The following is a 72089-nucleotide window of genomic DNA, read 5'->3' as shown; positions in this document are numbered from 1 at the left end:
TCTATCTTTGTAGAGATGGAAAATAAGGCTCAGAGAGGTCAAGAACATGACCCAAATTCACACAATGAGCAGGGATGGGACTGGATAGAAACCCAGGCAGCCTGTTGTCAAAGCCTCCCAAGAAGTAGACATTTGGTGTTCATGGTTCTGGAGGGGCGTTCCTCAGTCTAAGTAGTCCCAAGTGAGGGTAATTCATACTTCCATACAACAGTAAAGGAGTAAGAGGGCCCTGGTGGCAGACCCAGGCCAGGCCAATTCAGGCCAGAAGGTAAAGATGGCTCTTTTGGAAAGCCCCCTTCTTGGGGGCCTTATGTTCACAATCAGTATATGCACCTCGGTCTGAAGGGTGGGGGTGAGGGGCCCTGTCCTGACCAGTGACCAAGCCAGATGTTCGTTGTGTGACTCCACACAGCACAGAGCTCACGACCCCTCACCAGGTTGGAATCTGTGTACCATAGTTACAACCAGCTTCATCCCATAACTCAGAAGGTTTCAAAGATCCTCTGGGCTGAGGCTGGCCAGAGGCACAGCCAGGTAGGAGGAAGGTTGGCCTCCCAGCCCCTCACACAGTTCTGTTGGGGTTCCTTTCCTCACACAGGACTTTCCCTCACATCTTTCTAAGCCCAGATGCTCCCTGTTCTCCTGCAGCTTTCTACACCCCAGGATGTCCACTAAGGCCTGCCTGGCTATTGGCTCCATTTCACCCTGCCTGTTGTGAGGATGACTCTCTTTGCCCCTCTTTTCCTTTTAACAAAGCCCCATTCACCCTTACAGTCCCCTCCTATGTTGGTTCTGCTGTGAAGCTTCTTCAGCTTCCCCAGAAAGGGAGGGTCAAGGGGACAAGCGATCAGGGGGCACCTACTCTGTGCCAGCTGTAGCCCTGGGGGATTTGCACACCTCACTTCATTCAATCTTCACAGGAACTCTGTGAGATTCTACAGGTAAAGGAACCCGGATTCGGAGACAGAAAGCAACCTGCCCAAATTTCCACAGCTAAGGAGGGACGAAATCTAGCTCAATTTAACTCCCAAGGCGCTATGGACTTGAACTCTCTCTGGATTAGATGGCACCGCCCATCCTTGATCACCTTCAATTTCTTTCTTTTTAGCCCACCATGATGTCCCAGCAAATCCCATTGGCTAAGTTATATCCAGAATTTACCACTTCACCATCTCCCCAGACACCACCCTGGACTAAGCTTCCATCACCTTTCACCTGGATTACTTCAATAGTACTCTGACTGCTCTTTTGCTCCCCACAGTGCTCCTAACTGCTTCACCCCTACTTCTTATCACCTTTTGCCTCAACACACACACAGTCTATTTATCACACAGAAGACAGAGGGAACTTTTAAAACACAAGTCAAATCATGTCATGTCCCCAACTCAAAATCCTGCCCTGGCTCTTCTTTCCCTTACAGTGTCTGTCCTTATGTTGCCCCTCATGGCCTGCGTGCTCTGTCTCTGCCTCTCTCCTAGCCCTCTCTCCCTCGCTCACTCTGCTCCAGCTATTCTGGACTCACTGCTGCTCCTCTGGATACACTAGACATGCTCTTGTCTCAGAGTCTTTTATTCTTTTTTGATGTGGACTGTTTTTAAAGTCTTTGTTGAATTTGTTATAATATTGTTTCTGTTTTATGTTTTGGTTTCTTGGCCACAAGGCACATGTGATCTTGGCTCCCCAACCAGGGATCAAACCCACACCCTCTGCTTTATAAGGTAAAGTTTTAACCACTCAACCACCAGGGAAGTCCCTCAGGGCCTTTGTATTTAGTTTCTTCTGTTTGGAACATTCTTAAAAATCTGCACAGCTTACTACCTCATTTCTTTCAAATCGTCATTCAAATGATAATTATCTCAGTGAGACTTTTACCATTACCCTGTTCAAATTTTCCACCCCTGCCCCACCAACACTTCCTATTTCTATTCACCTGTTTAATTTTTCTCCCTTGTTAGCACTTATAACTGTTATGGCTCATTTTATGTATCAACTTGACTGGGTCACAGGGTGCCCAGATATTTGGCTAAGCAGTATCTCTCTGGGTGTATCTGTGAGAGTGTTTCTGGATGAGATTTGACTGAGAAAAGCAGATTGCCCTCTCCAATGTGAGTGGGTCTCACTCAATCCATTGAAAGCATGAATATGATAAAAGATTGAAGAAAAAAATCCTTTTTCTGTGCCTGAGGGATATCAGTTCTTTCTTGCATTTGGTCTAGTAGTGGAACTTATACTATTGGTTTTCTTGGCCCAGGCCTTTAACCTTGGACAAGAACTATATATACCATTGGCTCTCCTGGGGCTCCAACTCACCCACTGCATATCTTGGACTTCTCAGCCTTCAAAACTGCACGATCCAATTCCTTTTAATAAATCTTTTAATGTATATATACATATCCTATTTTATTGGTTCTGTTTTTCTGGGGAACCCAGACAAATACACCAACCAACAGTATACCTTTGTTATTTAAGGAAAAAGTTGTTGGTCTCCCATTACATCAACGTAAACTTCCCGAAGGCACAGATTTTTGTGTGTTTTGTTCACTGCTGTATCTTCAGCACAACGCTTGGTGCTTAATAAACCTGTTGAATGAATGATGGCCCTTATAATTGTACTTTGTGTGTCTTTTGTGTGTCTCCCAGGAGTCTGTGACATACTCCACCACAGACTGGCTTTTGCATCCCCAATGCCAGGCAAAGCACCTTCCACCAAAGGTTCCCTGTACATATTGAACGAAATGCCTTGATATGATCCATCCAGAATGCTGAACCAAAGAGGTATGCTTCCAGAACCAAAGAGGTATGGACAAAGAATGTTGGCCTGCCATTCCAGTAAACATAAAATGTTGCCGCCATCAAGCCCTGCAGCCTCCCCATCCCACCCCCAAGGCCACCTGACAAGGTGCACCCTGAAGGGAATTCAGATGGAGAAAAACAGAAAACATTCCCTTGCTTTGGATATTGACTGGCCTTAGATAGTTAAGATGCATATCTAAGGAAGAATTTCAGTGACCCAGAACTTCTGCATCTTCTCAGAAGTAGAAAGAGCACTAAAACAATTAACTGAAATATCTGATCCTCATGACTAGCAGTAACTTTTCCCAAGATGTATGCTTGACATTACCTGTTTCTCAGGCAAAGAAAAATTCCTGTGTATCCTGACTTCTCCTTAGGAGCAGTTCCTGAGAGCTATGTGAGATGTTGACTCTCAGGCTACAGGTTTTCTTCCCCACCCAATCCCGTGTCCGCCTCCCCACAAAAAACAACTTGAACCTGTTAGGCTGTGTGTTTTTCTTCAAAGGGTACAGGACTGAGTCCTCCACAGTACCGAATGCAGGAAGACGCCCTGTTTCCCCCACTCCTCCTTGAAACCCCAGCCTCGATCGCCTCTGCTCGACCTCCCTCCCTCCGTTGACCCTTTCCTTCCCCCAGCCAAGCCCTCCTCGCCCGCCCGGGTACAGGCGATTATCTGAGGATGGTAATTATTGCGAGTAAATTGGAAGTTGTTTTGCACAGGGCTGTGTCTCACGCAGGTCGATTTGTATGCTTCCTGGGCACTTGTGGCACTCCAGAAATGCCATAGCAACGGCCCCGGCGCTGCCGGGTTCCGGGCGGCGGGTAGGGCTCCCTGGCACAGAAGCCCTCCCAGCCCCGCCTCCCAGAGCCTCGGTTTCCCGGTACCTCCCGCCGGATGCTATACTGACCCGCATGCGGGCTGTTGTGGGGCAGAAACCAGATAATGGTTGAAGCAATCTGTAAAAGTGTAAATCGCGGGCTAGCTATGAGAACAATGACTATTCTTCTCCGTGGAATGGTCTCCTTTCCCATTTATTTCTCCCCGCCTTTCTGCGACTCCCCCTGGTCCCCTCGCCCCCGCCCGGAACCAGCGCCTGCCATATTCCCCCGCCGCCTCAGAAGCCGGGGCCCTGCTGGCCAGCCTTTATTCAGTGCAAAAATCACGGCCCTGGAACACCTTTTAGTGATGCGGCCCACAGAGACACCCCCAGCTCATCCCGCGGGGGCCGAGCCGCTGATTAAATTGTATTTACTCTGCCTTTCAGTCATTCAGTTGGGCTGGGACGAGGCCAGCTGGAATTAGTGACAACTTTGAAGCATAGAATATTGACAAAGGCCGTTTTATTGCCTGCAATGACACGCGATAATTCAAAGGAAGCTCCCGAGTGTTTCAAAGGAAAGCCTTAATTAGTGAATAGATACCAGATACCACTTTTGCTAATTGTTTGGATAGATGCAGACCTTAAAAGTCCTTTAAAAATCAGTTTTGAGATGAAAAGCAAGAAAGCCTTCCTTCTGCAATAGCCTCTTCTCTCTCTCTAAATCTGAGATCCTGACCAGGACAAAGCTTTGAAAACAAGAAAGTACTATTGAACTATTCATTCATTCCAAACATTTTTTAAGCACCTACTATGCACCAGAACTATTGCACGTGTTAGAGGAGGAACAGATAATATGGAAGTAAATAAAAAGGAAATAATTTTAAATAATAGTAAGGGCTGTAAAGAATATAAACAGGAAGGTCTTGAGGGAGAGGTGGCTGAGATCTGAATGATAAGGTGGAGCCAGCCATACTAAGATTTTAGGGGACAGTGTTCCTGGCAGAGGGAATAGCAAATGCAAAGATTGTGGAAATGGGCTTGGTGGTTCAAAGAAGAGAAATAAAGCCAATGTGGTTAAGGCAAACTGAACAAACAGGCTGAGATTTGGACCAGCCAGGTCACTAGGGACTTGCAGCCACAGTGAGGAGTTTGGTTCATTTTTTCAGTGCATTGTGAACTCACGGAAAGGTCTTAAGCAAAGGCGTGATGTGATCTGGTTTATATTTTTTAAAAAGATTATTGGCTGCTATTTGAAGAGCAGATTAGATTTTCCTAATAAGAAAATGAACTGAGAGACAGGAATAGGAGTACAGGGGTGGTTAGGAAGCCATTGGTAAATGCCAGGTGGCTTAGGCTTGGGTACTTGCAGTTGGGTGGGGAGAGGTGGAGAGATTCAGCATGTATTTTGAAGACAGAGCCCACTGGGCTTGGTGATGGATTAGATGAGAGACAGAGAAGAGAATGTTTCTGGTTTCTGGGTTTGGGACTTGAGCAACTGAGTGGTGAGTGGTGTCATTTACAGAGATGGAGAAGACTGGAGCAGATCAGATTTGAGGGTTGGGAACTGATACTTCTCTTTTTGGTGTTTTCAATGTGAGATGTCAGGGAGACTTTGATATAGGAGCCCGAAGTTCACATGAGAGGTTTGGACCTAAGAAAGACATTTGGGAGTCCTTAATATTTAGCTAAGAGTTCTTGGAATTTTTGCTGACTTGTTCAAAGCTGACCCTAGGCTAGAACAGAAGTGAGAGGGGAATAACTGCCTCCCTCCCTGCCTCCAAAACAATACCCTTGCCCTCCAAAAGAATACCCTTGATCTGTCTCAGTGCAGACTTACTCTCAGAAAGACAAAATAAAACCAGGAGGTTGATGGGAATGTAAGTTTACCTATCCCTTTGCTGTTGTTATTCAGTCACTCAGTCATGTCCACCTCTGCCACCCCATGGACGACAGCACACCAGGCTTCCCTATCCATCACCTGCTCCCAAAGCTTGCTCAAACTCATATCCATCGAGTTGGTGATGCCATCCAACCATCTCATCCTCTGTCATACCCTTCTCCGCCCATCTTCAGTCTTTCCCAGCATCAGGGTCTTTTCTAATGAGTTGGCTCTTCAGAAGTGGAGCTTCAGCATCAGCCCTTCCAATGATTATTCAGGACTGATTTCCTTTAGGATCTCCTTGCAGTGCAAGGGACTCTCAAGAGTCTTCTCCAACACCACAGTTCAAAAGCACCTTCGGTGCTCAACCTTCTTTATGGTCCAACTCTCACATCCATACATGACTACTGGAAAAACCATAGTTTTGACTATATGGACCTTTGTTGGCTAAGTAATGTCTCTGCTTTTTAATACACTATCTAGGTTTGTCATAACTTTTCTTCCAAGGAGCAAGCATCTTTTAATGTCATGGCTGCAGTCACCATCTGCAGTGATTTTGGAACCCAAGAAAATAAAGTCTGTCACTGTTTCCATGGTTTCCCCATCTATTCGCCATGAAGGGATGGGACTGGATGCCATGATCTTAGTTTTTTGAATGTTGAGTTTTAAGCCAGCTTTTACACTCTCCTCTTTCACCTTCATGGAGGGCAATTTAGCAAGTTCTATCAAAATGAGAAAGATATATACATTTTGATCCAACAACTTCTCTTTTAGGAAATTATCCTACAGATATACTCACATATATTCACAAAAATGTATGTACCAGGATATTTATTGCCACAATATTTGTGATAGCAAAAGATTGGAAAAAATATCCATCAATGGGACTGGCCAAATAAATTAAAATGCACTCTTACAATGGCATATATACAGCCATTAAAACAAAGGAAGCTCTTGATGTTTTTATTTATTATTATTTTATTTTTTAATTGAGATAAAATTCACATAACATTAACTTCACTATTTTAACCATTTTAAAGTGTAATGTTTAGTGTCTTTCGGAGAAGGCGATGGCACCCCACTCCAGTACTCTTGCCTGGAAAATCACATGGTCGGAGGAGCCTGGTGGGCTGCAGTCCATGGGGTCGCTAAGAGTCGGACACGACTGAGCGACTTCACTTTCACTTTTCACTTTCACGCATTGGAGAAGGAAATGGCAACCCACTCCAGTGTTCTTGCCTGGAGAATCCCAGGGATGGGAAGCCTGGTGGGCTGCTGTCTATGGGGTCCTACAGAGTCGGACGCGACTGAAGTTGATTAGTACAACAGCAGCAGCAGTGTCTTTACGTTTTGATATTAAACACCATCTGAAATATATTGGTAAGTGCCTACCCTCATTCACCTTCTGTTCCCACCTCTGCTTGTAATAGTGGGAGGGATTTTTTTTCCAATGGGCACCTTTGAAAAGCCTCCATGACCGAGGAGGCTGAGAGGGTTTGTTGCTAGGGAAAGGTGGTGCTAATCTTAATCAGTGGTTCTCAGACTGCCGCACATTAGTGCAGGGAAGATTTAAAAAATGCCCTTGCCCAGGCCCCACCTCTAGAGACTTTTTATTTAATTAGTCAAGGGTGGGGCCTGGGCATGATTTTTTAAATTGAGGTGTGATTAACACACAGTAAAATGCATAGGTCTTAGGCATATAGTTCAATGAATTGTGATAATTGTAGGCACTTGTGTAACCACTGCCCCAATAAAAATATAGACCATTTCCACTGTCCCAGTCAATGCCCCCACCCCTGCCAGAGGCAATCACCAGTCTGATTTCTATTATAGATTCATTTTGATTGTTCTTAAAAATGTATATAAATGGAATCAAGCAGTATGTAATATTTTGAGATTGGCTTCTTTCACTTAGCATAATGGCTTTGCAATGCTAATACCATCCAAACTGTTGTACTAATCAACTTCCTTTTTACTGTTGTGTGGTATTCTCTTGATGTATCTTTGAAATACATCAAAGTTTGTTTAGCCATTCACACATCCAGGGACATTTGGACCAGGGACATATTTTAGAGTCAATCATTTTATTATTGATTTGGAGGAACTCTTTATATATTCTGGATACTAGTCCTTTGTCAGATACATGTATTGCAAATAAAATCACCATTTAAAAGATCCCCAGTGATTCTATCATGAATCTAGGGTTGAGAACTCCTGGTATACTAAAGATCAGCCCCAGAGGTGCCCTAACTTTATGGATCCCCAAATCTGCCTCCTGGCAACAATGCCTGAGGACTGATTCTTCAATCCTATGAATATTCAGGGCTATGAGGATTTTAGGAGTGAGGGGTGCCTTGCCAGCCTTCTGTGGATCTGTCTGGCTTCTTGAACAGGTCTATTCATCTGAACTGTTCTCTTATCCTCTGATGTGAGATTGTAGGTGAGTGTTTTCTTGTGTCTACCCTAAAATTGTCTTCATGTGAAACTTGATCTTATTGCTTGACCCATTCCTACCACCTTGAGATGGTGTGTGTCAAAGTGAAAGTGAAAGTCACTCAGTTGTGTCCAGCTCTTTGTGACCCCATGGATTATACAGTCCATGGAATTCTCCAGGCCAGAATACTGGAGTGGGTAGCCTTTCCTTTCTCCAGGGGATCTTCCCAAACCATAGCTCGAACCCAGGTCTCCCACATTGCAGGCGGATTCTTTACCAGCTGAGCCAGAAGGGAAGCCCAAGAATACTGGAGTGGGTAGCCTATCCCTTCGCCAGCAGATCTTCCCGACCCAGGAATCAAACAGGGGTCTCCTGCAGATTCTTTACCAAGTGAGCTATCAGGGATGCCCGTGTGTCAAAGAGACAAAGACAAATTTTTCTCCTGAATGGAGCAAGATATATCCCAGGCACAGAAGGAATGTGAATTTCTATATCTCCTCCCACCCATTGTCCTCAGTCTGCCTGCCTACTCACTGAAAGGGAGACTCACTTTCTAATAGCTTGGCAACCGTTCAGCAAGGGGCTGAGAGTTGATAGCCTTGTTCTGGTCTCTTTGAATGTGCTGTGCACTTGCTGCATGACCTTGCATGATGCAATTAACCTCCCTGAGTTTTGATTCCTGTGGCTGATGAAGGAGAACAGTCATTTCTTGCTTGTTGTGGGGGAAATGCCTGGCATAAAGTAGGTGCACACAAAGCCATCAGTTCCCTTGAAAGGGAAGCTGGGAAAGCTTGGCTTTAGGAGCAGTGCAGCTGTACTGTGAAAGGAGCTCTCTGCTTGGGGATTTGCCATGCCCTTAACATGCCCCGGTGTCATGTATCTGCTCCTCCTCTCCACACCTTCAGAAGCCTAGACTGGCCAAGGTCCCCCCTACTCTGTTGTCCTTGCCCTGCCTTTCTTGGCTAATTTGAACAGAGCATCCCACCAGGGCCCCTAGGCTCTTTAAGCTCAGAGCAGATGGCTGGAAAGCCAGTTCTCTGGGACATACAGTTCCTGACTCAGATCTGGGCAGGGGGCCAAGGCCTTCGAAGGACTGGGGAAAAACATAACCTTCATCCCCAACTCGAGAGCTTGTAGTTTTTACTGTCTGTCTCTTTTAGTGCCAAAGAGGTAGGAAAAAGGACCACAGTGGTTAAGATGTTAAGATTAGGTACCCCCCACCCCCCAATCCCTTGTTGGACTGGCACCAGAGAGGAGCCTTGATTCTAGCTTTTGGGAGAGGCACTCATCCATGTAGGGAGGGTTTCTCTGCTGCTTCAAGAGGGTGAAGATGCTGAAAAGGAATTCACAGGGAGCTCCCAGAAATGCCCCTAACCTGGGAAACAAGTGCAGGGCTCAGAGAATCTACCAACACTTGGCCCATCCATCTCACAGCCAAGCATGTGTGGCTTTATCCCTGCACACGATTTGGGAAAGGAATAGAAAAGGAATATCCGGTCCCTGGGTGTAACTCAGATTCCTCTACACTATTTCCAGGTCCCTCTTGAGGCAGGTTCAGGAGGGAGACGGAGCAATGCTGGCAAGAGGAGTGGTTGGGATGGGCATGCTTGGACATCCCCTCTTCTCTGGTTCCTGGTCCTCATTATTGCTTTGAATGTATCAATCCCACTCACAGCCTCATTCGGGCTCTCCAACATGGTACCCATTGCTCTCTTTCAGGATTAGTGAACTGACAATTCATCCATCCACCCCTCCAACAAATATTTTGTTGTTGTTGTTCAGTCACTCAGTTGTGTCCAATTCTTTGTGACCCCATGGACTGCAGCACGCCAGGCTTCCCTGTCCTTCACCGTCAACAAATATTTACTTATCAGCTACTATGTGTAGGTACTTGCTAAACTCTGTGAAACTATAACTGTGCAAAAGAAAGATCTGTCCTTCACAGAGCTCACGTGAACATGGGAAAGCCAGGGAGGTAATCAGGCAGTCGCATTCCATAGACTAAACCCAAAGATAAAGGCAGGGTGTGTCATATTGCCTCACAGAGAACCACTGCTGGGAAGGATCATGGAAGGTCCCTGGAAGGAGGGAGACCTGAGAGTCATGGAGTAGATAGGGGCATAGTTAGACAAAGTGGAAAGTCTAGACAGAGGAATCAGCATGTGAGGGGGCCTAGAGGCAAGAGTTGGGTAAGTGGAGGTGGTTCAGTTTGAGAGGACTGTGGTGTGTATGTGTGTGCGTGTGTGTGCGTGTGTGTAGGGGCCATGAAAGTGGAAGGTGGGACATAAGGTGGGAGAAGCAGTCAGGCACCAGACTGAGGGAGGCATTGTAAGCCATGGTGAGGAGGAAAGATTTGATTTTGAGTACAAGGAGGAAGCTTTAAAGGGTTTAGACTGGCCCAGGACATGATCAGATTGGTGTTTTTGCAAGATCACTCTGATTTCTGGGTGCAGAGAGGGTGGGGAACAGGCACAAATATAAAAGCTGGAATAAAGTCATGAGGCAACTGCAGTGAGCCACACTAGAGACCAGAATGGTGGCAGTGGAAATGGAAAGAAATGTTTAGATTTGAGATATATTTTGGAAGTGGAGTCAACAGGACTTATAGGTAGATTGTAAAGATGCCTGTCAGTTTCTGACTTGAACAATTGAGGGGTTGGTAGAGCTGTTCTTGGGGATGGGAGTACTGAGGGAACAGGTGTAGTTAGGGGAGGGTGAGAAATGAAGTCAGTGTCATGTTGAGTTCAATTTTCCAGGAAGACATGTCTTGTAGCCATCTGGACATCTAGGTCTGAAACTCAGGAAGGGAGGATGAGGCTAGAGACAGAATTCTGACTTTTGGGGAGTGAATGAGGTAGCCCGAGAATGGATGATGCCATGTTTTTTTGCAGCCGTTCTTCCTGTCAAAGGATTCCCTCCACTTTGGTGCCTGCTTCAGCTCAAACCGTAGGAGGTAGTTTAGAAAGCACTTATCACACTTTGCAATTTAATGCAAAGACCCTGTGGATAATCCTAACTCTTGGCTCCCTCTTTCCTCTCAGTTCCTGTCATTTCCACAGCATCTTAGGCTGACTTGACCAGTTTCCAATAAGAATTTATCCAACCCTGGGGCCAGGCCAGCTACCATTCTTAGGAAATTTGGTTTCTGGCTCCCCCTGCTGGCAGAGCTGGAGATGACGCACCTCCTGGCGCAGAGCTGGAGGGCACCCTTCCTCCCGGTTTCAAACTGGGACAAGATCCCTCTCATCCTCAAACAGGGAATTAAGACCTTAACCTCAGTCCTCTTTTCCACCCGCCAAAAAAAAAAAAAAAAAAAAAAAAAGCAAACAAACCCTCCACTCATTTTAGAACCCTAGATAGAAATAGGGGCAAAAAGCCTAATTAGGCATCTGGGAATCACAAATTAAATTCTTCCTGTTTCCAAATCACTTTCTTCTTTTTTTCCGCCCCAAGCCCACTCTTGACCTCCTTGCCCAAGAAAACTTCACTTGTTCATTTATATCTATCTCTAAAAATACCCTCTCCTATTCTCAGTCCCCAAGTGCAGCGTTTTGCTGGCACCCAGTTGGCTTTCCTCCTCCTCATACACAGGGAAGCCAAGGCTTGTGCTGGAAAGACCACTTGGCTGGGAGTGAAGGAACTTAGGTTTGAATCCCGTTTCTGCCAATGATTCAGGCTGTAACCTTGGACAATCACTTCCTTCTTTCTCAGGGGCAGTTCCCTCACCTGTGACATTGCACTGGACTCCAGAAACTGCTCCAACTCTGGCGTTCCTGGCTTTGCTCCAATCACCTTAGCTTTCTCACTTCTTCCCATGCATCAAGCTTTCTCCTGTCACAGGGTTTTTAGTCATGCTCTTCCCTCTGCCTGAAATGCTCTTCCCTTCCCTCCTTTTGTTTAATTAACTCCTCTTTATCCTTAGCTCTCAGCTCAAATACTACTTTCTCAGAGAACCCTTTCCCAGGCCTTCCAGACTGGGTCAGGTACCTCATCAGATGCTCTCAGAAGTCCCTGGAATTTTCCTGCCTACAAACCTCATCATAGTTTGCAATTTTCCACAGGCTTGTGAAAGCCCGTTTCAAGTCTACCTACCCCCACCCCCAGGCCCACATCAAACTTTAAATTCCTGATAAGAACCTGTCTGTTTTGCTCACCACTGTACCCCAGCAAACATATCCTTGACTGGCAATCTTGTAAAGACTTAACACATATTTATTAAATAAATGAATAAAAAATGAATGATTCCTTCTCTTCACGTATCAGCTGCTTGCATCATGTTTAACACCTAACTAGCATTATGTTTAAGAGTAAAAAGTCAAAAGCCAGGCTGCTTGGGTTTAGAACTCAACTTTACCACTCACAAGCTATACAAACTTGTGTAACTTATTAAATCTTCCTTGTGCCTCAGGTTCCTTATCTATCAATATAAAGTGACTTTAACAATAGTATACACTACCTAACAAGGTTGTTGTGAGGATTAACATAGGATTAAATACACCTATATTAAACTTAATATAGGTGTATTAAGCACATAGAACAGGGCCTGACACTCAAGTGCTCCATTAGTAATAGCTACTGTTCTTATTCTGCCTCATCCATTTCTGCATTTACCTATTCTGAACTCTACCACATGGTCTCATTATCTTATTTCCGGTCTGTGAGTATGGGTGACTCAGTGTAATTTGCAGACTAGAAAGCAAAGGGTCTTTTTTTATTATGGAAAATTTCAAACACACAGACAAGTAGAGAGAAGAGGATAATGAACCTCTGAAACAAGCTTCAACAATTATCAACATTTTGCCAATCTATGTTCATCTATCTCTCATTTTTTTCTCTACCGAATATTTTAATGTAAATCCCAGATGTCATATCATTTTATCTGAGAATACTCTATTACGTATTTCTAACAGATAAGGGCTTTAAAACATACAATACCATCATCACACTTTTAAAATGAACAATAATTAGGGAAGGTTTAAAAAACTCCATTCCCTTGAGAGAAGCTGAGAGAATTCAATCCCTTGCTTTAGGGGTAGATGTGAAATGAGGAACAGCCATGAGAGTTAATATGAGTGCTCTGAACAGGACCTGGCATATAAATGGAATATAGTAGTAACTCTTATTTTGATCCTCTTTCATTCTCTCCATTTATCCACTCTAAATCCTCCCCAACCTCTCTCTTATTTTTGGCCTGTGATAGGAGGACTAGGAGTCCTGGGTGGCAAGCTTCCTGGGTTATCGGCACTCTGGAATGGGAACTGGGACCCCAGAAGGCACTGAAAACAGCCCCAAGGAAGTGGCTACTGTCGGACTGGGTGGACTTAGTGGGTTTAAAGAGGAGTCTCGTGGTTGTGTGAAAATGGCACTGAGGAAAATCCAATAACCTAAAGGCAGGCAAGCAGGAGGGTTGGTCCTTTCATCTAAGGATCAGGGGAAGATATCACTGTCACTGGGAAACAGAGAGGGAGCAGCACAGCTCCTGAGGGCATTCCTTTGAGTGTTTCTCTAAAGCCAACATAGGGGCAGCTGCCTAAGGCAGCAATCAGGGTTCTGCTTTGCTTCATCTTGAGTTCCCACAACTAGAGATGGCTTTCCTCAGATTTGAGATAAAGATTTTTGTGCTCCCATCTCTCTTTTCTTTTCTATGGAATTCTCTCCACCAGCCCTTCTTCTCACCACACATCCTCTGGGTACCCAGGGCACCTATACACTTTACCTGCCCCACCCCAACTCCAAATCCCAATACTAACACGGCTCCAGGAAAAGAAGTGATTCAAACACTTCAGCAGCCTAAACAAACTCCTTCACAAACTGGCTTCTAACTACCCTTGCAACCTCATTTTCTACCACTCCCCTCTTTTTTCCAGCAATAGGCAGTGTGACACAGTGAATGAGCACAGATTTGTGTCCATATTTACCTGGTATGGAATTCTGGCTCTGCCATTTCCTAACTTTGGAACCTTGGGCCAAGTCATTTTTTTCTCTGAACCTCAATTTTCACATCTGAAAAATGGGGAAAAGTCCTCATAACAGAGGGCCTAAAGCATATAAATATATGATTTAAAGTCATATAAACCAGGAGAGCAGACCATCTTCTCTCAGTTCCCTTTTTAACTCTGAATGACCTATGAAATTTATAAAAAGTTTAAAATCCTCTGGACATGTGGTAGGCATGTGACAGGGGCAACAGGTGAATTTTCAAATGCTAACTGTTAATTAGTGCCTTGAGGAATCATAATGTCATGTTCTTACCACTATATGAACAAGAACAATTTTTGTTGGCTCACAAACCTATTTAGTATCACACAAGGAAGCCACTTAAAACTCAATAACCGCGTTACCTGAAGCCCTAAGGTCTGCTTTTGAAAATATGCTGCATTTAAGTTGGAGCTTCCAAAAAAACGGTAGTGAACATACACCACTGATACCTGGACTAACAAGCAAGTTTGGCCTTGGAGTACAAAATGAATCAGTGAAAGGCTAACAAAGTTTTGCCGAGAGAACACACTGGTCATAGCAAACACTCTTCCAACAACACAAGAGATGACTCTGCATGTTGACATCACCAAATGGTCAATACTGAAATCAGATTGATTATACTCTTTGCAGCCACATATGGAGAAGCTCTATACATTCAGCAACAACAAGACCTGGAGCTGACTGTGGCTCAGATCATGAGCTCCTTATTGCAAAATTCAAACTTAAATTGAAGAAAGTAGGGGAAACCACTAAGCCATTCAGGTATGACCTAAATCAAATCCCTTATGATTATACAGTGGAGGTGACGATTAGATTCAAGAGATGAGATCTGGTAGACAAGAGTGCCTGAAGAACTATGGATGGAGGTTCATAACCTTGTATGGGAGGTGGTGACCACAACCATCTGAAACAAAAAGAAATGCAAGAAGGCAAAGTGGTTGTCTGAGGAGGCCTTAAAAATAGGTGAGAATGGAAGAGAAGCAAAAGGCAAAGAAGAAAGGGAAAGACATATCCAACTGAATGCAGAGTTCCAGAGAATAGAGAGGAGAGATAAGAAAGCCTTCTTAACTGAACAATGCCAAGAAACAGAGGAGAACAATAGAATGGGAAAGACTAGATTCTTTCAAGAAACTTGGAAATACCAAAGGAACATTTCATGAAAAGATGGGCACCATAAGTAACAAATGGCAAGGATCTAACAGAAGCAGAAGAGATTAAGAGATGGCAAGAATACACAGAAGAACCATATAGAAAAGGTCATAATGACCTGGATAATCACAGTGGTGTGGTCACTCACCTAGAGGCAGACATACTGGAGTATAAAGTCAAGTGGGCCTTAGGAAGCATCACTATGAACAAAGCTAGTGGAGGTGATGGAATGCCAGCTGAGCTATTTCAAATCCTAAAAGATGATGCTGTTAAAGCACTGCACTCAATATGCCAGCAATTTTTAAAAACTCAGCTGTGGCCACAGGACTGGAAAAGTTCCGTTTTCATTCCAATCCCAAAGAAAGACAATGTCAAAGAATGTTCAAACTATTATACAATTGTGCTCATTTCACATGCTAGAAAGTTAATGCTCAAAATTCTTCAAGCTAGGCTTCAACAGTACACGAACCATGAATTTCCAGATGTTCAAGCTGGATTTAGAAAAGGCAGAGGAACCAGAGATCAAATTCCCAACATTCATTGGATCATAGAAAAAGCCAGAGAATTTCAGAAAAACATCTGCTTCATTGACTATGCTAAAGCCTTTGACTGTGTGGATCAAAACAAACTGGAAAATTCTTTAAGAGATGGTAATACTAAGACCACATTACTTGTCTCCTCAGAAACTTGTATGCAGGTGAAGAAGCAACAGTTAGAACCGGACATGAAACAATGGACTGGTTCAAAATTGGGAAAGGAGTATGTCAAGGCTGTATATTGTCACCCTGCTTATTTAACTTATATGCACAGTACATGTTACATGTACAGTAGATATTCCAGATGTTTAAGGTGGATTTAGAAAAGGCAGAGGAACCAGAGATCAAATTGCCAACATCCGCTGGATCATTGAAAAAGCAAGACAGTTCCAGAAAGACATCTACTTTTGCTTTATTGACTACACTAAAGCCTTTGAGTGTGGATCACAACCAACTGTGGAACATCCTTAAAGAGATGGGAATACCAGACCATCTGCCCTGCCTCCTGAGAAATCTGTATGCAGGTCAAGAAGCAACAGTTAGAACTGGACATGGAACAGAAGACTTGTTCCAAATCGGAAAAGGAGTACGTCAAGGCTGTATATTGTCACCCTGCTTATCTAACTTATATGCAGAGTACATCATGCAAAATGCTGGGCTGGATGAAGCACAAGCTGGAATCAAGATTGCCGGGAGAAATATCAATAACCTCAGATATGCAGATGACATGACCCTTATGGTAGAAAGCAAAGAAGAACCAAAGAGCCTCTTGATGAAAGTGAAAGAGGAGAGTGAAAAAGTTGGCTTAAAACTCAACATTCAAAAAACAAAGATCATGGCATCTGGTCCCATCACTTCATGGTTAATAGATGGGAAAAACATGGAAACAGTGACAGGTTTTATTTTCTTGGGCTCCAAAATCACTGCAGATGGTGACTGCAGCCATGAAATTTAAAGATGCTTGCTCCTTGGAAGCAAAGCTATGACCAATCTAGACAGCATATTTAAAAGCAGAGACATTACTTTGCCAACAAAGGTCCGTCTAGTCAAGGCTATGCTTTTTCCAGTAGTCATGTATGGATGTGAGATTTGGACCATAAAGAAAACCGAGTGGTAAAGAACTGATGCTTTCGAACTGTGGGGCAGAAGACTCTTGAAAGTCTTCTTGGACTCCTTGGACAGCAAGGAGCTCAAACTAATCAATCCTAAAGGAAACAATCCCTGAATATTCTTCATTGGAAGGACTGATGTTGAAGCTGAAGCTACAATACTTTGGCCACCTGATGTGGTAAGCCAACTCATTGGGAAAGACCCTGATGCTGGGAAAGATAGACAGCAGGAGGAAAAGGGTGTGACAGAGGATGAGATAGTTGGATGGCATCACTGGCTAAGTGAACATGAGTTTGAGTAAACTCCAGGGGATGGTAAAGGACAGGGAAGGCTGGGGTGCTGCAGGCCATGGGGTCACAAAGGGTTGGACACGACTTAGTGATTTAACAGCAACAATACACCACATCACTACTTCTTTTCTTTTTAAATTTATTTATTTATTTGGCTGCATGAGGTTTTAATTGCAGCTTGTGGGATCTTATTCCCTGACCAGGGTTTGAAACTGAATCTCCTGCATTGGAAGCACAGAGTCTTAGCCACTGGACCACCAGAGAAGTCTCACTGCTTATTTCTTAAAAGAGACTTTTGGCTAGAAAAAGTCTAGCCACCTCTTTGCTGTAAATTTAAATTAGGAGTGAAGGAAAGTTACATGGCTCAAAATAGCCTGGAGTTAAAACTCCCCTCCAGGTCCTCCCCACCATTCTATGCAAAACAAAGGACTCTCTCACCTGAAGAAAAAAATGGACATTAAGGTTGATTACTCCCAGCTCCTAGCCTGTCCAGCCTCTGGTCGATCTCCAAAATTCCTTGCCCCAGCCATTTAAGAGATAACTACTCTGAACAACCTTGGAGAAGAACAGGCCCCCTTAAGACAGTAACTTTCCACATATACATGCCCATATATACTTACTCTTTTCCTGGATAAGTGCAGCAGCTGGCTAATCTGACTGCTGCCCCCTTGTCTCCTCATTAAAGGTGATTGTTCCTGTAAGAAGTGCCGGTCTCCTTTTTCTGAACCTCGCCTTCTCTAACTCCCTTACACTACAACGAGGTCTATGCCTCCTGCTGCTGCTGCTAAGTCGCTTCTGTCGTGTCCGACTCTGTGCGACCCCAGAGACGGCAGCCCACCAGGCTCCCCCGTCCCTGGGATTCTCCAGGCAAGAACACTGGAGTGGGTTGCCATTTCCTTCTCCAGTGCATAGAAGTGAAAAGTGAAAGTGAAGTCGCTCAGTCGTGTCCAACTCTTAGCGACCCCATGGACTGCAGCCTACAAGGCTCCTCCGTCCATGGGCTTTTCCAGGCAAGAGTACTGGAGTCGGGTGCCATTGCCTTCTCCGCTATGCCTCCTAGGGTGCTTGAATTTAAAGCACCCTCAGCGTCGGACATCGCTCAACAGGGAAAGGAGGATATTTGGGGACGCTGTGGAGGAGCTTTCTAGAGGCCATTAAAAAGACTGAGATCCTTTGAAACAGTCTACCCCACTCACAAGGATATCACACCCACACACATACACACACATGAATCTGCCACAGCATGATTTGGATTGGATTGAAATGCAAAAAAAAAAGACGCAATCCAGCACGCGCCACTGCGCCAGCGACCGCCTCCAACCCACCCCCCAAGCCCGAGCCTGCGTATGCGCAGGCGCGCGACCTTCATGGGCGGGGCTCAGGCGGTGGCGCCAGAGCATGATACAGCGGATTGGCCGCCGGGACGTCGACGGTTGACCCGGCCCCGCCTCCATTCGCCTGGCGCATGTGCAGGGCGGAAACGAGGGAAATTCAATCCCCGGCCGAGAGGAAACTCTCTGAGGCGTCATGGAGGTGTCCCGAGGTTTTGCGGAAGCTGGGGCCTTAAGCCCGGAGCAGGCTGCCAGTTACCTGAGGTATGTCTGGGACGATGGGCGGGTCTGGTTCACCGGCCCTGGCCGGGAGTGGGGATGAAGGTCCCTTGGACTCCCCCAGGGGCCCAAAGTGCTGACAAGGGCGCGCGCGAGACGCGCGCCATTGTCCTCCGAAGAGGGAGTGGGAATATCTGCAGATTTCTAAATCCTGGGGAGCCCCCGATGCCGGGTCAAATAACTCTCCCGTATGTACTCGATTGAAGAGCCAGAACTTCAATCGATCCAGGCTTTCTCGGGTCTTCAGCTTTCAAAATTACTATTTTGAAATCCATTTTATTTCAATACATAAAAAGTGGTGATACATTATGGTATTGTTCTTACTAAATTTAAATATTTTACTTTTATAATTTAATGTATCGTTTTCAGTCAGGGTTGAGCACTCATCTTTCTGTTTGGAAATAGTTAAAATTTTTTTTTGATATGTAACATATTAAAGATATAAAATTCACATTATATGTAGTAAAATATTTTCCCTTTTTATTTTTCCAACGATTTTTTTGCATGTTGTGCGTTGATATACAAACATACACGTTAATTTTAACATCCCCCACCAACAAAAAAAAGCTTTTCTTGGGTCTTTCCAGTCTACCAAGCTCCAGGCCTAGGGGATACAGAGGAGTAAAACACTGGCCCTGCCCCCAAATTGCTTATACTCTAGTGGTGGAAAGAGATAGGTAAACCACAGTTGGTATATTGCTTGATAAATGTGTGGGGAATGGCCAACTACAAGGGTCAGTGGGCTGAGGGAAGGGCTCACAGGAGACTTTCGTGTTGAGAAAGGAATGTTCCTTCACCAGATGGCCAAGGATGGGGGAATGAACATTTAAATGTTTTAAAAAATTGTTATAAAATAAAACATAAAATTTAACATCTTAGCTGTTCTTTTTTTTAAATTTATTTTTTATTAAAGTATAGTTGATTTACAATGTGTTTAATTTCTGCTTTACAGGAAAGTGATTGATTTATACATGTATATTTTTAGGATTTAAAAACTTTTTAATTCAAGTATTGTTGATTTACAACATCATGTTATTATAGTTTCAGGTATACTTTTTCATATTTTTTTCATTATGGTTTATCACAGGATATTGAATATGGTTCCCTGTGCTATATACCTTGTTTATCCATTATATATATAATAGCTTGCATCTGCTAATTGCAAACTCCAAAACCCATGGTGTAGGAGCACAGAAGGGGTGGGGCTCAGGGCACAGGCAGCCACTGAGGTGGCTTGTTTCCATGGAGAGAGGGGTGCAAGAAGGTTACTGCGAGGCCAGGTAGAGACTTCAAGGTCAATGAAGGACTGTGTGTTCCGGGTGAGTGGCCGCGTGTCACTTTGCTCATCCATGTGCAGCAGCAGCTGGCAACTTCAGGAGAGCCCCGTCCTCCTTCAGTGTGCCTCAGGCATCCTTTACTGAGAAAGCTTAGCATCATGCTGGCTGTAGAGGACAGATGCTTAAAGGAGTTCTGTCATCATAGAGCAGGTATTGAGGGGTAAATTTGGAACTGAGACGCGATAAATGATGACTGACAGAGTTATCTGACCTCTATTTATCTATGACCCACCCTCTCTCCCATGTCACTCACTGTCTGTCACTCTCTCTTTGTGAGCCACTTGCTTGTCCTCTATGTTCTCTTGCTGTCACCCATCTCTTCTCTTTCTCTATGTCACCCACTTTCTTCTGCTATTTAATTTCTATTTCATTTCTACTATTTCTTCTGTTTCATTCTACTCCCATTGCTTTTGTCAAGGTCACCAATGACTTTCATATAGCTAAATCTAATGGTCAGTTCATAATTCTCCTCTTCCTTTGCCTACCAGTAGTACTTGACAGAGTAGAACAGTTCTCCACAAAATGCTAGATCCATTTGGCCACTGGGGCCCCTCACTCTCCTGACTTGAGGTCGCAGAGTGTCTGACTCTTTGCAAGCTCATGGATTGGGGTCCGCGAGGCTCCTCCGTCCATGGGATTTTCCAGGCAAGAATACTGGAGTGGGTTCCCATTCCCTTCTCCAGGGGATCTTCCCGACCCAGGGATTGAACCCAGGTCCCCCTCATTGAAGGTAGACTCTTTACCATCTGAGCCACTAGGGAAACTACACACACACACACACACACACACACACACACACACACAATATATAGTGCATGTTTGAAAGTTGGTAAGAGTAAATCTTTAAAATTCTTAAAAGTTCTCATCACAAAAAAGTCTATAATTATGTGTGGTGACAGATGGTAACTAGACCTATTGTGGTGATCATTTCACAGTACATATAAATATCAAGTCATTAGGTTGTACACCTGAAACTAATACAGTGCTGTTTGCTGATTATATCTCAATAAAAAAAAAAAAAAAAAAAAGACTATTCTAGAGCCAAAACAAAAAGATTTAAGGTTCAGTGTTTTTGTCAAGAATTCTTCATAGGTAAGGTCATGTACTTCATATTGCAACATATCAGGAAGTATACACTGCCTGATTTTTCTACTTTTAGTAATTTTATGGTTGATCAGTGAGTTCAGGTAGTCATAGGCAGATCACTCCTTTTCAAAGCTTCATTTCCCCCCTTGTGATGAATAAATAATATGTCAGGGATACTTTAGCATCCTATGAATATCCACTTCCCCATCAGCCTTTCATTCATTGATAATCATTACCATCAATAATATCATTATTATCAATACCTAAATCAATTATTTCATTAGGTATTACAAGTGGTGGTTTTCTAATTTCACCATTCTTTCTGTATTAATTAGCTGGAATTCTTTCTGTTAATGTTGGAATGCCATTTTTAAAAATTATACTCCTTTCTTTGGTGATCCTATTCAGGTTCTTGGTTTTAAATTTCATCTTTAAAAAAAACTTATTTTTGGGTGCAGTGGGTCTTCATTGCCACATACAGGCTTCCTCTAGTTGTGGCAGATGGGGGCTACTCTTCATTGCCTTGTATGGACTTCTCGTTGTGGTGGCTTCTCTTGTTCTCTTCTCTTGAGGGAGCACGGACTCTGCAGCATGGGCATTTCAGTAGTTGTGGCATGTGGGCTCAGTAGCTGTGGCTCACGGGCTTAGTTTCTCTGTGGCGTGTGGGATCTTCCCACACTGGGGATTGAACTTGTGTCCCCTGTATTGAAAGGCGGACTCCCAACCACTGGACCACCAGGGAAGTCCCTAAATCCTGTCTTTATGTTGTGAATTTTCACATTTTTGTCTTTAGTTCTGACCTATTCTGAACACTAGACTCCTGTATCCAGCTACTTACTCTGTATCTCTACTTGATAATAGACATATCAAACTTAACTTGTCCAAAAGCAGAGGACAGATCTTGAAAAATAACAAAATTGGAGGACTCACTGTACCTGATTTCAAAACTAACTACAAAGCTATGGTGGTCAGGATACATATATAAGTATAAACATAGAGATAAATGGAATAGAACTGAAGAGTCTAGACTCTTCTTTCCTGTAGCAACATAAAGCACCCATTTTTTGTTGTCGTTTAGTCACTAAGTTGTGTCTGACTCTTGTGACCCCATGGACTGTAGCCTGCCAGGCTCCTCTGTCCATAGTATTTCCCAGGCAAGAATAGCTAAAGTACCCATACTTCAGGTATTTACTAGGTGTAGGGGATTATGGTTGCTATAGTGTTTTGTTTCGGGTTTGTTTTTTTTTTTAATCTGTACAGGAAGCTTTCACATCCACCCTCTTCTGGTGATCTTATCCTTTGGCCACTAGGGTGGGCAAGATAATAGTTTTTAACATTCTTGTTCTGAAATATAAGACATATATAAGAAAATGTAAATATTCAATGTAATGAATTATCATTGTAACTACTACCTAGGTCATGGTTTGTTTTTAGATTTATATTCTTATCTTAATGGAAAGTCTTATCTGTTTGCACACTGAGGTGGACTGAAGGTTAACTGAAGGCACACTTGAGGGTTCAGGACTTTTTCCAAAACAACCCTAGGTTTGTTCAGATTTTGGGTTAATTGCTTGCTTGAAGCCCCAGAGTTTTGTGCTCCAGTGTCGTAGTTAACCAGATAACCTTGGGCTGAAAGATCGAGGGCTGGAGGTACCAAAGTTCTTTTCTACCATAAAGGAACTTAATATTGTTCCTGGAGAATTTTTCATTTTTATTAGATTTTATCCCAAAGGGCCAGTCAGGATGTTAACCACCAAATGCTCCCCCGAATAATGAAACTTTTTCCTGCTGAAGAGCATTAGTTGGTATAATCTATCTGAATGCCAAAGCACATCCTCTATGTCAAAACTTTTTTTGGTTTTGGCATAATTATTAATTAGCTGCTTTTTCTGGAGTAATTAGGAGCAGATTCAGCTGCATTCTGATGGTATGTTGTTAGCATGTAAGAGATGCTATCTTCCTGTTTTTTCTGGTAGAAGGTATTTGTCCAGTTCAACCAAAATTTTCAGGTCTTAAGTTACAAAGAAGGTGGCAGATCCCTGTCTGCCTTTGAAACAGGCCTTGCTCTTCTTGCCTCCTCATATTCTCTTTCTGACAGGGTTCAGAGGACCTGAAAGAGCACTAAGAACCTTGGGTCTCTTTTGGTCCATTTGGTTTGGTCTAGATAGTTCCCAAGCCAGTGACACAGATAATAAATACTACAGAAAGCCTTACACTGTTTCAGGTAATAGGGGGAAACAGAGTACATATATGGACAATGTGAAAAGCTTGTGTAGGGTCTTATCCTCAGAGCCCTAGGCTTACCATTTTGGGGTAGGAGTGGGGGAAAACATTTGGAGAAGGGATACAGTCAAAGTTGATGGTACTTTTTCTTTCTAAGATAAACCAGGAGTCATGAACTGGCAGTCCATGAGCCACATTCACAGATAAATTTTATTTGTCTGACCCAGTGTTTTAAACATGTATGCATTAGTTACTATTTAAAAATCAGGAGAATTCACATAAAAATCAGAATTTCCAACTGTCTTTCAACTATCAGAAGATCTTGGCAACTCTGGACTCTTTTTTTTTTTTTTTAACTTTTTTTCTATTTTTTTAAAATAAATTTTTAATTTTTAAATCTTAGTTTACTACATTCTTTTTAAACTAATTTCTCATTTTCTCTTTGGTTTTATTTTTACAAACCCTTGGAGGGCTGAGTTTCAATAGATTGCAGGGAGGTAGCTGCTCTGCTGTGTATGAAACCCAGACTTGGAGGCAGGTCCTCTATGAATGGTTTAACACCAGTTTCCACAGGAGTGAAATGATGGTGAAGTGATGGGCAAGGGGACGGCCACCTTTCCAGCTGCACCCTGTGTCCCAGGATGATGGGCTTTCCATATTGGACCCTGGTCCCAACATGCGGCAGGGCTGCCACGCCAAGCCCTGAGAACTCTGGGCTCTTATTCCTGTGTTGGAATTACCATCCAGAGATGAATTACAGCTTGCCTCCTTTACATGGGGCATATTCCTCAGTGTTGCTTTCAATATAGCAGCTTCACACCTCTGTTACTTGCTTTATCCCTATAGGTCTTTGCTTTATGACCTCTATACGTTGGGTGTATTGGGCAAGGACCAAACCTGACGAGTTAAAATAGAATTCTGTAAGGTTTGAGGCTCACTGCTCTTCATCCCAGAGAAGGCAATGGCAACCCACTCGAGTACTCTTGTCTGGAAAATCCCATAGACAGAGGAGCCTGGTGGGCTGCAGTCCATGGGGTCGCAAAGAGTTGGACACGACTGAGCAACTTCACTTTCACTCTTCACTTTCATGCATTGGAGAAGGAAATGGCACCCCACTCCAGTGTTCTTGCCTGGAGAATCCCAGGGATGGAGGAGCCTGGTGGGCTGCCGTCTATGGGGTCGCACAGAGTCGGACACGACTGAAGCGACTTAGCAGCAGCAGCAGCAGCTCTTCATCCCTGAACCCCTCTCTTATATGCTTTAATAGCCCTCTATACTTTTCCTTCACAGCCATTACAACAGTTTGTAGCTACTTATGTGATACTTTGATAAATGTCAGTCTCCTGTACCATGAGCTGCACGAAGGCAGAGACCTGTTTTGTTCTTAGCTGTATCTCCAGTGTTTAGCACAATGTTTGACATGTGATAAGAATCCGCCTACAATGCAGAAGACCTGGGTTCAATCTCTTGGTTGGGAAGATCCCCTAGAGGAGGACATGGCAACCCACTCCAGTATTCTTGCCTGGAGAATCCCATGGAGCCTGGTGGACTACAGTCCGTGGGGTTGCAAAGAGTCAGACATGACAGAGCAACTAAGCACAGCACAGCAAATGCTTAATACAAATTTGATGAAGTGAATGTTGCGTAGCTTACTTTGGTTGGTCAAATATCCTCCAATGACAGTGGTTACAATTTCACCAGTGGAGAACCCGTATTCATTGGGTGATTATCACAGAGGAGTATTCTGAGACAGAGCCCACTGGGGATTGGTGCCTCCGTGCTACCTGTGCTAGTTCAGTTGGCGCTCAGTCGTGTCTGACCCCTTGCAACCCCATGGACTACAGCACGCCAGGCTTCCCTGCCCATCACCAACTCCCGGAACCTACTCACACTCATGTCCATCGCGTCAGTGATGCCATCCAATCATCCCATCCTCTGTCGTCCCCTTCTCCTCCCACCTTCAATCTTTTCCATTGAGGGTCTTTTCCAGTCAGTTCTTCACATCAGGTGGCTAAAGTATTAGAGTTTCAGCTTCAGCATCAGTTCTTCCAATGAATATTCAGGACTGATTTCCTTTAGGATGGACTGGTTGGATCGCCTTCCAGTCCAAGGGACTCTCAAGAGTCTTCTCCAACACCACAATTCAAAAGCATCAATTCTTTGACACTCAGCTTTCTTTATAGTCCAACTCTCACATCCATACATGACTACTGGAAAAATCTGTGCTAATTCAGAAGCAATTATGTCTCAGGATCTAAGCTTCTGCTGGACCTTATAGCGAAGCTCAAGTTCCTCCATTAAGATCTCTAGTAGCCTGAGGTTTCAGCTACCTGAACAAGGCTGTTTTTAAATAAGGCTGCTTATAAAAGCATTTTAATTGTGTTAATGTTGAAGTGACTTTCTCTGAATTCTGCTTTATATCCTGTCTTGAAGGCAGTGGTTTTCAAACCTCCAGGTCTTAGATGGTTAGTCAGATTGCTAGTGAAGTTTTTGGAGAGTTGCAAACTCCTGGAAAGACAAAAGACTGCCCACTGTATCTGAAAGTTGTTTAACTTTCTGAGTATCCTGATGTCACCATTGCATACCTTTGGTGAACATATACCAAATGCCTCCTGTGGACCAGCTCACTCTGCTGGTTGCTTAGAATGCAGTGGTGAAAGACATACATGTCCTTAAAATCGTGTGTGTGTGTGTGTGTGTGTGTGAGAGAGAGAGAGAGAGAGAGAGAGAAAGTCGCTCAGTTGTGTCCGACTCTTTGCGACCCCATGGACTGTAGCCTGCCAGGCTCCTCTGTCCATGGAATTCTCCAGGCAAGGACACTGGAGTGGTAGCCTATCCCTTCTTCAGAGGACCTTCCCAACCCAGGGATCGAACCCAGGTCTTGGGCATTGCAGGTGGATTCTTGACTGAGCCACCAGTTTCATATGATGACATGGAAAATTTCATATGATAGATTAAAAAAAACACAAGATATGTCTCCAATCCAGATTATGTGTATGTTTGTGTGAAGGGGGAAGTTGTCAGAGAAGCCTTCTTAAGAAAAAAATACTGACTTTTAAAGATTAGTGGGAATTAAGCAGTGGGGAAGAAGCTGTTGTACATGGCATACTAGACAGTTTTATGTGTAAAGATTTAGAAGCAAGAGGAAGCATGGCCCCTTCAGGGCAGGGTAGGAGTTTAGGATTGCTGGAATATGGTGAAAATTGGAGGAGTGAAAGCAGATATTTGGAACTTTTCCCTGCCTGGGAAAAATATAACATGGAGGCAAGGTAGAAAGATAGAGCAGTGGCTTTGGATTTTTCAGGCTTCAGTTAAAATTCTAACTCTGCCACTTGCTTTGCTAGCTGGGTAACTTCAGACAATTCATTTGACCACGACATGCTGAGTCTCACTTTCCTTATGTTATAAAATCGGGATATCTGGGCCTGGGTCAGTTGTTCTGTTCCTTCTCTTAGCCAGATTATCGTATCTCTTCTGGATTGCTCTACTTCCCACCTTTCTACACCCATCCTCTTGAACAAATGGCAGTTCCTCAAAAAGTTAAACATAGAATTTTGATGTGACCCAGCAGTTCCACTCTTAGGGGTATACCCAATAGAATTGAAAACAGGGACCCAAACATATACTTTCATACCAGTGTTCATTGCAGCAGTATTTATAAGAGCTGAAAGGTGGAAACAGCCCAAGTGTCCACTGATAAATGGATAAAATAGGTTTCCATGCAGTGGAGTATTCAGACTTGAAAATGAGTAAAATTGTGATACATGTTACAATATGGATGAACCTTGAAAACATGCTAGGTGAAATAAGCCAGGAACAAAAGGACCAATATTGTGTGATTCTACTTGTATAAGATACCTAGAATAGGCAAATTCACATAGAGAAAGAAAGTAGAATAGAGGTTATTAGGGGCTGGGCAGGAGGGAATGGAGACAGAGTTTCTGCTTGGGATGATGCATAAGTTTTAGAAATAGATAGTGGTGATACTTTTACAACATGATGAATGTAATTAATGCTATTGAAGTACAATTGGAATGGTTAAAATAGCAAATTTCATCTTAGTTAGATTTCACCACACAAAAAAATTCTCCAGAAATTTATTCTTTCTCTGACTTCCAGAGGCCAGAAGTCTGAAATCAACAGGGTGTCAGCAGGGTTAGTGTCTTCTTGGAGGCTGTGAGAGAGAATCTGTTCTGTGCTTCTTTTAGCTTCTGGTGGTGCTGATGATCCTTGGAATACCTTGGCATGTAGATGCATCACTCCATTCTCTGCATCTGTCTTCACATGGCATTCTCCACGTTGTCTCTCTCTTTGTGTGCAATATACCTCTTATAAGGATAATAGTCATGTTGGATTAGGACCCACCTTAATCCAGGATGACTGCATATTAACTTGATTACATCTGCCAATACCCTATTTTCCCAAATAAGGTCATTCATACATTCCAGGTCAACATGAAATTTGGGGGGATACTGTTCGATCCAATAGGAAGCCACTGCTGTGGATAAAATCTTCTGGAGGAAAGTACATAGAGTCAGAAGGGCAATGACAATACAAAGATCCTTGGGAATACCAACGTCTATATGAGGATAGGCAGAGAGGAAGGAATTCAAGACTCAGACTGAGAAGGAATGATTAGAGAGCAGGAAGAAATCCAGGAGAAAGTGTTGTATACCACTATACCCGAGGAGAAGGGAATACTTAATGAAGGAGATGGTGGTCAGTGGTTTTAAATGCAGCACAAAGGTCAAGAAAGACCAAGAAATGGCCATTTGATTTGGCAGTATGGAGGTTGTTGGTGCCCTTGGTGAAAACAGCTGCATTAGGGTGCTTAGGTGAGAAGCCACATTGTCGTGTATTATGTCTCCGTTTTGTCAGCCTTTGAACTGAGAGGCAGCAGTCTATGGGCAAAGTGGTCCCCTTCTTTTTTTTTTGACCCACTACTCAGATCCTATTATTAATATCTCACTATACTTGTTTTATCACATACCTGTTATACCAATTCATCTTATTTTTTGGATGCATTTCAAAGTAAGTTGTAGACATCAGGATATGTCCTCCTACTTCAGCATAATACCATTAACTATTTTTATTTTTTAAAATTTATGTATTATTTTTGGCTGCTCTGGGTCTTTGTTGCTGGGCTCAGTCTTTCTCTAGTTGCAGGGAGGGGCTACTCTATTTGCAGTGTGTGGGCTTATTGTGGTGGCTTCTCCTGTTGCGAAGCATGGGCTCTAGGGCACGAGGGCTCAATAGTTGTGTTGCATGGACTTAGTTGCCTTGCAGCATGTGGAATCTTTCTGAACTGGGGATTGAACCCCTGTCCACTGCCTTGGCACGTGGATTCTTAACCATTGGACCACCAGGGAAGTCCTATACCATTAACTAGACTTCAATATTTTAGGGTTTTCTTCTTTTGAAGTAAAATTTATATACCAAGAAATGCTTCAGTTCAGTTCAGTCGCTCAGTCATGTCCAACTCTTTGCGACCCTATGAATCGCAGCACACCAGGACTCCCTGTCCATCACCATCTCCCGGAGTTCACTCAAACTCACGTCCATCGAGTCGGTGATGCCATCCAGCCATCTCATCCTCTGTTGTCCCCTTCTCCTCCTGCCCCTAACCCCTCCCAGCATCAGAGTCTTTTCCAATGAGTCAACTCTTCACATGAGGTGGCCAAAGCTTTAGCATCATTCCTTCCAAAGAACACCCAGGGCTGATCTCCTTCAGAATGGACTGGTTGGATCTCCTTGCAGTCCAAGTGACTCTCAAGAGTCTTCTCCAACACCACAGTTCAAAAGCATCAATTCTTTGGCACTCAGCTTTCTTCACAGTCCAACTCTCACATCCATACATGACCACAGGAAAAACCATAGCCTTGACTAGACGGACCTTTGTTGGCAAAGTAATGTCTCTGCTTTTCAATATGCTATCTATGTTGGTCATAACTTTTCTTCCAAGGAGTAAGCGTCTTTTAATTTCGTGGCTGCATTCACCATCTGCAGTGATTTTGGAGCCCCCCAAAATAGTCTGACACTGTTTCCACTGATTCCCCATCTATTTGCCATGAAGTGATGGGACCAGATGCCACGATCTTAGTTTTCTGAATGTTGAGCTTTAAGCCAACTTTTTCACTCTCCTCTTTCACTTTCATCAAGAGGCTTTTTAGAGTTCCTCTTCACTTTCTGCCATAAGGGTGGTGTCATCTGCATATCTGAAGTTATTGATATTTCTCCCGGAAATCTTGATGCCAGCTTGTGCTTCTTCCAGCCCAGCGTTTCTCATGATGTACTCTGCATATAAGTTAACAAGCAGGGTGACAATATACAGCCTTGACGTACTCCTTTTCCTATTTGGAACCAGTCTGTTGTTCCATGTCCAGTTCTAACTGTTGCTTCCTGACCTGCATATAGGTTTCTCAAGAAGCAGCTCAGGTGGTCTGATATTCCCATCTCTTTTAGAATTTTCCACAGTTTATTGTGATCCACACAGTCAAAGGCTTTGGCATAGTCAATAAAGTAGAAATAGATGTTTTTCTGGAACTCTCTTGCTTTTTTGATGATCCAGTGGATGTTGGCAATTTGATCTCTGGTTCCTCTGCCTTTTCTAAAATCAGCTTGAACATCTGGAAGTTCACGGTTCACCTGTTGCTGAAGCCTGGCTTGGAGAATTTTGAGCATTACTTTACTAGCGTGTGAGATGAGTGCAATTGTGTGGTAGTTTGAGCATTCTTTGGCATTGCTATTCTTTGGGATTGGAATGAAAACTGACCTTTTCCAGTCCTGTGTCCACTGCTGAATTTTCCAAATTTGCTGGCATATTGAGTGCAGCACTTTACACCTGTGTAAACAGTGTAACAATCTCTCTTGGCTTCCCCGTTTTTATACTTCAGGTTTCCTCCTTTTGGTTGTGCTCTGTGCAAAATAGGGCTTATACCCACCACCAGTCAAGAAAGGGAATGGAAATAGGCATATGCTCAAGGCCTATTGACAGTTGCAAGTTACATAACAATAGGCTTTGTTGTGCATGTCTTACCATAATTCAGTCTGTTATAATCAGGTGTATATATGTGTAAATACTTGTGAATGGGCTCCTACCTGCCTAAGGTTACTTGAGGAAGCCCCTGTGGTGAGTTTGTATCCACTGTGTGCCTAGGGCGCATGTGCAGTAGTTGGAAAAGTCTGTTTATTTTGTTGCATATCTTTGAGCTCTTCTGGGTGTGTCTGGGATGGGCTTTAGAGATCAGCTTGCATCCTTTTCAGCTGGGTCACCCCTTATTGCTCATGTTTAACTTCCTACCTAACATTATGATAAATTATTTTCCACTTTGATTAAAATGATCACCCTGGAAGTAAGGCCAAAAATCAGCCATCTTCCCAGGCTAATTCTATGATCCAGGCTTTAATGGGCCAGTTTCCAGTACTGGCGTTCAGGTCATCTGCAATTTTTATGTCAGCCACACATGACTTACTGATTCTGACTGAGAATCAAAAGACTTAACCAATTGTATATGATGTATCCACATGCATCTTGACATGGGGACTGTAGATATAGAGATGTGTCAAGGAGCTCCTTATCAGGGGGCTGGATCAGGATAGGGGAACTGATTTCTTGATTTTTTTTTGGCTATGCTGGGTCTTCATTGCTGTGCGAGGGCTTTCTCTAGGTGTGGTGACCAGAGAGCTACTCATTGTTATGGTGTGCAGGCTTCTCACTGCAGTGGCCTCTACTTGCAGAGCTCGGGCTCTAGGTGCATGGGCTTCAGTAGTTGTGGCATATGGGCTCAGTTGCTCCGTGGCATGTGGAATCCAGATCAGGGATTGAACCCATGTCCCTTGCATTGGCAGGTGGACTCTTAACCACTTAATCACCAGGGAAGTCCCTGAATTCTTTAAAAAAAATTTTTTTATTGAAGTATAGTTGATTACAATGTTGTGTTATTAAATAGCAAATCACAGCAAAGTGATTCATATATATATATATGTGTGGGTGTGTATATTCTTTTTTAGATTTTTTTTTCCATTATAGGTTATAGCAAACTGAGTTCTTGTGGGAAGGAGAGCCATAATTCTACTCACATGGACCAAAATTCGCAAGACCAGGCTTCTGTACCCTGTGGTTGGTGGTCAGGTTAGAAAAGAGCAACTTCTGGTTGCTTTGCATGTGACGTCAATAAAGTTTTACTGGGTCAGGGTCTTTGCATTTAGTTCCTTATCTTGTCACATTCCAGAAGAACAGCATAGGGCATGTTGCAGAGGGCCCCCCAGATTAAGGAAAACCTAGTGCTTGTCTCTGCAGTTTAAGCTTGTGTCTTTTCAGCTGGTGATTTGCAAACACTGCTGTATTTAGTGGGGCTTAGCTTTGGGGGTATAATTATGGTATAGCACCATAACTAATTGGTTTCTCTGGGTGGGAAAACATTGCAGTATCTAAGCCTGGCATTCCCTCTGTGGAGACAAAATGCTTCTCAAGGGATCAGGCAAGCATTGGAAGGATGGAACATGGGATGGGATTGTTGAGATGTGATGGGATTGTTAGTTGGCTGTGGTTGAGGCAGATTTTTGCATCTGGGGAAGTAGAAAGTGCTTTTGGGAAGAAATGGTTTTAAGTGGCTACTTTAAGGCAAAAATATTCAGGTGGGTTTAGGATCCAGGGAATTAGCAGCTGGGCAGTTCCGCCAGTGAAAGGGTAGCTTTGCAGGTAGAGGCTGTGTTTAATGGTTGTGTCTCTCTCCAGCAGTTGTTTGCATACAGTCTATGTGTCCTTCAAAACATTCCTTAAAGGGAACCATATTCTAAGCATGTGATCTGGGTATAATCATTAAAATGTAAAGGGTTTTATTATCCCTTGAAATTAAAATCTCTTTTGGGTTGATGGTTTTGCATCTGAATAGTTCTTTAACATACTAGAGCTTCATATGTAAATATCTTTTGAAAAGTATTAAATTGGTAAATGAAAATAAAACTGACACTCTCCCCCCACACTCTAGCACTCTTTTTCTCCTTGTTGTCCTGCTTGAGAAGATGTTGTTCTGCTGAATTGGTTGTCCTCTTGGCTCCCAAGCCAGGCCCAAGGAGAATAGGGGAGCAATTTTGGAAAAAATATTTGAGCCCTTAAACTATTAGCTGAGTTCTCCAGATCATTAGGGATACAGTGTGTTATAGATGGACACATGATGGCAGTAGTAGTAAAAATGACATGTTTTCCTTCCAAGCCCAGGATTGGAGGTTAAGTGGCTAAACCAAACTGTATTACAGAAAGCATTGTAGTCTTGTAAATAACAAGATATCCAGAGCAGTGCTATAAAAAGCAGGTTTCATTTTCCCCCCAGTTCCATTATAGGGAAAGAATACTGTCCTAGGTCTAACTTTATTGTTGGAGCAGACAGGGTGGAGGGGAAGAACTGAGATACAGTATTAGATCTGCCAATTAGGGTGTTCCAGGGACTGGGAAGGTAATTTGGCTGACAGCAGGGGTTTGACCCAGCCAGAAAATGGTGCTAACAAATAACTGTAAACTCCAGTTGTGGTCCAGGCAGAAGGTTGACAAATGTGGATGTTTCAGAGGATGGGTAGCAAGAACCCAGAAGTATGAGTCTTGGGCTGGTGGTAAGAAGTCTAGGCAGACAGTCACCATTTAAAAATATATTTTTTTTTATTTTTGGCTGCACTGGGTCTTCCTTGTTACATACAGGCTTTCTCTGGTTACAGCCAGTGGGAGCTACTCTTTGTTGAGGTGTGCAGGCTTTTCATTGCTCTGGCTTCTCTTGATGTGGAGCACAGCAGGCTCTAGGCATGCTGGCTTCAGTAGTTGTGGCACACGGGCTCTGTAGTTGCAGCTCGCGGGCCCTAGAGTGCACAGGCTCCGGTAGTTGTGGTTGTTCAGTCACTCAGTCATGCCTGACTATTTGCGACCCCATGGACTGCAGCACGCCAGGCCTCCCTGTCCATCACCAACTTCCGGAGCTTGCTCAAACTCATGTCCATCGAGTTGGTTATGCCATCCAACCGTCTCATCCTCTGTTGTCCCCTTCCGCTGCTGCCCTCAATCTTTCCCATAATCAGGGTCTTTTCAAATGAGTCAGTTCTTCGCATCAGGTGGCCAAAGTATTGGAGTTTCAGCTTCGACATCAGTCCTTCCAATGAACACCCAGGACTGATCTCCTTTAGGATGGACTGGTTGGAACTCCTTACAGTCCAAGGGACTCTGAATAGTCTTCTGCAACACCACAGTTCAAAAGCATCAATTCTTCGGCACTCAGCTTTCTTTATAGTCCCACTCTCACATCCATACATGACTGCTGGAAAAACCATAGTTTTGACTAGACGGACCTTTGTTGACAAAGTAATGTCTCTCCTTTTTAATATGCTGTCTAGGTTGGTCATAGCTTTTCTTCCAAGAGTAAGCATTTTTAATTTCATGTCTGCAGTTACCATCTGCAGTGATTTTGGAGCCCCCAAAAAAGTCTCTCACTGTTTCCATTGTTTCCCCAACTATTTGCCATGAAGAGTGTGACCAGATGCCATGATCATAGTTTTTTAAACGGTGAGTTTTAAGCCAACTTTTTCACTCTCCTCTTTCACTTTCATCAAGAGGCTCTTTAGTTCTTCTTCACTTTCTGCTGTAAGGGTGGTGTCATATACGTATCTGAGGTTATTGATTTCTCCCAGCAATCTTGATTCCAACTTGTGCTTCATCCAGCCCGGCATTTTGCATGATGGACTCTGCATATAAGTTAAATAAACAGGGACAGTATATAGACTTGACATACTCCTTTCCCAATTTGGAACCACTCTGTTTCCATGTCCAGTTGTAATTTCTTCTTGACCTGCATACAGATTTCTCAGGAGGCAGGTAAGGCATTCTGGTATTCCCATCTCTTGAAGAATGTTCCACAGTTTGTTGTGATCCACACAGTCAAAGGCTTTGGCATAGTCAATAAAGCAGAAGTAGATGTTTTTCTGGAGCTCTCTTGCTTTTTCAAGGATCCAGCGGATGTTGGCAATTTGATCTCTGGTTCCTCTGCCTTTTCTAAATCCAGCTTGAACATTTGAAAGTTCACGGTTCATGTACTGTTGAAGCCTGTCTTGGAGAATTTTGAGCATTACTTTGCTAGCATGTGAGATGAGCGCGATGGTGCAGTAGTTTGAACATTCTTTGGCATTGCCTTTCTGTGGTATTGGACCTTTTCCAGTCCTGTGGCCACTGCTGAGTTTTCCAAATTTCCTGGCATGTTGAGTGAAGCACTTTCACAGCATCGTCTTTCAGGATTTGAAATAGCTCAACTGGAATTCCATCACCTCCACTAGCTTTGTGTGTAGTGATGCTTCCTAAGGCCCACTTGACTTCACATTCCAGGGTGTCTGACTCTAGGTGAGTGATCACACCATTGTGGTTATCTGGGTCATTAAGATCTTTTTTGTATAGTTCTTCTGTGTATTCTTGCTATCTCTTCTTAATATCTTCTGCTTCTGTTAGGTCCATACTATTTCTGTCCTTTATTGTGCCCATCTTTGCATGAAATGTTGCCTTGGTATCTCTAATTTTCTTGAAGAGATCTCTAGTCTTTCCCATTCTGTTGTTTTCCTGTTTCTTTGCATTGATCATGGAGGAAGGCTTTCTTATCTCTCCTTGCTATTCTTTGGAAGTCTGCATTCACATGATTATATCTTTCCTTTTTTCCTTTGCCTTTAGCTTCTCTTCTTTTCTTAGCTATTTGTAAGGCCTCCTCAGACAACCATTTTGCCTTTTTACATCTCTTTTTTGGGGGATGGTCTTGATCACTGCCTCCTGTACAATGTCATGAACCTCCATCCATAGTTCTTCAGGCACTCTGTCTATCAGATCTAATCCCTTGAATCTATTTATCACTTCTACTGTATAATCATAAGGGATTTGATTTAGGTTATACCTGAATGGTCTAGTGGTTTTCCCCACTTTCTTCAATTTAAGTCTGAATTTTGCAATAAGGAGCTCATGATTGGAGCCACAGTTAGCTCCTGGTCTTGTTTTTGTTGATTGTATAGAGCTTCTCCATCTTTGGCTACAAAGAATATAATCAATCTGGTTTCGGTGTTGGCCATCTGGTGATGTCCATGTGTAGAGTCTTCTCCTGTGTTCTTGGAAGAGGGTGTTTGCTATGACCAGTGCTTTCTCTTGGCAAAACTCTGTTATCCTTTGCCCTGCTTCATTCTGTACTCCAAGGCCAAATTTGCCTGTTACTCCAGGTATCTCTGGGAGAAGGCAATGGCACCCCACTCCAGTACTCTTGCCTGGAGAATACCATGGATGGAGGAGCCTAGTGGGCTGCAGTCAGTGGGGTCGCAAAGAGTCAGACACGACTGAACGACTTCACTTTCACTTTTCACTTTCATGCATTGGAGAAGGAAATGGCAACCCACTCCAGTGTTCTTGCCTGGAGAATACCAGGAATGGGGGAGCCTTGTGTGCTGCCGTCTATGGGGTCGCACAGAGTTGGACACGACTGAAGCGACTTAGCAGCAGCAGCAGCCAGTTATCTCTTGACTTCCTACTTTTGCATTCTAGTCCCCTATGATAAAAGGACATCTTTTTTGGGTGTTAGTTCTAGAAGGTCCTGTAGTTCTTCATACAACCATTCAACTTCAGCTTCTTCAGCATTACTGGTCAGGGCATAGACTTGGATTACTGTGATGTTGAATGGCATGCCTTGGAAATTAACAGAGATCATTGTTTTTGAGATTACATCTGAGTACTGCATTTTGGACTCTTTTGTTGACTATGAGGGCTATTCCATTTCCCTAAGGGATTCTTGCCTACAATAGTAGATATAATGGTCATCTTAGTTAAATGCCATTCCATTCCATTTTAGTTCACTGTTTCCTAAAATGTCGATGTTCACTCTTGCCATCTCTTGTTTGACCACTTCCAATTTACCTTGATTCATGGACCTAACATTCCAGGTTCCTATGCAGTATTGTTCTTTACACCATCAGACTTTACTTCCATCACGAGTCACATCCACAGCTGGGTGTTGTTTCCACTTTGGTTCTGTCTCTTCATTCTTTCTGGAGTTATTTCTCCATTCTTCTCCATAGCATATTGGGCACCTACTAGCCTGGGGAGTTCATCTTTCAGTGTCCTATCTTTTTGCCTTTTCATGCTGTTCATGGGGTTTTGAAGGCAAGAATACTGAAGTGCTTTGCCATTCCCTTCTCCAGTGGACCACGTTTTGTCAGAACTCTCCACCATGACCTGTCTGTCTTGGGTGGCCCTACACGGCCTGGCTCATAGTTTCATTGAGTTAGACGAGGCTGTGGTCCATGTGATCAGTTTGATTAGTTTTCTGTGATTGTGGTTTTCATTCTGTCTTCCCCCGAGGGATACTTCCCTGGTGGCTCAGAGGGTAAAGCGTCTGCCTGCAATGTGGGAGACCCATGTTCGATCCCTGGGTTGGGAAGATCCCCTGGAGAAGGAAATGGCAACCCACTCCAGTATTCTTGTTGGAGAATTCCATGGACAGAGGAGTCTGGTAGGCTACAGTGCACGGGGTCGCAAAGAGTGGGACACAACTGAGCAATATCAATTTTCCCTCTGAGGGATAAGGATAAGAGGCTTATGGAATCTTCCTGATGAGAGAGACTGACTGGGGGGGAAACTGGGTCTTGTTCTGATAGGCAGGGCCATGCACAGTAAATCTTTAATCCAAATTCTGTTGATGGGCGGAAATGTGTTCCCTCCCTGTTCTTCCCAGCCTGGAAATTGCTCCCTGTGTTCTCCTAGGGAGAATGAATCAATCCTGCCCCTCCCCACCTCCTCTCTGCTCCCAGGCTTCCCTGTCCTTCACCAGCTCCCAGAGCTTGCTCAAACTCATGTCCATTGAGTCAGTGATGCCATCTAACCATCTCATCCTCTGTCGTCCCCTTCTCCACTTTCTCCCTCAGTCTTTCCCCATGTCAGGGTCTTTTCTAATGTGTCAGCTCTTTGCATCAGGTGACCAAAGTATTGGAGCTTCAGCTTCAGTAGTTGTTGTGTTCAGGCTTATTTGCTCCATGTCATATGGGCTCTTCCTGAACGAGGGATCGAACCCATGTCCCCTGCATTGGTAGGTGGATTCTTATCCACCGCACCAACAGGCAAGTCCACAAATGGACTTTTTTTTTCTTTTTTTTAAAAAAACTTTTAATTCCAGAGTAGTTTTAGATTTACAAGTATATCACAAAGATAATACAGAGAGTTCCCATATATCCGACACCTAGTTTCCTGTTTTCTTAACATCTTACATTTGTGTGGTACATCAATTACAGTTAATAAACCAGTACTGATACATTATTACTCAGTAAATCCATACTTATTTGGATTTCCTTAGGTTTTGCCTGATATCCTTTTTGTATTCCAGCGTCCTGTCTAGGACACCACATTACATTTTGTCATCTGTCTCTTTAGGTTCTTCTTGCCTCTGACAGTTTCTTAGACTTGCCAGTATTTTTGATGACCATGACCATTTTGAGGAGTACTGATCAGGCAGTTTGTATACTGTTCCCCTAGTTGGGATTTGTCAGTGTACTTTCTTATGTTTAGACTGCAGCTTTTGGTTTTGGGGTGGGGGGCAGGGAGACTACAGAGGTAAATTACCCTTTTCATTAAATCATGTCAAAGTGAAAGTGTAAGTCACTCAGTCGTGTCTGACTCTTTGTGACCCCTTGGACTATACAGTCATGGAATTCTCCAGGCCAGAATACTGGAGTGGGTAGCTCTTTCCTTCTCCAGGGGATCTTCCCAACCCAGGGATCGAACCCAGGTCTCCCACATTGTAGGCAGATTCTTTACCAGCTGAGCTACAAGGGAAGCCCAAGAGTACTGGAGTGGGTAGCCTATCCCTTCTCCAGCGGATCTTCCCGACCCAGGAATCAAACCGGGGTGTCCTGCATTGCAAGTGGATTCTTTACCAACTAAGCTATCAGGGAAACCAAAAAAGGGTACATATTATCCATATGACTTATCACTGTTGATGTTGACCATAATCACCTGGGTGAGGTACTGTTTGCCAGGTTCTTCACTTTATTTTTGTTTTGGTTTTGGCCACACCACATGGTTTGTGGGATCTTAGTTCTCCGACCAGGGATCAAACCCATGCCCCCTGCAGTGGAAGCACGGAGTCCTAACCACTGGCCCACCAGGAAATTCCCAGTTTCTTCACTTTAAAGGTACTTTTTTCCACACTGCACTTTTCCATACTGTACTTTTTGGAAGGATGTTACTACGTGTACTCCATAGTTAAGTATTAGGAATTACGTTTCCTGAGGGTAGAGTATCTGTATAAATTATTTGAAATTCTTCTGCACAGGAGATTTGCCTCATTTCCTATACTTATTCACTCATTTATATTGGACTAATATATCTGTGGACTCATGACTATTTATTTTATACTTTGAGTTATAATCCAATATTACTTTATTATATTGCTCAAATTGTTCTGGCTTTGACCATTGGGAGCTCTTTCATTTGGCACTTGTGTCTCTGACACACTCCTGTCATTGTGGGATGTTGTTTGTATTTGACCACTTCCTTACTTTCTGACAATACAGCATGCTCCAGGCTCATCTTATAGATTTCTTGCCATAACCCTGGAATGCCATTTTTCCAAGGAGGCCTGGTCCTTTTATTGGCAAATGGTACTAGAAATCAAGATCTGGGTGCTTGATGTGCTTGTTACTGCTGGGGTTTCCTTGCTTCTAGGCCCTCTTAGCTGACAGAGCAAGGAAATATGTGTATATACTAACCCACGTATATCCACATGTCTGTAAATATTTTTAGGTGTAACTATCTGTGTTTATCTATCTAGATGGCATCACCGACTTGGACATGAGTTTGAGCAAGCTTTGGGAGTTGGTGATGGACAGGGAAGCCTGGCGTGCTGTAGTCCATGGGGTCACAAAGAGTTGGACACGCCTGAGCGACTGAACTGAACTGATCTGTATTTATGTTGAACATGGGTTTATAGTGATGTTTCTAATTCTGATCCATTACCGCCTGGATCAATGTAACCTTCTCTTAACCAGTCTGTAAACTCCCATTCCAACAGTGAGAAACCTGGCTCCCACTATCTGCCATCCATTTACTTAATGCTTTAACTCTAGCATACATGCATTTCAGTATCAGAACTTTTACGTCATACCCCCATGGGAAACAACTGTATCCTCTAGAGTACATGCTTATGTTTCTTTTGGTTTTACTCTCACAGACTTCATTCATTTCCTAGGTTACTTAGGTCAGCACATTTTCCCTCCACCCTCTTCAGTGAGGTTGTTTCATACATTTGTAATACAGCTAGATGGTTTCATGGTGATTTTAATACAGTGTGTTAAATGTACTGATAGAGATGAACATATAGGGGAGTATTGAGGTAGAACAACTGATGGGGGAGGGTAGGGATGAAAGGCATCCTAGAGGAACCACAGGTGATGCCTGATTTTATTTTATTTATTTTTTTTTAACATGGTTATTTTAGTTTATTAAATATATGACTATTTAAGATGGTTAACTGTTAAGCAATGGAACAGGTTTCTTTTTTTTTAATTTAAATTTATTTATTTTAATTAGAGGCTAATTACTTTACAATATTGTATTGGTTTTGTCATACGTCAACATGAATCCGCCACGGGTGTACACGTGTTCCCAATCCTGAACCCCCCTCCCACCTCCCTCCCCATACCATCCCTCTGGGTCACCCCAGTGCACCAGCCCCAAGCTTCCTGTATCCTGCATCGAACCTGGACTGGAAATTCATTTCTTATATGATATTATACAAGTTTCAATGCCATTCTCCCAAATCATCACCCCCCCCCGCACAGAGTCCAAAAGACTGTTCTATACATCTATCTCTTTTGCTGTCTCGCATACAGGGTTATTGTTACCATCTTTCTAAATTCCATATATATGCGTTAGTATACTATATTGGTGTTTTTCTTTCTGGCTTACTTCACTCTGTATAATAGGCTCCAGTTTCATCCACCTCATTAGAACTGATTCTTTTTAATGGCTGTATTCTTTTTAATGGCTGAGTAATATTCCATTGTGTATATGTACCACAGCTTTCTTATCCATTCATCTGCTGATGGACATCTAGGTTGCTTCCATGCCCTGGCTATTATAAACAGTGCTGCGATGAACATTGGGGTACATGTGTCTTGAAATGTGGGTTCTGGACCAGAAGCATTAGCATCACCTGGCAACTTTGTAGAACTACAAATTCTTGGGCCTCACTACAGAATCAGAAAATCTGATGTTGGGGTCCAGCAATCTATGTTTTAACAAGCCTTCCAGGAGATTGTGGAGAAGGAAATGGCAACCCACTCCAATGTTCTTGCCTGGAGAATCCCAGGGACGGGGGAGCCTGGTGGGCTGCCATCTATGGGGTTGCACAGAGTCGGACACGACTGAAGTGACACAGCAGCAGCAGCAGCCAGGAGATTGTGCAGAACATTGAGAAACAGTGTCTTAAAGGATGAGTGAGGTCAGCTTGGAGAGGAGTATAGTCCAGAAGAAGAAGGTAGTGTGAGGCTAAGCTTTGGAGGACAAAGTAGTATGATGAGCATAAGGGGTTAAAAGAAAATGTTTGAGGCAGGAAGTGGCAGAAGTTAAGGCAGAGAGATCAGCAGTTCCTGGCTGTATCAGTCAGGGCCTGGAATGCCAGGCTACAGAGCTTAAACTTCATTCTTAGGCCATAGGAAGCCACTGAAGATTTTGTTGTTGTTAACAGATTTGTTGAGGTACCATTCCATTCTCAAACTATAAAAGAGTACAGTTTAATAATTTTTAGTATGTTCACAGAGTTGTGCACCCCATCACCACAGTTAGTTTTAGAACATTTTCATCGCCCTTAAAAGAAATTCTTTACCTTTCAGCCATCATACCCTCTTGTCCATGAATGCCCCAGCCGCCAGCCCCTGGCAACTACTAATATACTTTCTCTGTGAATTTGCCTAACTTGGACATTTCATATAAACAGAATCATAAAATATATGCCCTTTTATGACTGGCTTTTTTATGTATAGTTGATGTACAATATTATGTAAGTTACAGGTGTATGATATAGTGATTCACAATTTTTAAAGCTTATATTCCATATATAGTTATTAGAAAATGTTGGCTATATTTCCTGTGTTGTACAATATACCCTTGTAACTTATTTTATACCTGATAGTTAGTACCTCTTAATCCCTTACCCCTATGTTGCCCGCCACGACCCCCATTCCTCTCCCCAATGGTAACCACTAATTTGTCCTCTGTATCAGTGAGTGACTGGCTTATTATTTCATGTAGCAAAATGTTTTTAAGACTCATTCATGCTGTAGCATTATTTCATTCCTTTTTATGGCTGCATATATTCCCTTGTATGGGTATATCACCTTTTTATCTGGTATATCATCATTTGATGGACATTTGTGTTATTTCCCCTTTTGGTTTAGTGAAGAATATAATACTGCTGTGAACATTCATGTGCAAGATTTTCTGTGACCAAATGTTTTCATTTCTCTTGGGTATATACCTGGGAGTAGAATTCCTAAATTACATGGTAACTCTATGTGTAACTTTTTAAGGAACTGATGGACTAATTTCTGAAGCATTGACTCCATTTTACATTCCTACCAACAGTGTTATAGAGTTTCAATTTTTCCACTTTTTTGTGTTCCTGTCAACACTTGGTATTTTCTCTTTTTGATTCTAGTCATCCTAATGGGCATGAAGTGTTATTGTGGTTTTGGTTTGCATTTTCCCTAATGACTAATAATGTTGAGCATCTTTTCATGTGGTTGTAAGCTATTTGTATATCTTCCTTGGAGAAATAGTCAGATACTTTGCCCATTTTAATTGGGTTACTTGTCTTTTTTTGGGGGGGGAGGCGAGATCTTAGTTTCCTGATGAAGGATTGAACCCAGGGCCGTGGCAGTGAAAGTGTTGAATCCTAACCACTGGACCACCAGGGAAGTCCCTCTTTGTCTTTTAATTATTGAGTTGTAAGAGTTCTTTATATATTCTAGGTACAAATCCTTTATCAGGTACAAGATTTGCAAGTATTTCCTCTCATTCCTTGGGTTGTCTTTTCACTTTCTTCATGGTATCCTTTGTAGCACAAATGTTTTTAGCTTTTATGAAGCCCAGTTTATTTTTTACTTTGGTTGCATATGTGTTTGGCATCATATCTAAGAAACCATTGCCAAATCCAAGGTCGTGACAGAATTACACCTAACTTTCTTCTAAGAGTTTTGTGGTTTCAGCACTTATATTTAGGTCTTTGATTCATTTTGAATTAATTTTTGTGTATGTTGTGAGGTGGGGGACCAATTTCATTCTTTTGCACATGGATATTTAGTTAAAAAGACTACTCTTTCCTCAGTGAATTGTTGTGGCACCCTTTCAAAATCTATCAACTGTAAACCACTGAAGACTTTTAAGCAAAGGACTGACAATTTCTTCTATGTTTTAAGACAGTATCTCTGGCTCCTGTGCAGAGAATATGTTGGAGGGGCCAAGAGTGGACATAGGGAAACCAGTGAGTAGGAAGTTGCAGTTATCCAATCCAGAGATGATGGTGACTTGGACCACAGTAGTGGTAGAGATGAGAGAGCAAGACACAGGTTATCTTTGGGAAATAAAGTTAGGAGGGCTTGGGGGACTGTTGGCTAAGGGACGAGGTGGTTAGAAAGAGAGAGAAGGCAAGGATCACTCATTTGGGTTGGAGTCAAGGATGATCTTTAGATTTTTAGCTTGTATGGCTGAGTGAATGTTACTGTCATTTATTACCATACAAATGGAGAAGCACGCCTTAAGAGGGGAAATAATAAGTTTAATTTGGAATTAATTGAATTGGAGGTGCCTGTGAAACTTTCAAGTGGAGATGTACAGAAGGCAGTTGGAATATGGGTCTACACTAGAGCTTGAGGGCAAGCCTTGGGTTGGAGAAAGTGTTTTGGGAGTTAGGAACACATAGGTGGGAGTAGCAGCTCTAGGAGACAATAAGGAGAAAGGAAAAGGAGTGAGAAGAGGGCTAGGACTGAGCCTTTGGGGAGGAAGAATAGGAACCTGAGAAAGACCCAGAGAGGAAATGGCCAGTGATGGGGGAGGAAACCAGGAGGAATCTATATGAATCCAGTGGAGGGAGGGATTTGCGAGGACAGAGTGATCAACTGTGAAATGTATCACAGAGATCCAGAAAAATAAGGCCTGAGAAGTGCTTATGTATGTTCTTGTTTCCATGCTCCCACAATATAGGTTGGTTATTTCCTACAATTAGTACCTGAAGTTGTTGCTAGCAGGGTTTGGTGGATATTTGTGTCTTCTTAAGTGGTATCTTCTGTGCTAATCTTTGCCATCCTGAATTGAAGATAGTGAAAGCTCAACTATGGTTTGGGTTCCAAATGGACTCAAAGCATTAGACTGAATGTTCAATTTGTTTCCTTTCTTTCTAATCTTCTATCTATCAGTCTCTCTCTATGTATGCATAGCTTTTTTTAACCTTATTTTTACAGATACGTGAAGGAGGCCAAAGAAGCAACTAAGAATGGAGATCTGGAACAAGCACTTAAACTTTTCAACTTGGCAAAGGACATTTTTCCTAACGAAAAGGTGATGAGCAGAATCCAAAAAATACAGGAAGCCTTGGAGGAGTTGGCAGAACATGGAGATGATGAATTCATAGATGTGTGCAACTCTGGCCTGCTGCTTTATCAAGAACTGCATGACCAACTATATGAGTACCAGAAGGAAGGTATAGCTTTCCTGTACAGCCTGTATAGGGATGGAAGGAGAGGTGGCATTCTGGCAGACGATATGGGGTTAGGAAAGACTGTTCAAATCATTGCTTTCCTTTCTGGTATGTTTGATGCTTCACTTGTGAACCATGTGCTGCTGATCATGCCAACCAGTCTCATCAGCATATGGCTAAGAGAATTTGTCAAGTGGACTCCAGGAATGAGAGTCAAAACCTTTCATGGTCCTAGCAAGGATGAACGTACCAGAAACCTCTGTCGGATTCAGCAAAGGAATGGTGTCATTATCACCACATACCAAATGTTAATCAATAATTGGCAGCAGCTTTCCAGCTTGAATGGCCAAGAGTTTTTGTGGGACTATGTCATCCTTGATGAAGCACATAAAATAAAAAGCTCGTCTACCAAGTCAGCAATATGTGCTCGTGCAATCCCTGCCAGTAATCGCATCCTCCTCACAGGAACCCCAATCCAGAATAATTTACAAGAACTATGGTCCCTATTTGATTTTGCTTGTCAAGGGTCCCTGCTAGGAACACTAAGAACTTTTAAAATGGAGTATGAAAATCCTATTACTAGAGCAAGAGAGAAGGATGCTACCCCAGGGGAAAAAGCTTTGGGATTTAAAATATCTGAAAACTTAATGGCAATCATAAAGCCCTATTTTCTCAGGAGGACTAAAGAAGAGGTACAGAAGAAAAAGTCAAGCAACCCAGAGGTCCAGCATAGTGAAAAGAATCCAGATGTTGGTGCCATATGTGAAATGCCTTCCCTTTCCAGGAAAAATGATTTAATTATTTGGATACGTCTTGTACCTTTACAAGAAGAAATATACAGGAAATTTGTGTCTCTAGATCATATCAAGGAATTGTTAATGGAGACACGCTCACCTTTGGCTGAGCTGGGTGTCTTAAAGAAGCTCTGTGATCATCCTAGGCTGCTATCTGCACGAGCTTGTGGTTTGCTGAATCTAGGAGCTGCCAAATTCTGTGTTCAGGATGAAATTGAAGGGGAAGATTCCTCAGATGTGGACCATATTGATCAAATAAGTGATGATACACTGATGGAAGAATCTGGAAAGATGTTATTTCTAATGGACCTGCTTAAGAAACTGCGAGATGAAGGACATCAAACTCTGGTGTTTTCCCAGTCAAGACAAATTCTAAACATCATTGAACGTCTCTTAAAGAATAGGCACTTTAAGATATTGCGAATTGATGGAACAATTACTCATCTTGTGGAACGAGAAAAAAGAATTAGTTTATTCCAGCAAAATAAAGATTACTCTGTTTTTCTGCTTACCACTCAAGTAGGTGGTGTTGGCTTAACACTAACTGCAGCAAGCAGAGTGGTCATTTTTGACCCTAGCTGGAATCCTGCAACTGATGCTCAAGCTGTGGATAGGGTTTACCGAATTGGACAGAAAGAAAATGTTGTAGTTTATAGGCTCATCACTTGTGGAACTGTAGAGGAAAAAATATACAGAAGACAGGTTTTCAAGGACTCATTAATAAGACAAACTACTGGTGATAAGAAGAACCCTTTCCGATATTTTAGTAAACAAGAATTGAGAGAGCTCTTTACAATTGAGGATTTTCAGAACTCTGCAACCCAGCTGCAGCTTCAGTCTTTGCATGCTGCTCAGAGGAGATCTGATAAGAACCTAGATGAACATATTGCCTTCCTGCACTCTTTGAGCATCGCTGGAATCTCAGACCATGATTTGATGTACACGTGTGACCTGTCTGTTAAAGAAGAGCTTGATGTGATCGAAGGCTCTCACTATATTCAACAAAGGGTTCAGAAAGCTCAATTCCTTGTTGAATCCGAGTCTCAAAATACAGAGCTCTTAATGGAAAGACAAAAAATGGGGAATGAGGGCATCTGGCTGAGAGAACCTGTATATCAAACAAAGAAGAAACGTCCCAAAGTAAATAAACCACAGCCTCAACCTTCATCTCATCTACCTATTTATCACACCCAGGAAGAAGAAATCAGTTCTGTAATGGCCAGCGTAATCATTGATGATCTGCCCAGAGAGGATGAGAAAAATCTCTCCAGGATAAAGCTGAATGATACCATCCCACAAGATGGTAGGCACCCATGTGTAATTACACTTGATGATGACTTTGTCACTACTTTACCCAAAGGGTGTGGAGATGTAAAAGAGATTTTCCCTGACTCTTTATCAGGGATGGCGCTACAAAAAGAGGCATCACAAGAGGGGTTTATGCAGGAGTCAGAGCAAGAGAGCCCTCTGGGAAGTTTTAATTATTTACCTAGCAAGTCAGCCAGAGTTGATCTTGGACCAAATCTAGATCAACTAGAGGATGATGAGGTTTTACATCATTGCAATCCCTTGCCTGCTAATCCCAAAACAAAGGAATATCAAAGGCCAGAATCGAATGTATCTGTTATTAAAATAGCTGATGATGACTTAACAGCAGCCCACAGTGCACTGCAGGATGCTCAAGCAAATGAGGCCAAATTGGAAGAGGAACCTTTAGCCTCTTCAGCACAGTATGTATGTGATTTCAATCTTTTTTTGGAAGACTCTGCAGACAATGGACAAAATCTTTCCAGTCAGTTTTTGGAGCATGTGGAGAAAGAAAATAGCTTGTGTGGCTCTGCAGCTAATTCCAGAGCAGAGTCAGTGCATAGCAAAGCATGTCTCGGTGTGGATGTTTCTGAGGAAGATGATGAGCCAGAAGAAGTAGTTAATGTGAAAATCAGAAGAAAAGCCAGACGAATTGATTCAGATGATGAAGATGAACATACTTTTAAAGATACTTCAAGCACAAACCCATTCAACACATCTCCCTTCCCATTTTTATCTGTAAAACAATTTGATGCCTCAACTCCCAAAAATGACATCAGTCTACCTGAAAGGTTCTTTTCACCTAAAATATCTGACAGTATAAATAAGTCTGTAAACTGCAGAAGATCCCTGGCTTCTAGGAGGTCTCTTATTAATGTGGTTTTAGACCACGTGGAAGATATGGAGGAAAGACTTGACAACAGCAGTGAAGCAAAGGTTGTTGAAGATTATCTGGAGGAAGGAGCAGAGGAAAGTGGTGACGAAGCCCCAGAGCATACAAAAGAAGATCCTTCCAGAGAAACACTGTCTTCAGAAAATAAATCCAGTCAGTTACATACATCTAAGCCTGGTGCTCTGGCTCAGGAGACCTCTGCAGGTGACCCTGAGCCTTTGTCTGATGGACAGTTGGTTGGCTGTCCCCAGGATGAGGCAATGGAGGCTGTGAATGACTATGACACTCTTGTCTTGCATGGAAAAGAACTGAAAGAGTGTGGGAAAATACAGGAGGCCTTAGACTGCTTGGTTAAAGCGCTTGACATAAAAAGCTCAGATCCTGAAGTCATGCTCATGACTTTAAGTTTGTATAAACAACTTAATAAAACTTGAGAATATAACCTGTTTTATAGTATTTTAGAGCAAAACTGGAGTATGAGGTAATTTGTTCCCATAATTGGATTCTTTGGGAGCATGAAGCCTTCAGGCTTAAGGTGAGAGAACTCAAAAAATGAGTTTTTGTTCTAACTTTTTTTGCAAATTTTGTGTTACTGCTTTCCTGCTCTTTTCCTGCTTTCCTGCTTTTCCTGCTCCTGCTTTCCCTCATAGATATATTTTGGTATTCTGAGCACTAGGTTAATATTTCTTTGCTCAGGTATTCTTAGATTTTTCTTTTAGGCATACTCTGTAAACTTCATAGAACTATGTTATTTCTAGAGAAGTTTTTGTAACATTACTCTGGCCATTTTAAATTTTACTCTGAGAATGTCAATTTTGTATACCACAGTCCAGATATTAATAATATTAAAGTTACTTTTCTCAAGCATTTTTCATTGTTTCTTTCACTGAGATGGTTGATATTGACAAATACATGTAAAAATCATTTAGGCAGAATTCTGTCATTAGTATTCCAGATCAAAGACCCACGTAACACACACTAGCATGTAGGCTGTTGGTTTACTGCAGGCAGACTGGGGTAAGGTGCCTGGTGCTGGGCTGCTTTATCGCTGGCGCCTCCCCTGGAGCCCTTGCAGGCCATTTGGCCATCTGTCACCCAGCACCACCTGAGTTCTGACACGTGCCAACACGTCAGATCACCAGGTTGTAGACTAAAAAGGAGTTTGGTTCCCTCCTAAAAACAAAAAGTGCAGCACAGCATTTTGTGCTCTATCACTGGAGAATTTATCAAGTACCATCTGTGTATTAGGTACTCTACATAGGTTTCTTGTTTAATCCTTACCGTAATCCTTTGAGGTCAAGAGTAGCATTTCCATTTTTTAATTGAAGAAATGGCTTGGTGAGACTGTGACCTGCCCAAGATCACACAGTAAGGGGTGAAATGGATTGCTAACCATGTGTTACCTAGTGACAAGCCAGTATAATAACTGAGCTGCTTTTACTCACAACATTTCTGACACCAAATGTGGGGTTTTTCCACACCTAGCAGTTCTCCATTTCTTTGCAGACACCAACTGGGTATTCTACAATTCAACTCAATTCTGACACTCCCTGGATTAGAGTCAAACTGCACACAGGTTTAAGGACTCACTCCCATAAGACTGCCCTCACATCAGATGCCAGTTACTAGTATTAGGGTCCCATGTTATCCACACTTCTCTTCAGCTTGGCTACAAATTGAGGGTTCCTGAGGATGGCTGCTTCTTCAGGTTCAGTAATTTGTTTGAACAGCTCATAGAACTTAGGAAAACCTGTTATTACTGGTCTTTATAACTATAACTCAGGAACAGCCAAATGAAAGATGCATGGGGCAAGGTATGGAGAATGAGGTGTGTGTGAGCTTCTGTGTCTTCTCTGGGCATGGTCACACTTCCAGCATCTTGATGTGTTCACCAACCTGAAGCTCTCTGAACCCTGTCATTTAGAATTTTTTTTTACAGAGGTTCCATTGTGTAGGCATGATTGCTTAAATCATTTAAATCACTGGCCATTAGTAAATATCTATTTCTAGCACCTCTCTTCTCCCTAGAGGCCAGGGGGTGAGGCCAAGAGTTCCAAGCCACTAATTAAGTCTTTCTGGTGACCAGTTCCCATCCTGAAGCTATTGAGGGGTCCTCAGCCACCAATCATATCATTAACATAAAAAAGGCCAAATCACTACATAGATTCCAAGGGAGCCATGTTGCCAGTAACTAGGGACAAAGATATTTTTTTTTTATCACATACACACATGAAAGTTCCATGGATGGAGGAGCCTGATAGGCTACAGTCCATGGGGTCGCAAAGAGTTGGACACAACTGAGCAAATTTACTTTCTTTCTTTCTATCATTTCTTATGGAGAGAAGGAAATGGCAACCCACTCCTGTGTTCTTGCCTGGAGAATCCCATGGATGGAGGGGCCTGGTGGGCTGTGGTCTACAGGATTGCAAAGAGTCAGACATGACTAAGCAACTAACACACATACACACATATGAAAGCTACTTGTAAATGACATGTAATACATGTTACTGTTATATGTATTATAAAATATATAGAATCTTGAAAAAGATGAGCTGAAGCTTAAATAATAGGTTATCTTCTGCTTTATTGACTATGCCAAAGCCTTTGACTGTGTGGATCACAATAAACTGGAAAATTCTGAAAGAGATGGGAATATCAGACCACCTGATCTGCCTCTTGAGAAATTTGTATGCAGATCAGGAAGCAACAGAACTGGACATGGAACAACAGACTGGTTCCAAATAGGAAAAGGAGTTCGTCAAGGCTGTATATTGTCACCCTGTTTATTTAACTTATATGCAGAGTACATCATGAGAAACGCTGGACTGGAAGAAACACAAGCTGGAATCAAGATTGCCGGGAGAAATATCAATAACGTCAGATATGCAGATGACACCACCCTTATGGCAGAAAGTGAAGAGGAACTCAAAAGCCTCTTGATGAAAGTGAAAGTGGAGAGTGAAAAAGTTGGCTTAAAGCTCAACATTCAGAAAACGAAGATCATGGCATCTGGTCCCACCACTTCATGGGAAATAGATGGGGAAACAGTGGAAACAGTGTCAGACTTTATTTTTCTGGGCTCCAAAATCACTACAGATGGTGACTGCAGCCATGAAATTAAAAGACGCTTACTCCTTGGAAGGAAAGTTATGACCAACCTAGATAGCATATTGAAAAGCAGAGACATTACTTTGCCAACAAAGGTCCGTCTAGTCAAGGCTATGGTTTTTCCTGTGGTCATGTATGGATGTGAGAGTTGGACTGTGAAGAAGGCTGAGCGCCGAAGAATTGATGCTTTTGAACTGTGGTGTTGAAGACTCTTGAGAGTCCCTTGGACTGCAAGGAGATCAGCCCTGGGATTTCTTTGGAAGGGATGATGCTAAAGCTGAAACTCCAGTACTTTGGCCACCTCATGCGAAGAGTTGATTCATTGGAAAGGACCCTGATGCTGGGAGGGATTGGGGGCAGGAGAAGAAGGGGACGACAGAGGATGAGATGGCTGGATGGCATCACTGACTCGATGGACGTGAGTCTGAGTGAACTCCAGGAGTTGGTGATGGACAGGGAGGCCTGGTGTGCTGCGATTCATGGGGTCGCAAAGAGTCGGACATGACTGAGCGACTGATCTGATCTGATCTGATAGTACAAAACTTTGCTCTTACCAAAAGAAATTATTGCAGGTGTCCCTCAGATCCAAGGGGGATTGCTTGCAGTATTTTCTGCTGATACTAGAGTCCACAGATGCTCAAGTTGCCCATATAAAATGATGTAGTATTCACATATATCCTACATACATTCTCACATGTATTATATTTTAAATCATCTCTAGATTACTTATACAACATAAATGTAAGTTGCAAAGTTTGTAAATACAGTATAACTGCTATGTAAATAGTTGCCAGTGCATGGCAAATTCAAGTTTTACTTTTTGGAACTTTCTGGAAATTAAATATATTTTTTATCTGCAGTTGTTGAATCTGCTAATGCAGAACCATGGAAAGAGAGGGCCGACTGTTACTTTAGAGAGGATGATATGATTGAGTATGTATCATTGAAAAAAATCCGATTAATACTGTGATTCAGCAATTCATAGTCTGCATCTATCTCCAGTTCCAGTTTCCCTACAAGAACTGAATGACTGTCGTCATGCAAGTGCATCATTGGCTGTGTCCTACATCTTAAAGTTTTTCAGTCTCCCATCAAACACAATGTTCATGAAAATTCAGCTGATAAATTCTCTCCCTTGATATGAAAAAAAAGGCCCCCACGTGATTTATTTGCCTGCCAGGAGGCTTTCAGGGCCTGTGTCCATTTGATCTGAAGAGTAAGACTTAAAGGTCCTAGATGTATTTCTCACTGAAAAACAACAGTGCTTCTTGAGTACCTATTATGACAGTTTGGTGGGGGAGGGGCACGGAATACATGTACGTGGTAAAATGTTAAAACAGTATCTAAGGCAGGGATTTTTAAACTGAAGAATTCACATGTCTGAATCTGGATGGGAAGACTTACATCTCCCCCTCCTCCCCCACTACTGTACTCTATCTGGAATTTAATGTTTCCTTTCATTATGAATGTTGGCAACAAAGTACAGAAATATTAGCAGTACCACAACTTTCTTGATAATAGAAATCAGAGATTCCATAGTTATTGCAGCTATTTCAAAACACCATTGATATTCACCACCACAAAATCATGGTGGGTTTTATCTTTTAATTTTGGCCATGTTACATGGCTTGGAGGATCTTAGTTCCCTGACCAGGGGTTGAACCTAGGCCCATGGCAGTGGAAGTGCAGAGTCCTAATCACTGGACCACCAGGGAATTCCCTCACAGTGGTTTTTAGTCCTACCACTACATCCCAATGTATTAATAGAGCTATATAAAACAATTAAACTATTTTTTGATTACTCAATTTCAGTATAATTGATGTTCTTTGTAGTTCTATGTATTCATTTAAAATGAACAATCTTTTCAGAATTTTCTTCAAGATTTTCAGAATTTATAGCCCTTATTTAGAGAGTGTTTTATATGTGGTTTTAAAGCAGTTTCATCTGATACCTACTATTTTGATCATCCCTCTGTATGATGCTGCTATATCTATGTATTCTAGGGAGGGGGCAGCCTTTAGTCTGCTCAGTGGGGAATACTGCATGGAAGCACAGGTGGTCAGAAATGTCTAAAATGGGAAACTTAACTCTCTAAGGTGAACTGCTGCTATGTGGCATAATGTGGGTATGTCAAATGCAGCCGAGAGAGAACACAGTGTGTTGAAAAAATCACTGTTAATAATCACACAGTTGCACTCGCAAACTTTGATTTTTGAAGTGTAGTATTTATAATATTTATATGCTTTTTTGTTATGTCTTAAAAGTGGCATTTAAAAAATGTAGATACACAGAACATTGACCCTGGAGAGGACTGTCATAACGTAACCCATACATTTGAGGATGAGGGAATGTTTTTAGGCTGACATCCCTGTTTTGTTTTTTTTTTCTTTTTTGGCCTGTGGCTTGTGAGATCTTAGTTCTCTGACCAGGGATCAAACCCAGACGCCTGCAGTGGAAGCTCAGAGTCCTAACCACTGAATCGCCAGGGAACGCCCACATTTTTCCCTTTAATCAGCAGTTGGTGAATGGCTACTGTTTAGTACAAAAAACTGACAGAAGAACTGAGTGTTTTTTCTTCCAACAAATGTTTATTTAAAAAGAAAGGAGTTAATGTTGAATGGCCATAATGTTGAATGTGCCATGTGCTATGTTATGACACTGGAGCTAATAACAACTGTCCTGGCAGATCATGTTGGCTACTTTATAAAACAAGTGTCTAGGAACTTATTTTATGATATTCATATGCTAATCCATCTATTCAATATCCAATTCAGTCTGAATTGTATGAGCTGATATTTGACTTTTCTAGAGAAGCTTTCTAAATTAATTTATGGGATATACTGAGAATCAGATAAAGCAGTTCTTGGAGGGAAAGGACTAACAGGTTTAAAAGGAGTCTGCTTGACTTATCTTAGAGAAGTGAAGTGAAGTCGCTCAGTCGTGTCCGACTCTTTGTGACCCCATGGACTGTAGCCTACCAGGCTCCATCCATGAGATTTTCCAGGCAAGAGTACTGGAGTGTGTTGCCATTTCTTTCTCCAGAGGATCTTCCCGACCCAGGGATCGAACCTGGGTCTCACACATTGCAGGCAGATGCTTTACCGTCTGAGCCACCAGGGAAGCCCATCAACTAAATACCTACTGTTGTGCACACCAACCTTTACCCACCTGATTTTGTACCCACAAACCCACAATGACAGAGTTCATAAAATACAATGCTTATTCAATACCTTTTAAAGAAATAATGTATAAAACATGTAGTCTTTCATACAATTTTATTTTCTCCCTTCAACCATTATAATATGATACCCAAATTTTGTCTTTACTGGAGGGTCTGTAAACACAGGCTTATCCAGCATACTTATAGGCAAGGCGAATGCTGCTTCTTGAAATGGTCCGACCATGGACCCTCTGGTCATCCAACCCAAGTCACCCTGGAAAATCCAAAAGATATGTGATATCAAGTGGCCCCGAAGAGGGAACAGTTCTACTGTAGCTTGAAAACTTCCCAACATGAATGCTAAGGTTCCTAGGTTTATTCTTCTGGGCTGGAGAGAAGAAGACTCAATGGGCACAAAATGGGGAAGAGGTCCAACCCCAGGCTGCATACACAAGCACTCACAATGTTGCTGGGTGTCTACTCTGTACTTAGTCACTCAGTTGTGTCTGACTCTGTGACCCCATGGACTGTAGCCCTCCAGGTTCCTCTGTCCATGGAATTCTCCAGGCAAGAATACTGGAGTGGGTTGCTGGCTGCCCTCCTCAGGGAACTTCCCAACCCAGCGATCAAATCCAGGTCTCATTGCAGGTGGATTTTTACCATCTGAGCCACCAGGGAAGCCCTAGGTATCTGTTAGCTGTGTAAATTTGGTTATGCCAAGGTTTAGACAAAGGTGACCTGTATTCAACTGTTCACAAGTTGGACATTTCTGCTTTTAAGATCTTTAAGATATGCCTAAAACTAATGGCAAAACAGAAATAATCCCTACTGCTGTGTGTCCTCCATGAGAGACATTTTAAATGATGAGTGCACCATACCCCTTGCCTGGCTTTATCTTCACTATATTGTGCAGCCACTTCATTGAATTTCATTCCAGACTTTAACTTTTCCATGGCTTCCAAGATTTTTCCATGTTTTTCGCACAGAATGTGTCTGACCTACAAGGAAAAAACATGTTCATGTAATACCTGGAGACCCAAACGATTTCCTTCCTCTCACAATACAGCAGTCACATCGGGATTACCCCCATACTAGTGGGGGAAAAAAATGCATTCACTCATGGCAATGGAAAATCCTGGAAGTCTGCCCAAGTGCGCAATAGCCCAATGGGGCAAAAACCCATTTCCTGTATAAGACAGTATCTTAGAACTCAGATTTAGGTGGAAAATGGGCACCTGGCTGTGGAATGCTCCCATCCTTTACCATGTACCTCAATGGTACATGAGGAGGAGGAAACATGATAATGGTTGAGAGCTGGGTACTGGAGTCAAATCCCCACTCTCCTGTATGGTTTTAGGCATGTTTTAAATCTAAATGTTTTCCCATTTGTGCACTGAAATAACAGTAACTGTGTTGTGAAGACTGAGATAATGCAGCTAGCACTCAATAAAGGTTACCTATTAATTTATCAGAGGTAGAATGATATGAAAAAAACCCGCAAAGAAATACTTTTTACCAAAAGAGGCCAATTGTATAAAGCCCCTCCACAATTTAACACTTAAAGAATATGTTGAATTTTAAGAATACTCAACCCGAAAAAAGTGTTCAAATGCAACTTATGTTTATATAAAGTCATGTTTTTTAAAAAATCACTATGTCCTTAGAAATGCTTTTGTCAAGATATGTTTTGTAGGATTTCCCATTTCTCATTCAAACAGAATCCATTATTCATTTCTTATTATAGGTGATACACTAGGATAGGGCCTAAAGATGTCTCCCTTATAAATTTAGAGACAGACAAACCATGTCCTCAGGGTTCAGTTAGTAAAACTGGGGATGACAGAATCCTGGACTGGAGGAGCTACACAGAAGACAGACACAGCAAAGAAAAGAATGTGTCAAAAAGCAGGGCTCAGAGAGGCAAACTTCTATAGAATGTGTCCAGCACTGCCTAGGGGAGACAGGGACAATCTGGACACTAGAGAGATACATGTTGGGGGATGAGGATGGTTCCTCAGACCTTATCTTAGCCTGGCTAAAACTTCTCCACTGTTTCCCTCTTTCTGCTTTTACATTCACAAAACAAACCTGGTTCAATGACTGGGAAAGTGCACACAGCATTCGTGATCACAGAAAGGGGATCCCATCTATCACTTTATAAATGAATAAGCAAGTATTCTGGTTTTACATAGTTTGACGGGTTAGACAAAATTAGTCTGTAGTACCTGTGGAGTTTGCAAGTGTGACTGACCAACTGGCAACTGTATGAGACTGACATCTTAGAAGAGAGCCAAGGGTCTTTCCTGGCAGTGGTTAAGACTCCATGCAGTCAATGCAGTGGGCCTGGGTTCGATCCCTGGTCGGGGAACTAAGATCCTTCATGCCTGGTGGTGCAGACAAAAGATTAGAAAAAAGAGAGCCAAGCTCCAGAGAGAATGTGGGAGCGATGAGCATGGAGGTAGCAGCTGATGCTATGGGAGGTGATGGATCACCCAAGGAGGCTACACAGAACGAGAAGTAGTACACACAATAAGAAGAGGAGGAAAGTACACTCAAGACTCATCGGTGGAGAATATTGGTGTTTAAACAATAAGCAAAGAAAGAAGCTCAACAAGCATAATAAAAAGAACCAGACAGGTAGAGAGAAAGGTGTGTTAACAGAAATCAAGGCAAGAGAAAGTTTCAAGGAGAAAATGGGCAACAGGGTTAAATGCTGCAGAATGATGAGGATCCAGGTCCTTAGCAAAAGCTGTTTCAGAAGAGCAGTAAGTGAAGAAGCCAGGGTGCAGCAGCTGACGGAGGAAATAATGGGAAGCAGGACAGTAATGAGGGTGGTGGTGGTGGTTAGTTGCTCAGTCGTGTCTGACTGTTTGCGACCCCATGGACTGTAACCTGCCTGGCTCCTCTGTCCATAGGATTTCCCAGGCAAGAATACTGGAGTGGGTTGCAATTTCCTTCTCCAGGGGATCTTCCTGACCCAGGGATTGAACCCCTGTTTCCTGCTTGGCAGTCAGATTCTTTACTGCTGAACCACCAGGGAGCAGCAATGTGGGTAGGGTTCCCCCAACTAACTGAGTTAGAAAAGGAGAAAGGGCTCTGGTCAGAGGGAAAGAGTCACATGCATTAATATATTTTAAAGATCCCTGGGTATATTTTCAGAATGAAGGGAAAGATGCAGTAAAGAGGGAAAAGTTGAAGACAGAGCAAAGAAAGAGGGTAGAGATAAATGAAGGAGCGAGGCTAGGCATTCAGAGCACTGCTGGAAAAATTAGCCTTAAAAGAAGAGAGGTAAGAAGAATGAGGAGGGAGGTGTGGTGAAGATAACTTTGCTGGTCAATGAGTTCCTGACTATAGGTCTGGTTTCCATTTTCTTGTGACAATTGTAACAATATTTCAGTTATTGAGTACTTAATACTAACTGTGCTAAGTGCTTTACATATGTGATCTCATGAAATCTTCACACCAACCCTGTGAGACTGAATCAGTGTTTCTCAACCTTGGCACATGTCAGAGTCACCCCAAGAGCTTCTAAAAAATATACCAAGATCTAGTCCCCACCCCTAGAGACTGTGAGGCAGCTGGTCTGGGGTAGATCCCTAGGCATGGAGACTTTCAGAAGCTCTCCAGGTGAAGTTTATGTATACCAGGGTTGAGAACCACTGGACAAAGCTGTCTGCTGATTGACTGGAGGAGGGTGGTGGATGGCTTGAGGCAAATGGCAAGGGGTCTCTGTGCAGTTCTGATGGCCCAGATCAGGGTACAGACCAGGAATCAGTGGCCCCAACCCCCGAGGCTGTGTGACTCTCCAGTGGGCCCCAGCAGTTCTGGGTTTGAGTGTAAAGAAAGGAGATCACTGGACTGATCCTGAGTTGTGGTCTGGCAGATAGACGTAGTGGATCACCAAAAGGAAAGGAGTCAGGGCTCCATGATCCATCTAGTTTCCAGCCTATACGACATACAGGGCTCAGAGAACAGACACAAAGCCTGGGAGAAGGTGAAGCACAGGGCAAGCTAGAGGGCCTAGAGGTCTGTGCATGGAGAGGAACAGAACAGGATTGGGGGAGGTGGGAAACAAGAGGAAGGAAGCTGTGATCGGAAGGTAGGTTTCAGAATCTGGGCAGCTCTAGTGACACAGGGCAGGGCTGGGTTCAAGAGTGCGGTCTACAGCAGAATGGCAGGTGTGGAAGGAGTCTAGACCCTAAAAGGCCGAAGGGTTTGGGGTCCCTCTGCTACTGGGGCCTTCACAAACACTGGAGACAAACCAGCCATCCCCTAGCAGGTGAAAAGTTCAACATACTACTCTCAAGTGTCCATGGAACACTACTCAGTAATACAAAGAACAGACTGGATACACACAACAAGTGGAATGAAATCTCCAGAGGTTTATGGTGAGTGAAAAAAGCCAACCCCGAAAGGCTACACACTGTATCATTCCACTTATATAGAAATTATAAAATTATAGAAATGGAGAAGAGATGAGCTGCTGCTCTGAGATCATGGAGGGCAGGGGTAGGGGATCCAGGGGGGAAGTGGGTATGGCTATAAAAGGGCAACAGGAGGGATGATGGAAATGTCTAGATCTTGACTGTAGCGGTGTCAACCTCCTGGTTGTGCTAATGTACTAGGGTTTTGTAAGATGTTACCATTGGGAAAACAGGATAAAAGGTATAGTGCTAAGTCATTTCAGTTGTGTCCGACTCTTTGCGACCCTATGGACTGTGGCCCGCCAGCGTCCTCTGTCCATGGGATTATCCAGGAAGAATACTGGAGTGTGTTGCCATGCCCTCCTCCAGGGGATCTTCCTAACCCAGGGATTGAATCCATGTCTATTACATCTCCTGCACTAGCAGGCAGGTTCTTTACCACTAGCACCATCTGGAAGCCCCTGATAAAAGGCACATGTACACGTATAAAAAGTACATCTATCCTACAACTGAATGTGAGTCAAAAATTATTTCAAAAGGAAAAGTTTAACAAAAGAGTTTAACCTTAACTGACTTTCCTAGCTAATTGATGCTTTCAAACTGGTGTTGGAGAAGACTCTTGAGAGTCCCTTGGACAGCAAGAAGATCAAACCAGTCAATCCTCAAGGAAATCAACCCTGAATATTCATTGGAAGGACTGATACTGAAGCTGAACCTCCAATACTTTGGCCACCTTATGCAAAGAGCCAACTCATTGGAAAAGACCCTGATGCTGGGAAAGATTGAGGGCAGGAGGAGGAGGGGGTGACTGAGGATGAGATGGTTGAATACCATCACTGACTCAATGGATATGAATTTGAGCAAACTCTGAGAGATGGTGATGGACAGGGAAGCCTGGCATGCTGCAGTCTATGGGGTCACAAAGGGTCGGACAGGACTGAGTGACTGAACAACCACCACCTTTCCATATACCTCAAATATAGCCACACTGAACTTATTTTTGTTTCCAGAAAGGGCAAGATGCCTCTTTAAAGCCACTTCTTCAGTTGGATGCCTGGACAAAGTAGCTGGCTTGCATTTAGGCACCATGTTTTATGAAAATTATCTTTGGATACCAGAATCCCACTTCACATGGTGGGATGTTCATATGAGAATGAAGGTCAATTATACATGAAAAGCAAATTCATGTCTCCCATCTCTCTATCTTTCTATGGGTTCACTGAGTAGAAAAGTGGGCAGAATGGCCCTCTCTGTTTACATTGGCTCTCTTTTTGGCTGCATACATATAGGTGCATTTATATGCTACAACTCCACTATAGCTCTTCTCATATAGCAATGAAATTTCTTTACCTAACTGCTCCCAACTAGACTGTAATAACAGGGAACATCTCTTACCTGTTTGTTTGTTTGTTTTTTTTAATACCCAGAATTTAGTACACTGCTTGGCACAGAGCAGATGTCACTAAATCCTTAAGGAATGAATGAATCAAAGTATGGAATCCCACATCCTGACTGAAACATGGAAATTGCCTTTTTATGTAGCATTAAACGGTATAATTCTATTTCAGATTATATTATCCCAGGGCAGACATACCTCTGGCACTATGTCAGGAACTTCAAGTAATTATTTGCAATTGTCTCCCACCTTAATTTTCATGGTCAGGGCTCTGGCTTGTAGCTCACCAGTGAGGAAGCTGTCTAATGAGACCCATGCCTTTGCCTGCTCATCTCAGCTCTTGGTTTTGTCAAGTAGTATTTCATTCTGAGAAATAACTCAGTCACTTACTTGGAAAGACTTAATACATTTTAAGGAAAAATACTAGAGTATGAAGAATTTCTGGATGTCTGAGAAAACATTTCAGAAATATTTCAAAGGAATTACTTTTCGTAAGCGAGTGATCTATTATTTTCCACTTTTGTGTTATCTTGATCTTCTATCAGTATTAGGCTAGCCTTAGGATGAGTTAAGCATGCTTTCTTTTCCTTTTCTGTGTACCAAAATAACAGATGTATATGTATTTATATTTAAAATAATAAAAAAAAAAGGAACAAGTAACTCACCTTTACTGCATTGCCACCACCTTTGGGACCCTGAGCCTTCTTCTCAGAACTCTCACTCCCAGAGGCTGCTTTTCCTTTAGAGAAGAGATGACAAGTACTCATTCAAACTACACTTTCACCTTATTATTCAACGCAACAGGAGTTGATACTTCCATCACAGCACCAAGCTTCAAAAGGGAACTCTGCAGACACTTTACATCAAGCTAAATTAACCTGTAACTCACCTCTTAAAACAAATTTGTGCCCTACAAATACCCTTCACGGAAAATGGATACACAAGTGAGTGTGCTAATAGTTGAATGGGAGCACCAAAAACCTGGCCTGGATTCTCTAAACCCAGTTTGAAATCCTGCCTTCCAAGAGCAAACCTTGGAGCTCTTGTGAGATTTCTAATAAGCACTGCAGCTATGTACTTGGATACTCACAATTATAGTAGGTAAAATGTCCAAGAATATGTTTTAAATAAAGATCAAATTTCCTACCACCCATATTTGGTTAAAGAATACATTCATGTCCAAACTCCTGGAGTCAATGACATTGCCTACTGATAACCTTCCTAAGAAGTTATCAATATTCAGATTAGCACAACGGGCAGTATTTTACTTTTTATTACTGTGTCATTTTGCTACTCTGCCAATTTCTGTGTTGATGGCAGCATATTTACTGTTAGAGGCTGATGTTCCTAAGAACTACTGTTGGTTTAAGTGTTCAGTTCATAAACATTTCCTAAGTAACTAAGTTCCAGGCACTGGAGATACAAAGATGAACAAGCCATGGCATAATACCTTCCTTCAGGGGGCTCATATACTACTGGGGAAGATCGTTACGTAAAAGATCATTTCAGGAGAATGAGCTATGCTCTATAAATAGGGGGCTGTGGAAGCACAGAGGTACATTTTAGCCAGTTAGAGGAGGTTTCTTGGATAAGTAGGAGCTGAACAGGCAAAGACAGGACAAAGGTGAGGAGAATTCCAGGGTAGGGGAACAGTGTAGTATGTGGAGGAAACTACGGACGAAGCCAAATCTGAAGTGGGAGTGCTGTGAGATGAACCCAGGGGAGGTGGCTGAGGGTTAGGGCATGAGGGCCTTTGGGCTCCATTAAGGAACTTGGAATTTATCCTAGAAGTAACAGGGACCCATTGAAATTTTATTCGGGAGACTCCATCCTGTCTCAGGAACCCCAATGCCGAGCACCCAAAAGTTGTTCAATAAATGTTCCACAAAACTGAAAACCCAAAATGCCAACCACCAAATGCCTAAGAAAATGTTACTGCCAAAGGAGTTTTATTACACTAAACTCTTATTTTCTCTAGAACAATGATGCCTTCCAGTCATCCCACCCTCTGCCCCAATGGATGCTATCATCTTCTGAATGCCCCTTTACTCCCTCTGACTGAGAACTCTGGCTGCAACTTCAGGCTTCCTTTCCACCCTCACTACTGCCCTAATCTTGGATGACTTCACCATCTATTCAGAGGAATCATCCAACAGCCTAACCTCCCTCTTTTAGACCTCCCTCCCAAATACCCATGCCTTTTACTCCAGGCCACCTGTTCCCAGGGGCACGTGATGAAACTGTGCCACTCACAACTAATTCAATCTCTGGCTACAACTTTCTGTTCTTCCAGCCTTCTCATGCCTCATTCCCACAACACAAGTTCTTTAATGTCACAGAACCACCTCCTCCCTCCCCCCATTCAGTTCCTTTATCCTCCTATGTTCTTCTATGCTATCAAACTTCTCCTTCCCTTCCCAGTCTGGATCCCATGCTTGATCATCTGAACTGTGTCCCCAGTGGCACTCTTAATTCCCTTGGGTTGCTTTCCTTCTATTATCATTGTCCAACAAAACCTCAACGTTGGCTACAGGTTATACTTAGCTCTTCTCAATCCTGTACTGTGCCAGTTATATGAAGAAGTGAAGTGAAGTGAATTCGCTCAGTCGTGTGCGACTCTGCGACCCCGCGGACTGTAGCCTACCAGGCTCCTCTGTCCATGGGATTCTCCAGGCAAGAGTACTGGAGTGGGTTGCCATTTCCTTCTCCAGGCGATATTACCAACCCAGGGATTGAACCCGGGTGTCCCGCATTGGAGGCAGATGCTTTAACCTCTGAGCCACCAGGGAAGCCAGTTATATGGTACTAGGTAAATCATGACTGAGCAGACTGTGTCCTCTACAAATTCATGGCCTTCAATCTTAAGCTCTCAGCCCTAAGGGCAATCCTTTTTTAAATGTTTCATCCCCTCTCACCACCCCAATGACTATTCCAAACGCTTACCACTCTCCTCAAGACCCCTACTCAGTACTTGTCTTGCTGTTTTAAAAACTACCCTTGCCTTCCACTTTTTACCACATCTATCTTCATCTCTGTGACGTCAAGCTTAAGATGTCCCTTCTCCTACTCAAAGTCAACTGCTCTACCTCTTTTCTCCCAAATTTCACTACCCTGTAGCTTTACCTAACTAATGGATCCTTCATGACAGCCTCACTCCCAAGTTTTGCCCATTCGGAAAAAACTAACAAAATCAAACTTCTTGTAATCCTTTCTCCTCTTCTGTCCACCATCTAATCCCCATGCTTTTAAATCAAAACTGAAGTCCGTATTGACTGTTTCTAACATCACTTCCTGGTCAGTCCAACCCACTGCCTCCGCCCCGGACCCCGGCGGTCTGCTCCCTCCGCCTTGCTCCTCACCCAACCCCATTTCTTCTTGGTTTCTCTGGCTGCTCTACCTTTTCCCCCTTTTCCAGAACCGCTTTTTCCTTTCGGGGGCATTTCCAAAGTCTGCCGTTGAACTCTCAACTGCTTAGGTTGCCGCACAAAGCCCGTTCAGGCCCCACCGGTGTGTCCTAAACATATGCCAGAAAGCTGCATAACAATTGGCCATCCTTACCGTGGCTCCGGAAGCAGGCATATCTTGGGGCAGGCCCGGTCCTTTGACTCTTGGGCCAATGGGGCTGAAGCTCGGACCGGGGTAGAGGGGCGGAGCCAAAGGCTGGGCGGGGGCAGGAAGCCACGCCTCCGTGCTTTTTATGGCTTCTTTCACACGCCCTTCTTTGCGCCCTTTCCCCAACTGCCCTACCCACTTCCTCCACGCGTGCGTAGTGGAAGCCGGAGGGGTGGGGGTAGGGGAGCGCCTCTGCAGTCCCTCGGCGTGGCGTTCCAGCCAATCACGCGGGGCCATTAGACAAAGGCATAGCCGGAAGAACTTCGGCGGCCGCCTACCCCTTTCGCGCACTCTTACACACCGGCCCGCCCTGCGTTTCAGGTTTTCGCTTTTAGTTATTTTACATCTTGTAGCGAGCCTGTATAAGTGGCTGAATTTGCCCAAAGCAGTGCCTCAAGTAGTTCAAAGAAGAAAACGATGGGCAGAGGCGGACACAACTGAGCAACTAACACTGCTACTGTTAAATATTTGTTATAGTTAGTACCCGGAGAAGGCAATGGCACCCCACTCCAGTACTCTTGCCTGGAAAATCCATAGACAGAGGAGCCTGGTAGGCTGCAGTCCATGGGGTCGCGAAGAGTCGGGAACGACTGAGCGACTTCACTTTCACTTTTCACTTTCATGCATTGGAGAAGGAAATGGCAACCCACTCCAGTGTTCTTGCCTGGAGAATCCCAGGGACGGGGGAGCCTGGTGGGCTGCCGTCTCTGGGGTCGCACAGAGTCGGACACGACTGAAGCGACTTAGCAGCAGCAGCAGCAGCAGCATAGTTAGTACCTGTGCGGCTTCCCTGGTGGCTCAAAATTGTTAAGAATTTGCCTGCAATGTAGGAGACACAGGTTCGATCCCTGGGTCAGGAAGATCTCCTGGAGAAGGAAATGGCAACCCACTCCAGTATTCTTGCCTGGGAAATCCCATGGGCAGAGGAGCCTGGCGGGCTAGTCCATGGGATCGCAAAAGAGTCAGACAGGACTTAGCAACTATAACAATAACAATATGGTTAAAAGCATGGATTCTGGACTTCTGGCTTCAAATCCCTGCTCCACCACCCAGGTACTAACTCTGTGACCTGGGGGAAGTTACCTCACCTCTCTGGCTCAGTTTCATCTTCCGGAAAATAGAATTAATAATAATACCTTCTTATAGGGTGTGAAGAGAATTAAACAAGTTTGTATTTGTAAAGCACATAAAACAATGACTTGCTTGTGGAATGTTAGCTTAAGGTGAATGAGTTTTGAATTTACATCCTCAAACTTTTTACCCTTATCCACAACCCCTCTTCTCCCAATTTTTGTAAGGTCACGGCTTTTCCTCCACTCCATGAGATAGCTCTCTCAGCTTGCCCATGCCAGCCAGAATATGTAGGTCCTCCAGCTCAGAGCTTAGTTTTTGAATTGAGTCTTGTGGGACTTCAGATGCTACTTGCCAGCGATCAGGTATTTCTGAGACTGCCACCCCGAACTCATGCATTACAGGCAGCCCCCTGTTTTACTGCTGTTATTTCTGAACAGGCACAGTTTAGGCACTCCTTGGTTTGGATTGGGAGTGATCAACTGTGGGAAACACATCCAGAGCTGAGGAGATAATTGGTCCCTCACTTCTGAGGTGGATCCCACTTACGTATTGACTTTCAAAGTCCTGCTGGAGATGAGGCAGGTTGACAGTAATAGTATGGCCTCATGTTCAACAGTTCATCTATAGCCAGGAGGCCAAGAGGACACCTTTACTTCTGGTTTTTCATAGGGGACAGCCTTTCCTGTGACCACTGGCTATGGCAGTCTTAAGAGTGGAAATGAAGCAAAGTTCAGACCCCAATGAAGAGCCAGCATTAAATGGCTGACGTATCTGCAAATGTTTGGAGCCTGGAACATTGTGAGAGTTCTGTGTTCCAGCAGATAACAGCAACAACAATAATAAGCCTGTGTAAGTGCCTGAATTTGCCCAAAGCAGTGCCTAGAGGCCAGTAGTTCAAAGGAGAAAATGATGGGCATAGGTCAAAAGCACTTTAGGACTGATAAAATCATGTACAGTCTAAACTATGCAGTATGCATCACAAGCATCTTAAATATTAGGTTTGTTTGTTTAATTTAAATTTATTTATTTTAATTGGAGGTTAATTACTTTACAGTATTGTATTGGTTTTGCCATACATCAACATGAATCCTCCACAGTTAGTTTTGGGATGTAAGTTTATGGCTAACTTTCTCTTTTTTTTTCTGTTTAAATTATATTCTGTTTATTTGAATTGGCATGTATTCTTTTTTTAATTCAAGAAAAAAAGCAATGAATGTTATTTGTAAAACAAACAACAGAAAAGCTAGCCTCTATACAGGGTTAAGTCTGCACCAGTCTGTGGAGGCCAACTGTGGAGGAATCTGTGGGAGCAGAGTGACGAATGAACAGCAGAAGGGGCAGGGGGGCAGAGCGGAGAAAACTTCAGCCTTGAAACCATGGTAACAATTGCGGGAGTGTGCACAGTGAGTCAGAGCCAGGGATGGCTGCCAGTTGTATTTTCTAGTAACTATCTCCTCAGACTGATTCTTCCATGCATTTCTTAAACAAGGAAAATCAGGAAGGGAAGCTGGCAGCCCGCTTCTCAGGACACAGTTTCACAAATCTTGACCCAAACTCACTGACCCATCCCAGCTGCTCCACAACCAAAGGGCTGCAGCTTCTTTCCCATTTGTGGTGCCAGCAGAACTTATTCTGAAAGGGGGCCTTGAAGCTATGAAACACAGAGCTCTAGTTGATCCCATTCAGAGGTGGTCAGTGTATGCGGAGCTCTGGGCCCAAGACTCTAGGGATAAGGGTGGGAAAAGGTCACCTTTGGACACTGAAACCAGGAAAAATCAGTATACGGTGGATGTACACCTGCAGAAGTAACCGCCCATCAAGGCAAATGGATGCTGGGACATTGCCGATGGGATGTATGTGTCTCCTGAGCAGTCAGTGGCCAGAAAAGTTTGTTTTCTTCACGCTGTTGTAACATGTCTGACGTGAGATAATGAAGCATTCAAGAACTGGTTTTTTAAAAAGAATGTCAGAGAAGAAGATTCCATCTAGGTTTGTCCAGCCTTGCCTAAGCAAAATAACTGCAGTTTCTGGAGGACATTAATATTCCAGTATCTACTGGGAGAAGAGTGTCTTCTGAGGCAGTGTTCATTTGAGACAGTGAAAAACAATGGACACAAATGGCATATGTGGCATGAACTGGGCGCTTTCTTTTCATTATTTCTTTTATTTTTCAGAACAGTCTTATTGGTCAATCACCACTGCCATTTCAGAGCTGAAGACACAGGCTCAGAGAAGTTAAGAAATCTGTTCAAAGTTTCACAGCTAAGGATTGTGGCATGGTTGGGCTCAGAACTTAGGCCTGTGTAACTTGCAAGCTGGTACTCTCTGTATGATGACACTGCCATAGGCTCGGTCATTCTCTAAATGAAATTCAAGAATACCTTTGTTCTGGGTGCCTGTTCTCCAAATCAGCTTCCCCAGGGGTGTTTCTGCCTGAGAGGCACCAGGGCCAAGTTATGGCCCCACCACAAAAAAAAAAAGAAATAAACTTCCCTCTGGTTTATGCGTCATTGTGTTGGTTTGGAGTAATCTAGAAGGTGATCACCTCTACCTACAGTGCTGGACCTCCCAAGCTCAGAAACACAGAGGCAAGGAGAAGGAACATGGTGGGGTGGGAGCCAGTGGGCAGAGTGCTGTGGCCAAGGCAGAGGAGAGGACAGTTGGGAAGAGGTCTTCTGTGTGCTCAGGAACTGGTCTCCATGTGCAGTGGATTCTGCCACTTAAACACCTCTTTATCTACACCCTTCTTCATTTTAGAGTGAACAATGAACACTAGAATTCAGCAATCATCTCTGGAACAGCCTCCACACTGGTATCTCAGCTGCCAGTCTCATCACTCCTCCAATCTACCCTCTCCAGTGACTGATAGAGAGCTCTCAGAAATAGATCTGACTCTCTTTCAGTGAAAACTCTTCAGTGTCTCTGACTATTTGAGAGGCTACTTAGCCTAGAGACCCAAGGACCTTTCTCCTGGCATCTGCAGTCTCATTTCATGCTGGTCCACACTGGGCTCTAACCATGTCAAGTTACCATCTACAGGCCCTCAAGTACACAGGGCTCTCTTAAGACTCCATGCCTTAACGGGGTCATACTTATCAGTAATTACCTTAAACGTAAATGGGTTGAATGCCCCAACCAAAAGACAAAGACTGGCTGAATGGATACAAAAACAAGACCCCTGCATATGTTGTCTACAAGAGACCCACCTCAAATCAGGGGACACATACAGACTGAAAGTGAAGGGCTGGAAAAAGATTTTCCATGCGAATAGGGACCAAAAGAAAGCAGGAGTAGCAATACTCATATCAGATAAAATAGACTTTAAAACAAAGACTGTGAAAAGAGACAAAGATGGTCACTACATAATGATCAAAGGATCAATCCAAGAAGAAGATATAACAATTATAAATATATATGCACCCAACACGGGAGCACCACAGTATGTAAGACAAATGCTAACAAGTATGAAAGGAGAAATTAACAATAACACAATAATAGTGGGAGACTTTAATACCCCACTCACACCTATGGATAGATCAACTAAACAGAAAATTAACAAGGAAACACAAACTTTAAACGATACAATAGACCAGTTAGACCTAATTGATATCTATAGGACATTTCATCCCAAAACAATGAATTTCACCTTCTTCTCAAGCGCACATGGAACCTTCTCCAGGATAGATCACATCCTGGGCCATAAAGCTAGCCTTGGTAAATTCAAAAAAATTGAAATCATTCCAAGCATCTTTTCTGACCACAATGCAGTAAGATTAGATCTCAATTACAGGAGAAAAACTATTAAAAAATCCAACATATGGAGGCTGAACAACACGCTGCTGAATAACCAACAAATCACAGAAGAAATCAAAAAAGAAATCAAAATTTGCATAGAAACGAATGAAAATGAAAACACAACAACCCAAAACCTGTGGGACACGGTAAAAGCAGTCCTAAGGGGAAAGTTCATAGCAATACAGGCACACCTCAAGAAACAAGAAAAAAGTCAAATAAATAACCTAACTCTACACCTAAAGCAACTAGAAAAGGAAGAAATGAAGAACCCCAGGGTTAGTAGAAGGAAAGAAATCTTAAAAATTAGAGCAGAAATAAATGCAAAAGAAACAAAAGAGACCATAGCAAAAATCAACAAAACCAAAAGCTGGTTCTTTGAAAGGATAAATAAAATTGACAAACCATTAGCCAGACTCATCAAGAAACAAAGGGAGAAAAATCAAATCAATAAAATTAGAAATGAAAATGGAGAGATCACAACAGACAACACAGAAATACAAAGGATCATAAGAGACTACTATCAACAATTATATGCCAATAAAATGGACAACGAGGAAGAAATGGACAAATTCTTAGAAAAGTACAACTTTCCAAAACTCGATCAGGAAGAAATAGAAAATCTTAACAGACCCATCACAAGCACAGAAATTGAAACTGTAATCAAAAATCTTCCAGCAAACAAAAGCCCAGGTCCAGACGGCTTCACAGCTGAATTCTACCAAAAATTTAGAGAAGACCTAACACCTATCCTGCTCAAACTCTTCCAGAAAATTGCAGAGGATGGTAAACTTCCCAACTCATTCTATGAGGCCACCATCACCCTAATACCAAAACCTGACAAAGATGCCACAAAAAAAGAAAACTACAGGCCAATATCACTGATGAACATAGATGCAAAAATCCTTAACAAAATTCTAGCAATCAGAATCCAACAACACATTAAAAAGATCATACACCATGACCAAGTGGGCTTTATCCCAGGGATGCAAGGATTCTTCAATATCCGCAAATCAATCAATGTAATACACCACATTAACAAATTGAAAAATAAAAACCATATGATTATCTCAATAGATGCAGAGAAAGCCTTTGACAAAATTCAACATCCATTTATGATCAAAACTCTCCAGAAAGCAGGAATAGAAGGAACATACCTCAACATAATCAAAGCTATATATGACAAACCCACAGCAAACATTATCCTCAACGGTGAAAAATTGAAAGCATTTCCTCTAAAGTCAGGAACAAGACAAGGGTGCCCACTTTCACCATTACTATTCAACATAGTTTTGGAAGTTTTGGCCACAGCAATCAGAACAGAAAAAGAAATAAAAGGAATACAAATTGGAAAAGAAGAAGTAAAGCTCTCACTGTTTGCAGATGACATGATCCTCTACATAGAAAACCCTAAAGACTCCACCAGAAAATTACTAGAACTAATCAATGACTATAGTAAAGTTGCAGGATATAAAATCAACACACAGAAATCCCTTGCATTCCTATACACTAATAATGAGAAAACAGAAAGAGAAATTAAGGAAACAATTCCATTCACCATTGCAACGGAAAGAATAAAATACTTAGGAATATATCTACCTAAAGAATCTAAAGACCTATATATAGAAAACTATAAAACACTGGTGAAAGAAATCAAAGAGGACACTAACAGATGGAGAAATATACCATGTTCATGGATTGGAAGAATCAATGTAGTGAAAATGAGTATATTACCCAAAGCAATCTATAGATTCAATGCAATCCCTATCAAGCTACCAACAGCATTCTTCACAGAGCTAGAACAAATAATTTCACAATTTGTATGGAAAAACAAAAAACCTCGAATAGCCAAAGCGATCTTGAGAAAGAAGAATGGAACTGGAGGAATCAACCTACCTGACTTCAGGCTTTACTACAAAGCCACAGTTATCAAGACAGTATGGTACTGGCACAAAGACAGAAATATAGATCAATGGAACAAAATAGAAAGCCCAGAGATAAATCCACGCACATATGGACACCTTATCTTCGACAAAGGAGGCAAGAATATACAATGGATTAAAGACAATCTCTTTAACAAGTGGTGCTGGGAACTCTGGTCAACCACTTGTAAAAGAATGAAACTAGAACACTTTCTAACACCATACACAAAAATAAACTCAAAATGGATTAAAGATCTAAATGTAAGACCAGAAACTATAAAACTCCTAGAGGAGAACATAGGCAAAACACTCTCTGACATACATCACAGCAGGATCCTCTATGACCCACCTCCCAGAATATTGGAAATAAAAGCAAAAATAAACAAATGGGACCTAATTAACCTTAAAAGCTTCTGCACATCAAAGGAAACTATTAGCAAGGTGAAAAGACAGCCTTCAGAATGGGAGAAGATAATAGCAAATGAAGCAACTGACAAACAACTAATCTCGAGAATATACAAGCAACTCCTCCAGCTCAACTCCAGAAAAATAAATGACCCAATCAAAAAATGGGCCAAAGAACTAAATAGACATTTCTCCAAAGAAGACATACAGATGGCTAACAAACACATGAAAAGATGCTCAACATCACTCATTATCAGAGAAATGCAAATCAAAACCACTATGAGATACCATTTCACACCAGTCAGAATGGCTGCGATCCAAAAGTCTACAAGTAATAAATGCTGGAGAGGGTGTGGAGAAAAGGGAACCCTCTTACACTGTTGGTGGGAATGCAAACTAATACAGCCACTATGGAGAACAGTGTGGAGATTCCTTAAAAAACTGGAAATAGACATGCCTTATGATCCAGCAATCCCACTGCTGGGCATACACACTGAGAAAACCAGAAGGGAAAGAGACACGAGTACCCCAATGTTCATCGCAGCACTGTTTATAATAGCCAGGACATGGAAGCAACCTAGATGTCCATCAGCAGATGAATGGATAAGAAAGCTGTGGTACATATACACAATGGAGTATTATTCAGCCATTAAAAGAATACATTTGAATCAGTTCTAATGAGGTGGATGAAACTGGAGCCTATTATCCAGAGAGAAGTAAGCCAGAAAGAAAAACACCAATACAGTATACTAACGCATATATATGGAATTTAGAAAGATGGTAACAATGACCCTGTGTACGAGACAGCAAAAGAGACACCGATGTATAGAACAGTCTTATGGACTCTGTGGGAGAGGGAGAGGGTGGGAAGATTTGGGAGAATGGCATTGAAACATGTAAAATATCATGTATGAAATGAGTTGCCAGTCCAGGTTCGATGCACGATGCTGGATGCTTGGGGCTGGTGCACTGGGACGACCCAGAGGGATGGAATGGGGAGGGAGGAGGGAGGAGGGTTCAGGATGGGGAACACATGTATACCTGTGGCGGATTCATTTTGATATTTGGCAAATCTAATACAGTTATGTTAAGTTTAAAAATAAAATAAAATTTAAAAAAAAAAAAAAAGACTCCATGCCTTTTCACATAATACCCTCTCTATCTGGAATACCCTTCCCCTATTTTTGATCTAGCTAACTATCATCTAACTCAATGAACCTATGAGCCATGCCATGTAGGGCCACCCAAGACAGACAGGTCATGGTGGAGAGTTCTGACAAAATGTGGTCCACTGGAGAAGGGAATGGCAAACCACTTCAGTATTCTTGCCTTGAGAAGCCCATGAACAGTATGAAAAGGCAAAAAGGTATGACACTGAAAGATGAACTTCCCAGGTTGGTAGGTGCCCAATATGCTACTAGAGAAGAGAGGAGAAATAGTTCTAGAGGAATGTAAAAGCTAAGCCAAAGAGGGAACAAAACCCAGTTGTGGATGTGTCTGGTGATAAAAGTCAAGTCTGATACTGTAAAGAACAATATTGCATAGGAACCTGGAATATTAGGTCCATGAATCAAGGTAAATTGGAAGTGGTCAAACAGCAGATGGCAAGAGTAAACATCAACATTTTAGGAATCAGTGAACTAAGATGGACTCAGTTCAGTTAAGTCGCTCAGTCGTGTCCGAATCTTTGTGACCCCATGAACTGCAGCACGCCAGGCCTCCCTGTCCAGAGTCCACCCAAACCCATGTCCATCGAGTCGGTGATGCCATCCAAAAATCTCATCCTCTGTCGTCCCCTTCTCCTCCTGCCCTCAATCTTTACCAGCATCAGGGTCTTTTCCAATGAGTCAGCTCTTCGCATCAGGTGGCCAAAGTATTGGAGTTTCAGCTTCAACATCAGTCCTTCCAATGAACACCCAGGACTGATCTCTTTTAGGGTGGACTGGTTGGATCTCCTTGCAGTCCAAGGGACTCTCAAGAGTCTTCTCCAACACCACAGTTCAAAAGCATCAATTCTTTGGCACTCAGCTTTCTTCACAGTCCAACTCTCACATCCATACATGACCACTGGAAAAACCATAGCCTTGACTAGACGGACCTTTGTTGGCAAAGTACTGTCTCTGCTTTTTAATATGCTGTCTAGGTTGGTCATAACTTTCCTTCCAAGGAGCAAGCGTCTTTTAATTTCATGGCTGCAGTCACCATCT

At 42.7% G+C, this 72089-nt stretch overlaps 2 protein-coding genes and 1 non-coding gene across 3 annotated transcripts; 1 reads left to right on the top strand and 2 right to left on the bottom strand.

The window, feature by feature from the left end:
• The first annotated feature begins 18435 nt into the window (after nucleotides 1–18435).
• ERCC6L (ERCC excision repair 6 like, spindle assembly checkpoint helicase) lies at nucleotides 18436–47855 on the top strand. Its single transcript, XM_006070031.4, has 2 exons — nucleotides 18436–18586; nucleotides 43759–47855. Exons 1-2 carry the CDS (start codon nucleotides 18519–18521, stop codon nucleotides 47420–47422), a joined length of 3732 nt encoding a protein of 1243 aa, XP_006070093.3. The 5' UTR covers nucleotides 18436–18518; the 3' UTR covers nucleotides 47423–47855.
• Nucleotides 47856–51738: 3883 nt separating this feature from the next.
• On the bottom strand, nucleotides 51739–51811 carry TRNAG-UCC. The gene has a single exon. It is a non-coding gene; the product is annotated as a tRNA-Gly (tRNA).
• A 1544-nt stretch (nucleotides 51812–53355) lies between these two features.
• On the bottom strand, nucleotides 53356–62621 carry PIN4 (peptidylprolyl cis/trans isomerase, NIMA-interacting 4). Its single transcript, XM_006070030.4, has 4 exons — nucleotides 62475–62621; nucleotides 59743–59816; nucleotides 54136–54255; nucleotides 53356–53531 (listed from the first exon to the last, which is right to left on the bottom strand). The coding sequence occupies exons 1-4, from the start codon at nucleotides 62515–62517 to the stop codon at nucleotides 53373–53375; spliced, it is 396 nt and encodes a 131-aa protein (XP_006070092.1). The 5' UTR covers nucleotides 62518–62621; the 3' UTR covers nucleotides 53356–53372.
• Between the last annotated feature and the right edge of the window lie 9468 nt (nucleotides 62622–72089).

The sequence above is a fragment of the Bubalus bubalis genome, chromosome X (genome assembly GCF_019923935.1).
Source record: "Bubalus bubalis isolate 160015118507 breed Murrah chromosome X, NDDB_SH_1, whole genome shotgun sequence".
Taxonomy (NCBI): domain Eukaryota; kingdom Metazoa; phylum Chordata; class Mammalia; order Artiodactyla; family Bovidae; genus Bubalus; species Bubalus bubalis.
Note: the sequence above shows the minus strand (reverse complement) of the source record. Positions and strands in the feature narration are given on the sequence as shown.

Coding starts and splice junctions, on each gene's coding strand:
- ERCC6L (XM_006070031.4), top strand. CDS start 18,519: ATGGAGGTGTCCCGAGGTTTTGCGGAAGCTGGGGCCTTAAGCCCGGAG. Junction 18,587..43,758: donor CAGGCTGCCAGTTACCTGAG/GTATGTCTGGGA, acceptor TTATTTTTACAG/ATACGTGAAGGAGGCCAAAG.
- PIN4 (XM_006070030.4), bottom strand. CDS start 62,517: ATGCCCCCGAAAGGAAAAAGCGGTTCTGGAAAAGGGGGAAAAG. Junction 59,817..62,474: donor TTCTGGAAAAGGGGGAAAAG/GTAGAGCAGCCA, acceptor TCTTCTCTAAAG/GAAAAGCAGCCTCTGGGAGT. Junction 54,256..59,742: donor GTGGTGGCAATGCAGTAAAG/GTGAGTTACTTG, acceptor TTTTCCTTGTAG/GTCAGACACATTCTGTGCGA.